Source organism: Gossypium hirsutum, chromosome D04 (assembly GCF_007990345.1).
Source record: "Gossypium hirsutum isolate 1008001.06 chromosome D04, Gossypium_hirsutum_v2.1, whole genome shotgun sequence".
Classification (NCBI taxonomy): domain Eukaryota; kingdom Viridiplantae; phylum Streptophyta; class Magnoliopsida; order Malvales; family Malvaceae; genus Gossypium; species Gossypium hirsutum.
The window spans coordinates 41,787,956-41,860,044 of record NC_053440.1 but is presented as its reverse complement, the minus strand read 5'-3'; the positions used below and the strand labels follow the sequence as shown (position 1 = coordinate 41,860,044).

The following is a 72,089-nucleotide window of genomic DNA, read 5'->3' as shown; positions in this document are numbered from 1 at the left end:
AAGTAATCCGTGAAAGTCTGAAGGTAGCCACAGATCGTCAGAAATCGTATGCGGATCTGAAACGGAAGGACATTGAATATCAGGTGGGAGATAAAGTGTTCCTTAAAGTTTCGCCTTGGAAAAAGGTACTTAGGTTTGGCCGTAAGGGCAAGTTGAGCCCGAGATTCATTGGGCCGTACGAAATCTCCGAACGAGTGGGGCCAGTTGCGTATAGATTGATTTTGCCCCCTGAGCTTGAAAAGATTCACGATGTCTTTCATGTTTCGATGCTTCGACGCTATCGATCTGATCCGTCGCATATAATTAGCCCATCAGAGGTTGAAATTCAAGCCGATATGAGTTATGAAGAAGAACCGATACGTATCCTAGCTCATGAGGTAAAGGAGTTGCGAAACAAAAGGGTTCCGTTAGTGAAGGTGTTATGTCTCAAACATGGGATTGAGGAAGCTACTTGGGAAACTGAGAGCTCGATGAAAGAACGATACCCAAACCTATTTACCAGTAAGATTTTCGGGGACGAAAATTTCTTAAGTGGGGAGAGTTGTAACAACCCAAAATTTACCCTAGTCGGGAAGTGGTTTCGGGACCGCTAAACCGAGTCATAAAAATAATTAGCTGTCATATTTGATGCTTATTATATGTATATATGCATGTGTGAAAATTTCATATTTGAATTTTGATTAATTGTAGGTGAATTTTTGTAAATAGGACTTATGTGAGAAAATTTTGAAATATGATAGGTCAAAGCATAAGGATCTATTAGTGCATGTAAGAAAAAGGGGGACTTGCATGTCAATTTCCCCCCCCCATTTAGTAGTGGCCAGCCATGAGCATGAGAGTGGACAAAATGTTATGGGGTGAAACATGTTGGAAACATGTTGTGTTAGTGTGTTATGGGAGAAAAAAATATAATAAAGGGTTAGTAATAAAGAAATGAAAAGGGAGGGGTGATGAGAACAAAGTTGTCTCATCCATGTTCTCCCCCCCCAATTGCCGTGACTTGAGAAGGAAAGAAAAGAAGAAAGTGAAGCTAAGGCATTTGGTCATCTTCAAGTTGATTAAGAAGCTCTTGAAAATTCGGTGCCAAGGGGAAAGGTTTCTAAGAGGTTTGGCCATGCATGCAACTAGAATGAGGTATGTATTGAAGGATTCTTGAAAATCTATGCATGTTTGAGATGGTTAGTTTAAATTCTACTCATCCTATAGATTGGACTTAGGATTTTGAGGTTGAAGTTCGGCCAAGAAGCTTGAAACTCTTAGTAGATGTGTAATGTCATTAAAATGGATAGTAATGTAGGATATGGTGAGTGGTTAATTGCTTTTAACTTGAAGGTTGAGGTTAAAATGGGTTAAGTGATTGCCGAATCTAATTTAGGGGTGGAGGATTGTGTTCATGTTATATTGGATAGGTAGAAGTTGTAATGAGGTTGAAATTGTTGAATTTGTTAGCTTGGTAACTAATGTAGTAATCGGCCATATGGGGTAAAATGGGATGTTCATTTTAGATGTTGTTTCATTTTTGAGAGACTTGGGTCAAGTATTCATGAGATGAAATTGTGTGACTAGATAAATTGAAGGTAATAATATAGTTGATGAATAGATATAGAAATACATATTCGGCCATCACTTAGGAACATAGGTGATGTTGAGTTAAGCTTTGCATATTCGGCCATATATATATATACACAAATATATGTAAGCCCATTCATGATACTACCTTAGGACTATGTATATATAACCGACAAAAGAATGGGAAAAGCTAGCAACGGTGAAGGCCGAATGAGCTATAGGTGGTGTGGATGATTTTTATACATGTGGGTGAGTGTGTATGCCATTTAGTTGGTGACATTCGACATTTCTTAATTAACATTAGAAATGAGTGAATGAAATCGGCATGTGTGTTTGTGAAAATGCCGAATGTGAATTTGGATAATATTGAGTAATGTATGTGCTTTAAAATGATGGAATGGAGTGGATGCTTTAAATGTGTTATGAACAATTATGAGTTAAACTAAGGGTTGTTAAATTACCATTGTCATTGCCGAATATACAAACATACATATGCATGTGTAATTGAAGTATGAATAGTTAGCAAGATGGTTAAACTAGTTAAATTATTGATTTAGCTCAAGGAGCTAAAGGAGGTGAATCGAGCAAAGGCAAAGAAAAGGTTATCGAGTAGCCGAGTTGGAACCGTCTTACCCAACACGAGGTAAGTCATTAAGCATGTAGTGGGTAGTATTTCAAATGGTCATGATGTGTATGTATTTATGCTGATTGGAATGAATAAATATACATATATATATGCATGTACGTATGTGATGATGAAATTGTTGAATGAAAGAGAAGAGGTAAGATGTAATGAGTTGTTGATCTCGGCACTAAACGTGCGGGATAACCATTTATGACCATGAGATTGGCGCTAAGTGCGCGGGATTAAATTGTACAGCACTAAGTGTGCGATTTGACTATGTTGCACTAAGTGTGCGAAATGAATATGATGCACTAAGTGTGCGAATTGACCATGCGGCACTAAGTGTGCGAGATGGACTATGTGGCACTAAGTGTGCGATTTGATTACGTAGCACTAAGTGTGCGAGTTGATTATATAGCACTGAGTGTGCGGGCTCAATAAATATTCGTGAATCATTATGGACACTATGTGTGCGACATTATTGAGTCGATCGCGGACAGCGGATCGGGTAAGTGTCTCGAGTACGTGGCTAATAGGTGCTATGCTTATACTTGGTGTTGAGCTCGGTAAGTTCGAACCTATGTGACAAATATACTTGAAGTCACGTACATAAAATTTATCGTAGGATGGGTGAAAGGCCGTATAGTCGTTTGGTTGTAACGAAAATAAATCGATTTATGAAATTGCTTCAATGTCCTATTGATGAGTATATAGAATGTGAATGCATGAATTGATATGAAATTGAATTGATAAGTTGGAGGAACTATGGTATGGTTCGGTATGGATGGAGTAAATTGTCTCGCTCCATTTTGTTTCCTCTTGTGATAATGTTGTTGATAGATGGTAGTGCATTGCTTATGACTTACTGAGTTATAAACTCACTCGATGTTTCCTTGTCACCCACTATAGGTTGCTTGGACTCATCTATTTTTGCGGGGTCGGGCCGTCGTTGAAGTCATCACACCGGATAGCAAGTTTTGGTATTCTCTTCTTAGTGTGCTTAGAAGATCATTTTGGCATGTATAAGCTAGTATGTCGTGTTTGAATTATGGCATGTAAACTTTAAGCCATGCGAAAATGGCACGAATGTTCGATTGAGTTGGATCAAGGGTAGGCATGAAATGGACCTAGTTACTTTCGTAACAGATGCTGGCAGCAGCAGTGTCATGAGATTGAAAAATCACTAAAAATAGTAGGAGTGGAATTAATTGATGAATAAATTATGTAATCGAAGCTCGATGAGTCTGCTTTCATGAGGTAGTAACGAAAAGATCATATGGGCAGTATATTAAGAGATAATCAGATTTTTGTGGGACAGGCCAGAACGGTTTCTGGATTCCCTGCTCCGACTTTGGAAATTCATTATAAATTAACCAGAGATAATTAGGGGTCGTACCATATATGTACAGATTCCTCTCTGAGTCTAGTTTTCATAGAAATAAACGGCATCAGTATTGAAGTCCCGTGCAGGGAGATATCCAAATCGTAATGGGAAAAGGTCAGTGTAGTCGACCCCTGCAACTTGGGAGACTTTGACTAATAAACTGTACTAATTGGCCCGACCAAAATTCTAGAAAAAAATACATAGATGGGCACATGAGTCTAGTTTCTGGTAAAATTACGAAACTGATTTTCGAGTTACGAAACTCAAGATATGATTTTTAAGCCGACTAGTACACAGATTGGGCAGTGTCTGGAAAATAAATTTTGTAAGGGGTTAAAGCCAGTTAACACCTCGGGTTCGACTCCGGTGTCGGTTTCGGGTTCGGGGTGTTACACATGGTTCAATAGAAAAGACATCAAACAAACATCATATTATTTCTAATTTAACAATTAAATATAAGATTCTATCATATAAACATATTGATTACACTTATTCAAGCAAGTGTACATAAACATACATTCCATCTATTTGCGTATATTTACTTACCATATTTACTTAATCAAATATGTTGAGCACATAACATCATAGGCGCGCCAAGCAAACGCGGACGAGCATATCACCATATAAACTTTTATTTTATTCTACGTTTCTACATTTCTCAACTCATGGTTGTCTTACTTCATACGTTAACACATACTTATCATGAATTTTCTATTCATACCCTTCTAAATTTCGTTTCATCATAAAAATTTTCAATCACCTCAACGTAAAATTTTTTTAGCATTATTGGAAACAACTCGGTTAGAAGTCATCTCTGTCTTACAAAACAATTTCATTAGAGTCGGAATATATTACATTATCACGAGTAATAAAATGACATGTATAGTTAAACTCACATACACTATGTTAGTCCGAGAACCCACTAAATCATAGCATAAATATCACTAAATATAACACCCCAAACCCGGTCTAAATGTTATGACCAAATCTGGCGATGTCACATTGTAACACCCCTTTCCCGTATTCAATGCCGGAATAGGGTACAAGGCATTACTAGAAGACATACATTTGCATATGTATTAAACCGAGTTACAAAATTTCATCCGAATTAAAACTTTTAAATTATTAACGTGCTTTTATATTTTTTTTACAACATATCCTCCAAATATTATATTCATAACAAATAGGGCCTACGAGACCTGATATTTACTCATGTAATTCAAAACTTCATTTCCATTTCATTCAATTCACAATTTCTCATGTTCACAATTCAAATCAATTTCTCAATCCAATATATATATTTCAATCATCTAAGAATATAATGCAAGTTACACGAACTTACCAGGCTAAATTGCAAAAATACCAAAATTCAGAGACATTTTGGTAATTTTCTATTTTTCTCGAATTTTCACCCAATCTTGATATAAATTAATATTTCATTTAATTTATTAATTTAAATAATAAAAGAATTCATTTCATGCAATTTGGTCACTTTTTAACATCTTTACCAATTTACCCTTAAAATATTATTTTTATTCAATTTAGTCCTTGAACCTAAAACATGCAAATTGTCCATTTTTAATGAGAACTCATGCTAGTTGAAATCATTTATTTTCCTTCTCCTCCTCTCCATTCCACATCCTTAATGTATAATATGCTTATATGTAACATTATCTATAATTCCACCATTTATTTATATATTAATTCAAAGTTGTCCACTTGAGTCATAGTCACTAAATTATTTATATCTTGAGCTACGGAACTCCAAATTAAGATCCGCTAAATTCCTATGAAACTGGACTCACATATCTTCTTACCATAATATTTTCAGAATTTTTGGTTTAGCCAATAAGTACAGTTTATTCTTTAAAGGTTCCCCTATTTCACTGTTTGACAGTTCCGACCCCTCTTCACTAAAAATTAATTATCTCTTGGTACAAAATTTGGATTATGTTTCCATTTGTTTATATTGAAAATAGACTCATTAAATATTTTAAACATACAAATTTAAGTCTTTAATTATTTGTATTCAATTTTTCATGATTTTCCAAATTCAAAACAGGGGAACCCGAATTCATTCTGACCTTATCTAACAAAATTTATTATATCTCATGATTTACCATTTCATTACTTACACCGTTTCTTCTATGAGAAACTAGACTTAATAATATTTAATTCCATATTTTATTCATACTCTAATTCGATTTCCACAATTTATGGTGATTTTTCAAAGTTAACCTACTGCTGCTGTCCAAAACTGTTTTAGTGCAAAATGTTGATTACTAGGTGTATAACTCCCTTATTCCCTTTCTCTATAACATTTCCCATCACTTTCACTTATTTCTCTTCACTAATGTATCAAGAACTTAAGACCTTATATAATAAAACTCTACTATAACATTATTTCCATGCTTTTTCAATAATATCAAACTTAAAAATATATTGAAATCTTGATGTTCTTACCTTGTGCTATTAATTTCAATCTTTAACCTGATTTTCTCTCTCCTTCAGCTTCTATTTCATGAATCTAACTTGCTATTCTAGCTCCCCATTGTCTCCTTATCAATTTTCTCTCTTGGTGGCTATGGAAATTTCTTTGATTTATAAGTGAAAATGGTGAATTTTTGTGGGAGGACCAAATTGTAAAGAAAGGAAAACTTCTTTCTTTTCCTCTCTTCTCACGTTGGTTGAATGGAAAAGATGATAATTTTTCATCATCTTTCCTCCTTTTATATTAATCATTTAACAATAAAATAATACTAAAAATATTAATAAAATACTAATTAAATAACATTTATCTATTTAATTAATTATAAATATCGCAAACATCATCATTACCTTCTAGAATTCTCTCTCTCTATTTGACCATTTTTCCCTTTATAATCTTTTGAAATTTCATCCTTGAGTCATCACTTAATTTGGTAAAATTGCAATTTATTCCCTCAAAATTCTTCACCTTTTCAATTTGGTCCTAATTCATCCATTTTCCTTACTTTCTAGATTATTCCACTCTTAAAATATTTACACTATTGGCCCTTCAAATTTTTTGTATTTACACTTTAACCCCTCAAATTTTGAGTATTTACTCTTGGGCAACAAAACGTTTCTCACTTTACAATTTAATCCTTTCTTTAATTAATATGTCATAATATACTTCCCAATGTTGACATAACTCAATATTACCCTTTTTACCACTTTATTTCCTTATTTTACTATATCAAGGATATTATCCTACTTTCTTACTGTAGTAATTTTTGGGGTATTACAATTTTCCTCACTAAGGGCGGGAAAATTGGAAATAGGCATGGCAACACGCAAAAATAAAAAGAGGGAAAAATTGATAATATAAATAGACATAGTCCTCAAAACCTGCAATTTGAAAAAGAAAAAAAAAGACTAGCGATGGAGAACTCAAGTTCGAGCAGCGAGTTGCAGAAGCTCATATAAGCCATAAAAATTTCAGAGGTAAGCTTTTATTATTATTGTTGTTGAAAATTTACTTTCCATTTCATTACATTTCCATATTTTTTGGATATTCTTTAGCGATTCAAGAAGTTATCTATGGTAATAGTTTAGGGTTTGAAGTTATGGAAATGGTAATGGTTTTTTTGGTTCTTGAGAAATTTGAAATGGAAAAGAAAATTATTGTACATTGCAGGTGGTAGAAGGTCGGACGAAACTGATTGCCAAATTAGTAGATTTACATTTATCTGAACAATCTGATGTGAAATCTCTTGCTGAATCCCTAATTGTATCCACTTTATTGCTATTTTCTTATAATGTTTTTTTCAATTTTTTGGGTGCATAATTTTTTTTCTATTTCTCAAGTATGTAAACTTTTCCATAAATATTTACTCTAAAGATGAGAAATTCTGGGAAGGATTGAAAGATTAGGTCGGTTTATGTGGAGTTCTCTTTTGAATTAGATTTGGTTTTCTCCTTCTTTTGTCATGTTATTGTTATTTCCTTAACAAGAGAATGGACATTCTGGGAAGATTATACTTGCTTGGATGTGTCGCAGTGTCTATTGAACAAGACTGTTTTGCATGTGGCTGCAAAATATCTTGATTTAGATATTTTCGAATGTTTATTACAGTTTCTTTTACTTGGATCAAAGGTATGTGTATTTCAATTTACTTTAAGATAGAATTCTCCCCGTGCTTGCTTGAATGCAACTCAAATTCAATGGCAGTTTCTTAAGTAATTTAACGTATGAGCCCTCTAGGCAAGCATATGGTGTGGAAAGTATCTTAAAATGACTGTTATGTCAACTGAGGAATCTCTAAAACAAGAACAGTGCAGCCTCGTTTACCAGGTACATGATATTTGATAGTTTCAAGCATCAATCGCTTGTGAGGAGAAGTTGCTAGTTGTCTGGAAAGCTTTCCTTTATAAAAAAAAAGGGTTTGTCTTTGCAAAATTTTCTACTATGAATGCTGTCATTTGTTTTCCTTTCCTTTATTTGGATAAATAATTATATATTGTCAAATTTTGTTAGTCTTGAAATGATCCTTGTATGGCAGTGTCTTAGATTCTTATGATTGTTGCTGACTTCCTGAACTCATATCCATCATGCTATATTTTTCTCATTTCATGTTGAAGGCAGGCTTTGTAATTTATGATTTGAGGTAAACACTGCCCAGCATGAAGTTAGTCATAGGTTCTACTTTGTAATTATAAAATGAACTTAGGCATTTAATTAGCTAGTTATCAAATGCCTGAATTTAATGGCCTAATAGTTTCAAGCCCCAATCAAGGTGACTCTTCTATTTGTTTCCTTGATAGAAAGCTAGAGTGTTAATATCATAATGATGCATTGGAAAGTGCATTGAGGCACCTAAGGTTACTCCTATTTGACATGCATTTCATGCTAAGCTACTTGACTTACACTTCTTGAGTCTATTTATCTGATCCATGAGAGTTAACTAATTCTTTCCATTACAAATATCATTAACTTTCAGTGGAAAAATGTAAGAGTTTTGCCTTCAGTGTTGAATGTTGAGAAAATTTAGTTGGTCTTTTAATATGAAATGCTTATATTTTCTTCAATTCTGAAACTGTTCTAATATCTCTTATTATCTTAAAAGTTTTGTTTATCTTGTTAAACTTAATTTTGCAACTGTTACTAGATTTTTTGAGCTTCTCTGCTTCTAGCTTTTCATCTATGGCCAAATACTCAGTTGTGACTGATAAGGAATCAATTGAGATAATTGAAGAATTCATTCTAGAACAGTTGAAGAATTCATTAGAACAGTTGAATCTGACAAAAGGCACAATATCTGAAATTAAGGTACCTAGTTCTTTTTTTTCCTTCTTAGCCATTAATCATTATTGAGTGTTGACATGGGGGATCTATGCTACTATATCTATGTTACTCTAACTCATCATTTTTTCTGAAGTGCTCATGTGTGACACTTGTGTTTGATGCATATTTGGACATGGATACATGAGCATGATCCTCAAAATATATGAAAATCCTTAAAAAAGTTGAGCATACCTGTGTGGGATATATACCTTATCTGAAAATAAAGGCCATGCCTTCTTAAAAACTTGTTTAATGCATTAAATAAATGTCTTCTTAAAATTTTGTTAGGACTGAAGCATGCATTAGTCTACTAAAATTTGCTGCATAAATGGAAATTAGCTAGGTGTCCACTGCACAACCTTCAATTAGACTTTAGATAAAAAAATTCATTATTGAAGGCAAACTGCCTAGCTTGCTGAAAATGATGAGTTACAAACTGCCTTCATTTCTCCCATAAAGATCTGCCGAAATATGTTTCATCTAACAAGATTTTGGTTGTATTTTTGACATCATATTGATTTGTGAGTTACAATACTGAATGGAATTACTATTTCATGTAGCCAGATGACCATATCTGACATGGAGATGAAGACCTTGAGGTTCCTAGTTACTGTTATTTGTGGTTATCGGTATTTTGTGGACAAATTAATATGATGATGATGTTTCAGCAGTCGTAAAATCCACAATCTTATACATTTTTTTTCTTATTGTAAGAATATTTTTAACATTGTAACTTTTAACATTATTGTAAGAATATTTTGAATTATACATCAGTTATCAATTTATATCATATATCTTTCGTTAAATTTGAAGTATCATTTAAATTTGTCGTTTTTGGTTGGATTTCATGCTACAAGAAGGATTGAATATGGATGAAAATTGAATGTTACAAATCTGCCAAAGTTAGTGGCATTTTTTCATAAATGTCGCTAAAGAACAGTACTTTTAGCGGCATTTGTGATAAAAGCGCCGCTAAAGATCATGTTCTTTAGCAGCGTTTGTGAAAAAAAAGCCGCTAAAAGTCATTCTCTATGGTGGCGTTTGTGATAAAAGCGCCGCTAAAGGTCATGTTCTTTAGTGGTGTTTGTAAAAAAGCGCCGCTAAAGGTCATGTTCTCTAGAGGCGTTTTTGATAAAAGCGCCGCTAAAGGTCATGTTCTTTAACGGCATATTTTCATATAAACGCCACAAAATTTAGTGGCGTTGTCTTTAGTAAGTGCCGCAAATAGTTTTAGCAGTGCTTATAGGCCTAAAAAATGCCGCTAAAAGCCTGTTTTGCTGCAGTGTCCATTAGTTGGAAAGCAGTGATCTCGTCCCTCAACTTAGCATTCTTGCTAGGCGGGAAATACTTCATAAGGAATTTTTCTGCCAACTATTGCCATGTTGAAATTGAGTTTGGTGGTAATGAGTTCAACAAAGCTCGAGCTCTGTCCCTTAGTGAATATGGGAACAGCTTCAATCGTAATGCATCTTCGAGTACTCCGGCTAACTTGAAAGAATCACTCACCTCCTTAAATAGTCTTAAGTGTAGGTGAGGATCTTCGGTAGGCATTCCACTGAATCGGCCCACTATCTGAAGCATCTGGAACATGACTAGCTTCAACTTGAACTGTTGCGCCTCAATTTCAGGTCTTCTAATACCCGGATTAAGATCATGAAATACTAGCACGACATACTATCTTAAAGCTCTATCCCTATCATCAGCAATAAGGATAGGATTTTGAGCAAGGTTTGCTTCGTTTCCTTGATTCAAATTTTCAAAGTTCATCTATTCAATCCTTCTCTAACTTACTTGTCTTCTTCGCTGTCGAAAAGTTTGTTCAATTTCAAGGTCTACAGGGAGTAAATCGATGATTCGGTCAATACTTATAAACACTGAAATAATCACAGAAAAATTAACTAAGTTAAAATTTGAACAAAAAAATAAACCAAAATTCAAAACTAACAACTTCACAAATAATGATTTTTTTAAAACATAGTCCCCAGCAACGACGCCAAAAACTTGGAACGACAGAAATGTATTCTCAGAGCAAGTTCTACTATAGACTCCACTACCATCATGGCATTGGTAAGTTCCTGAACTCCTCGACGTTGCAATTCTTGCTTCGCCCATGGTTTCAACCCATCCGTAAAGGATAAAAATGCTTCCTTCTAACTCAAATCAGAGATCTGGAGCATGAGTTCACTTAACTCCCGCACATACTCCCTAACAGTGCCTCGTTGTATAAGCCACCGTAACTTTGCTCGAGCTTCATTCTCGGCATACTCGGGATAAAACTGCGCTTTAAATTCCTTTTGGAACTCCTCCCAAGTCCCAATCTCAGTCCCACCATGCCTCACATCAGTGGACTTATGTGCAAGTGTACACAATCGCAACAAGTAATAAAGTGACAAGTAAATGTCGAGTTATCGTACCCACAGAGACTGTGAAAAGAATTATTTTGAATGCTATTTAAAACACTTTGGTGAAGAAAAATATTTTGTTTGAAGAGGGTGATTAAAAACTAAGATTTTAAACTAAGTAAACTAAATAAATAAATCTCAAATGCACGATTTCAAAATACGATTTTAATCAAGATGACATAATTGTGTTAGATTAATTACATTTCTTAACTTAGAATTATTAAACTCATGTTTATATTGTTATGAATAAGTTCATGGAAACTTGTTAATTTGCTAACTTATGAAACTCACCTACCAAAATCCATTTATCTCTTGACTATATCCCTATGTCAATTCAACAAATTAAACAAATCTTAATAGGCAAATATGTTATTGCACATACATACTTATTAAATCAAAATAATCTCTTGTACATATTCCTATGTCAATTCAAACAGTTAACTCGATTTAATAAGCACATAAAAGACTATGTGAGGTAACAAATTATCCTTACCTTGAAATAGTTTAATCACTATAATCTTGCAAGTTATACAAGGCAAATGTATCATCAGATACCGTTGCTAATACAACCCTCAGGTACCTTAGATGATTAAACATGCACTGATTAAGTACTGTGCCCATTAATTACAATTTCAATTCGTTTAAATAAATAATTCATTAGTTACCTAACAATTGTAATGCAAGAATAACTTAGTCATGATTTTACTTAATCAAGCATCTTATTGAGGCCTATAACAACATAAACACAATTTCAATAATTTTGACAAACTAAATGCAATCAACCTAACACGAATTAAATTCAAGCTAAATTGGTTAAATTAACCATTCCAAAAACATAAATATTCATAGATATGTTCAGCATAACAACAACAAAAATTAAAGAGATACGAAACAAGAATCAAATCCGGTATTTTTCCGTGGCTTGACTAGTTGCTCCGTTCTTCCTTCTCCATTGTCCTCACCGACCAAGGCTGCTATGAACACTTAATTGCTACTCCAAATAGCTTATAATTGCCCCTTTCCCAAGAGGAGAAATCGGTAAGAGAGCAAGGGAATTTTGGAACGGAAAAGAAGAGAGAAAGTGGAGAGAAGAGAGGAAATATGTGAATGCTTGAGGTGTGTTTTTCAAATGACCAGCCTAAGGGGGTTTTATAGCTGAGGAGGGCTGCTAAAAATAGCTAAAATTATCAGCCGAAGAGCCCTCCCTTGGCCGGCCACACATGTGGCAAGGTTGATAGTTTCAACTTTGCTAATTTAGGCTTGGGGCAAATCTATAAAGCCACCAATTGTGGAGGGGTTTGAATGCAACTTGAACAAGTCTTCAAGGGCCTCTTTGGAAGCTTAAATAATCAGCTAATAAGTTGATTTGGGCCAATTCTTGGGACGGTTTTTGGGCCGTCCATTTCTTGGTCGGTTCAGTTCACTCGGTTTAGTTCAATTGGACCACTTTTTTATAATTAATTAATAATAGTTTATTAACCCAAATTAAATTGGATATAAATTAAAATTAATTATATTATGAATTAGTACATATAATTTTAGACCGTCTTAGGCTGAAATTTAGTTCGCCTCGATACTTCAAATTGCTTCTCGATTTTGTGCTTCTAGCAGTGTCTGCCGAGCCATTTTTCGCCCTTTGTGCAAATCTGTCGAAAATAACCGAAATTCATCAAAATTAATTATTAAATTAACTAAAATTCATCATGTTCATATTTTTAGTGCACTTTAATTATTTTGTAAAAATTAATTATTTTTTTACAAGAATTTTACCGAAACTATATGATTTTAAGTTAAAAAGGGGTATGTAAAAATGTGTAAATTTCTATGTTTCCACCAAGCCCAAATATCAGGATGCCACGCCACTGTCTCATGTCATAACCAACAGGTGAAAGTTCATTCTAACCGAACATCTATCAGTTTATTATTCGCATAGGTCTTAAGTCATTCATACTAGTTAGTTATCATTATCACGTGCTAAACTTACATTGATTAGTCTTATAAACATATTAAGACATGCATAAGATCTGTTCAGCAAAATCCTCAAACACCGTAGGTATCGATACTAACACTAAGGTATCGATATTTTCTTTAAGTGGTATCGATACCACCTAGAAAAACAATACCAAACTTGCATTTTGTTTCTCGTTTAAAAACCAATGTCTCGAAAATTACCGGTACTTGTCATGTAGTATCAATAAATTTACCCTGAGTATCAATACTCGAGCAACGGTTCGATACTCAAGCAAAGGTATCAATACCAAATCTTTATTCTGACTTCCTGCATGTTTCAAAATCCAAAGGTATCGATTTGAAGACCTGATTATCGATACCTCTACTCCAGACCTCAAAAATGTAGATACATATGCAATTAATCTATTCCAATTTAGTTCCTAAACATCGTATATTAATTACTTCGATAAATAATCATTCAGTGACCTAATTAATAGTTCAATATCGCAAATTCGTGTTTGAGCAAGTAACTTCAATCTATCCTCATGTTCATGAACCCAAGCATAACAATAACATGTACTCTTTATAAACCGAATTCAAAAACCAGCAAAATGTCTAGAAGTTAACATGGCTATAAACAAGTCTACCACATTGCCTCATTTCCTAAAACATAAATAAATAAAGAACACATACGAAATAACAAATAGACTTACTTGGATCACCTCTTGGAAACCACCGCTCACACTAGCACTTCACCACTCTACAAGGGTTTTAAGAAATGAGTGGGTGAGCTTAACAAGCTCAGTGAATTCCTAGAATAACTACCATGCAAACAAACCATCAAGCATCAATGAAACAACCATATAGCATAACCTCAGCCGTTCCAACACTAGTGTCATAATATACTTTTGTATTATTTTCTAGTTCTTTTACATGGTAAACATATTCACTTTTAAGCATATATCATGTTATACATATAATCACCTAACATCCAAGCATATATCACAATACTTATATAATCACATAACATTTAAGCATATATTACAATACTCATATAATTACATAATACTCAAGCATATATCACAATATACATATAATCTCATAACATTTAAGCATATATCACAATACTTAAAACATGTTTATTGATAATTTGCATACTAGTCACATATCATATAAACACATAACATACTACATACACATTCATTATTTAAGATAATTTGGTACTTGAGCTATGAAATATAAAAGTGAGCTCTATCATCACTCATCGAATACACAAATCTCCAACACACCACATTGACTCATAGAGTCAAACATGTCCCAAAAGTGAAGCATAAAGCTAACACTCTCCTTATTTCCTCGTACATGTCTCATTGAATGGAGCTTAACTCACATTCCATTATCCCTCCAACATGTCCCAAGGCCTCAATGCCCAAAATCACTGTACATATAGATGAGTACTCACAATCCTATGGCATGCCAACTATATCTAATGATTTCAAGGTCACAAGGCTAAAATATCTGAAATCAAACACATATCACTCGCCGATTATCCGTGTACTATCACTGCATGTTTGCATCTTTAGCAAAACATTGTAACTAACATTTATCATATACATAACATGTACACATTTTTACTTTCACGACAGTTATCATAATCACATATCACATGTTAAAGCATCTCATCTCAATTCACATATTCACAAACACATAAGCACATTGTTCACAAGATAACATGGGTATGACAAATCTTACAGTTGGAATTTAAAGTAGGGGTTTAGACTACTACTAAATTCCCAAATAATGTATTGAATCATGTCCACAAGAAATTATTCCAAACACTCACCAATTATGCTTTTGCCAAAAAGCCGAAAGCTCAAACTGGCTTTTCCTTACTTTTATATCTACTTATAGAAGGTTCTACCGAATCTGGAACTTCAACACAACAAATTCATACAATAATACATCTAAAAATTAGCCAAGGACTCATTACAAGCATACAAAACATAAGCCTAAACTAAGTTCTCATGTAACCGAAACCTTTAACATAACCAACTTGAAATCCAAATATCTTGATCTACACTTAATCTTTTTAGCTAAAACGAGTTTCATTCATCTAATTATTCATCTATGACTAATTCTCAACCCTTAAACTATGCTAAACTACTCAATTCATGTTATCGATTTTTTTGACATGTTTTTTACTATTTTAATGAAAATTCAATAAAACTTAAGAAATCTTTAACGAAACTTCGAAGTAAGTTTAGAAACCTTCTAATTGTGTTAAAACTAAATGAAAAACACTTTAAAACATCATTTTTTTATGTAAAATTCTGAATTTCTTAACTTCTATGGAGGTTTATGACTAGGAAGATGATAGAAATCAAAGGAATAGAATTTAGGAATCAAAATTGAAGGATTGTGGTGTATAGGAGCAAGGGACGGCAAAGCATAAAGGGTGAGAGGAACTATCATGGGTTTTATAAAGGTGGAAGGGAAAATAGGTTGATTTTTGAAGTTTGGTTTATTTTCTTCTTAAAAACTCTAAGTTTCGACTCTTTTACAAATCAATTGTATTTTCAAAATTAAAGGTATTTAAAACTCTTTTTCACAAATTGATTTAATTTTATAAAAACCATAGTAAAAAATATTATCGATAAAACATGTCACAAAATTTCGAACACTAAGGCTAAAATTCCTAAAATACCCCTAAAACTCTTAGGCCCTATTTTTGGGTGTTACACCATATATATATAAATATACCCCATATCTTGTACTGACAGACTACTAAGATAGATACTTTCTTTAAGATTACAACTACATATTCTCATTCAGAATATACCCCTTAAAGCTTATCAAACTTTCTTAAAAGATTAAAAAAACCAAGCTATCTTTGAACTCATTGGATTCTTATCATAAAACTAGTTATTGAAGAAGTCTTAGAACATATCCAGATCTTACTACATAGGCAGTTAACCAAGTTCTGCTACATCGACAATACGGGATTTCCACAAAGACAAATATAGATTACGCCACTAAGGCATAACAGATCAAGCCACACAAATTTTACAGACTACGCCACAAGGGAAATACTGAATACGCCACAAATGCCAAACAAAATATGTCATACATGCAACATACAAAATCACGTGTTCACTGTCTCGACAAACTTTCATAAAAGGTGCCATGGGTTTCTCCCTCATGGACTTATACATAACTTCATGTCGTGATATGCCAGTCCGATTTACATACTATCGAATACATTACCATGAGTATTTTTTTTATCACATCATGCCATGGGTTTTAGCCACATGGACTTACACATTCTCATGCCGTGATCTGCCAGTCCAGTCTTCTTGTCACTAAAGGCAACACCATGAGTGTTTTCATTATCATATAATGTCATAGGTCTCAGCCACATGGTCTTACACATACCTTCCTATTGTGATCTGCAAATCTAGTTATCAATATGTCTTCCTTACTAGAAGCATAAAAAGATAGGTTTTCAGATGATACTTACCCAGATCTTGTTCACTTACTTAACTAATTATTACCTTCTCCTATCATATTTCACTTGCTTATTTACCATTTAACTTTTTATTCAAACAATAACTCACGCGTAACATCATTACACATGCACAATATATTCGTTACTTGGCATGTATACTTACCCATTGTCCGAGAAGTTATCATCTTATATATCTCTACTTGTATTGTTCACATGCAAGAGCCAAGATAGAAACTCACTTGATACTCACCTAAATTGTAGCTCAAAGCTTCAAACTCGTACATCCTTCTCGATCAAGCAACGGGAACTGCTTAAGGAACATAGAATCACCATTAAAACCTATTTAAATAAAAATTGCTAAAATCTCAATTATAGACAACCCCCATGCAAGGCCTTGTAAACCCGAGGTCTTTAGTTAGATTTAGCTAACCTGAGGACTAATTTGTAAAATTGTCAAATATTTTGGATTATGCCATTGATGAGTTATGAACATGCTTGGAATTTTATGATAGATCACTAAGTTTGGTTGTTAAATAAGACTATTTTGTAAAGTAATTTTTAGTAATTTTAAGGTTAAAGGACTAAAATGTTAAAGTGATTAAATTATAAGAAGTTGATGTGGAATAACAGCAATTATGTGCTGAAATGGGGTAGTATATTTTTCAGTTGAACTTAAATTTGATTAAAATTAGTTAAATTGCAAGTTTTGAGCTTAGGGACTAAATTGCATAAAAGAGAAATATCAGGGGAAATTTTGTAAAAATGTCAAAAAAGACTTAACTGCATAAAATAGTTAATTATGTTGTTGGAAATTGATAATGGAATGAAATCATTCTTTAGATCAAGGACGAGCTAATAATCGAGGAAAAGAGAAAATTATTGAAAAGTCCCCAAACTTTTATTATTGCTGCAGTTAGTGTGGTAAGTTTGTTCGGTTTAATTTTAGTACATTTTTAAAGATATTATATGAACCTAATTACATAATGTTGGATTATATTGATGTGTGTAAATGAAAATGGAAATAATGAATTGATACAACATTGATCACTAATTGAGATACTCTAAACCATTACTACAAATCAGTCTTATAAGTTCGCACAATAAAGTAATTGATTTAGTTGTTGTTCTTTGAATTATTGAATAATTTAAGTATATTGTATTTAAATTTGCTTTTATAGTAAATATTAAATTTTCGAATTGAATCGAATTGAAATGAAATTATAATTGAGGGCCATGATTGGAAGTGAGGAAAGAATATAATCGAATTCATGTAACAAAGAAATGTTTAAATGATTATATGAAATGATAGTCATTATTTATTTTATGAATGAATTAAATTGATTGATATATGGCAATTAGTAAATTGAACTAAATTGCATTATTAGTTAATTCAGTGTTATGTATGATAAATAAGAACTATATGGATGTGTGCTCGTAATGGTATAATGTAAAGAAAGTTAATTGAAATTGACATGGTATATGATCCGTATGAACCTCGTAAATACTTGGAACACAAAAGATAGGTCATTAGAGGTTATACGATTTAGGGTGTTGGTCTTGGATGTCCAACCGATAGATAGTCCCTGTACTTGAGCTGTTACTACAAATTGGTTCTGTAAGTTCCATGTTCGTATTATATATATATGGTTATATTTTATTCTTTATTCTTGGATTTACCCTTTTAGCTTCAATATTATAAAGTTTAATGTTGATTGCCAGGAATATATAATAGAATTGAGTTGTTATGGCATGTATTGTATCAGGCCTTGAGCCTAATAGGCCTCGTGTTAGTGACTTATCGAGATTTAAGACTAGCAGGCTTTGTGCTAGTGACTTATCGGGTTTTGAGCCTAGCATGCTTCGTGCCAGTCTTTATCAGGCTTGATGCCTAGCAAGCTTCGTGTCTGTGTAACGATTCGGATTGGATATTGTTGACTTGAGATATTATTAAATGACGACTTGGAATATGAATTAAACTAATGTACTGTACAATACTTGCTTGTTGTGAGCTGTGATTGACATGAACTTAGTTATTTAATCGTCTAATTTGATCTGCTATGTTTAAATTTAGTAAGATTATCGTTTGATTTAATGAACTTACTAAGCTTCAAGTAAACTTACTCCTATTTTGTGTTTGTTTTGTATATTGCATTTTGTAGTTAGGAGATCGGATCAATTCGAAGAATCACACTATCCTGAGAACTCTTTTTGGTAGATTTTGTAAACATCTTGGCTTATATGGCATATAATAGGGTAAATGGATATGTGAAATGTTTCTAGATATGTGTTGGATTGGTATGACTTGGTCTGGGTTCCTATGCAATTGAAAAAAATTAGATAGCATGATTTGGTCATTTTTGGATACACACGGCCTGGGACGCAGGCTGTCATATAGGCGTGTGTCTAATACGGGCAACCCATACAGGCGTGTGCCTTAAACTTGCTAGGTGTATTTTTCACACGGGCTGGCACACGGCTTGCGACACAGCCGTGTGCCCCAACATCAAATTGAACACGGCCTAGCACTCGGCCTATGACACGGTTGTGTGAATGTATTTCGAATGCTACACATGCTAGCACATGATCTGCGACATGACCGTGTGAAATTATTTCGAAGGGTACATGATCTGTCATACGGTTGGCCACACGGCCATGTTTGGAACCACACAGTCTGGGCTGTGTCACACGGCCATGTGACCCCTATTTTGAAAATTTTCAATCTTTTTTCCTGAACTTTCTGATTTGTTTTGAATTGGTCTCTAATTGTTCCTATACTAATTTTAAGGCCTCGTAGGCTTGTTTTAAAGCCCATACATGTACGTATTACTCCGATTCGAATTATTATGAAATTTTTTAAATTAAATAGGCAACTTGATGCTATCTGTTATTGATTGTTCTTGATTGTACGGTTATACTCTATAACCCTAATCTAGCGATGGGTACGGGTTATGGGTGTTACACACTGGTAGGGTATGTTAGTTACTAACCAATTGGCGTGAGTGTTAGGTTTGGTAGGGCATGTTTGTTGCTAACCAACCTAACGATATGGGTGCTACCTATGGTAGGACATGTTAGTTGTTAACCATTAGTTGTTAACCATGGAAAAAGCCCTAAACTCATGGGAACACGTAGGTGTTCAAAATTATAAGATATGTATGATCTATTCTGATATGTGGGATTCAAGGTTCAACCCAAGAAAAGTTGTGAAAAGAGTAAGTTAATATGATTCTATTTATGTTATATGATATGTTATGTATCGAAATGAATAAGCTAAAATGATTTTGTATGTGTTGTTTGATACGTCTATCCGTTGATTAAAAAGAAAGGTTAATAGTTATCAATTAGTGTTCTGATCCCTATTGTTGTGTTGAAAACATGGTGTTCTTTCAAGAAATGATGATTGGTATATTGAATCCGCCCTAGTGAGTTTTGAAGGTGTGTTTGAAGTCACTTGAGGAGATGTTTGTGGTACAATGGTAAGTATGGGAAAAGATTGTGTTAGGTAAAGAAGCATAAGCTCTATTAAGTTTATAGTTCTTTCTGGAGGAAAAGACATAAGTATACTCCTAATTTTGTGAAAGAAGGTATGCACTCGATATGTAGAATTCGCCTTAAAGGTTATCCACCATGGTTAAGTGTTCGCCAATAATATGAGACTATTCACCCGTGTGTCTCGGCGTGTAGAGCTCAATGTATTAGTTTGTGTTTGTGAACTTAAAGTGAAATTTTATTCTTAAGTGTTGATATTTCTTTTCTGGAACTCACTAAGTTCTTCTGAACTTGTCCTTTTTTGTTTTTTTTCCCCTTCAAGGTTGTCTATTGTTGTAGGCTTGTTGACGGGACTTAGACAGAAGGAGCAACCTCTACTGTGAGCTTTGTCTATGTTAGTTTTGTAATATGCATAGGTTTTGAGGGTGATGTGTAACTCTGTTCTAAAATTGAATATATAATAAAATATGTTTCTTATTTAGTTACAGTTTTATAAGAATGTAACCACTTGAGGGAAATTGTTAAAGTTGTCGAGACATGATTTGTGAAGTGATTTCAACTTGTATACACTAAATTGTTTTATAAATTACTGCTAGTATTATATTTCGAATAAGAGTTTTCAACCAAAAGATTTAAATTCATTTACTTTTATCCTATGGCGTATACTTTTTAATAACTTGTGTTTTGAAGACATTTTTCGAGTCCCCACCTAGTTTAAATTGTTATGTATTTCAATTCAATTCAATTTGAGCTAAGCATAAGTCTGTTTTCTGTCTGTGTAACGCCTCAGTCGACCCTTTGGGGAATGGGGTGTTACATGCAATGAGCCTAAAATACCCCTGATATAAACAGGGTTAATCGATAAAAGAAACTCTAAGTTGCTGTCAAAACGTGACTACATTTATTTAGGATATCGTCGTGTCTTATCGACGTGAAGGCTCTCCTCATTGCAACGTTAAGTCTATTTCAGCATTGATATCTTTAATGTTCAGTGTCGTGACATTACATGCTTATATCGTGATACTGAAGTCATCCTTTTTTATTTTTTGGCCTAAAATGACACCCTGCACACTCAGGTAACCCATTAGTCATTCCCGAGGCATGAGTTGGCCTAACAGATCATCGAAGCACTATAAAAAGGCTTTAAAAGGATGAAATAAGCTTATTTGCTAATAATTAAATCTAAGCTAACAAAACTAAAAATGCATAATGTAAAATGGCTTCAAAGCAAGCTCGTTAAGTGTTGAAAAGTACCTAGTTTTCCACTGCATATTGTGATAGGTCACAAAACTCCAAAGATACCATATAAGGATAAAAACACATTGATAGAAAGTATCATAAGGCAGACAGTAGTGTTTGACAAAATAATGGATGTAGTCAAAGATCGAATATGATGACAAACCTAGGGATTTGTTTTACCAAGACTCTGCTAGCTAGATAGTTCTTTGGGAAACATATGGAGGGCATAGGAATGCAAAACATGACTTATCTAGTTTACTAAGGCAAGTGGGAGACTACTAGATCTAGTGCCCAAAGTGTAGTACTTTTATAACAGCCCGTTTTTTAGTGGTGTTGGAAACAGTGGTTTTAGAACCACAAATCCGACAAGAGAGATCATAAATAATATTATTTAATATTTACAAGTCAAATATGGTACTAAAATAAATGTTGAATTGGTAATTTATGATATTTTAGAGAATAATTAGGTTCAAGTGGTATGACCTTAAAGTCAAGTAATTTTAGAAAATGAGGTATCAGGACCTCATTTCTATAAACCGAGCCGTAAGTATTTTATTAAATATTTATGGAGTGTTATTAAGGTTGTATTAAAGTTTCGTTAAGAAATTTTGACGTTTAATTGGTTAATTAATTAAAAAGGACTAAATTGTAAATGGTGCAAAAGTTAATCGCTATAAGTTTATTTGTATTAAATAGTTATAAAAGTATGAAGTGAAGGTTTTAAAGTGCAAATATACCTTAATTATTATGATGTACGGTTAGTGGGTGGAAAAATAAGAAATAGCATGTATTTAAAATGTTTTAATTAAAAGATTTTATATGTTAAAGTAATAATAAAATAACAAAATGTCATCTTTTCCATTTTTCATGCTTTTCAACCGAAACCTCCATGGTTGAAGCTTACGAACATTCGGTTGAGCTTTTATCTATGCATGTAAGTGTATTTTTATCTTGTTTCTTGTAATTTTTATGTTTTTGAGATCGTTACAACTAGGTCTAACTAATTTGTATCTCCGTTTTCAAAACTGTTAAAGATTTTGAATGTTTTCATTGATTAACATTTGTGATTTTAGATGTTAAATAATGAATTTAATGTATTAGTTGTTATTTATAAGTATTTTGGTAAGTGATTTTTAATAATTTAATTATTAGGGATTAAATTATGAATATAGTAAAATTTAAGGTAAAAATTGTGAAATGATGATAAAAATGGGCTGATATGAATCCTATGAAAATTGACTAGCATGATTTATGGTTAAAAATGGTGAAATTGCAAGTTTCGAATTTAAGGATTAAATTATATAAATGTTAAAATCTTAGGGGTAATTTTGTAAAATTCCTAATAATATGAGTTGTAAGTTAAATTATTTATTTTAAGTTATTGAATGGTTTAATTAAGTGAAACATTACTATTTAGATCCAGAAACGAATCAAACGGATCTAAACAGAGGAAAAGCTAATGTGTCGGGTTAGTCGTTGACCTCTTTTTACAACTGTAATTGTTGTTCGTAGGTATAGAATTGTACATATATATATGCATAATGTTACTACTGATTTATGAATGTATATATATGATGTTTAATATGTGAATTGAAAATCGAAGTATTATATCTGAATATAATGTAAGAAAGGATATATTTGAAAATTATTGAATAATTATGAAATATGATATATGTAATTTTGGAACGATTATGAGTTTTTACAGCATGTATCTTGAGAAATATGAAAGTGCCTCTAATTCATGAAAGTTATAATTTTGTTAAAGTGGCCATTTGGACGTAGTAAACGATTAGGATACGATTGACCCAATAAGGATAGAATGTGCAATTGTACAAGACTTGCACTTTGATGCCCCTATTTGCACTTTGGTGCCCCTGTATACACTTTGGTGTCCCTGTTCGCACTACGGTGCCCCTGTTATGCATCTATGATGTCTTTGGTGTGATGTAGTTACCCAAGTATTCGAGTCAAGTTACTAGTTCATCGGGCTAAATGTGAATGGAATTTACAAAATTATTTTAATGTTAAAGGCTAATGTATAGTCAAGATATTAGTAAATTTTAAATGTTAAATGTTCAATGAATTACTTGATCATATGTGAGTATCGTTATATTGATGATCATTTGGTTAAAGATATATGTCTATATACATATATTTATGGTTTGGATTGAATTATTATATAAAGGAAGCATTCGATTAACTGTTTTCAATATTAATCCTATAAGTGCTTCGTAAATGTATAACAAGTATGATTAATTTATTCATTTAACTTTCACCTTGTTTAGTGGAAGTAAGTGATTCCGAGATGATAAGTTTATAGGAAAGTTTGAAATGAATGATGAATTACAGAATGATTATATGTTAAATGTGAAAGTGTTATGGTAATAAAAAAATGTTTAAGTAAAGTGGTTATATGAATGCTTATAAGGAAATATATATATACATGTATATGCAAGGCTACACCAGTTGTTCATTAGAGGTGTAGTAAATAGAAAATGAAAGTTAGCTTAAAGTATAATAAAAATTATGGTTAGTTGTTTATTCTAATATGTCAACAGTTAAATTGCCTTTTTTACGAACCTACTAAGCATTATTGCTTACGTTAGTTGTTTTCTTTTCCTGTAGATCATTGGAAGGTTTGATTTGATTGAAAGCTCGTCGAAGATCTATCACACTATCCAACAGTTAATTTGGTAGTTTTTGAGCATTTTTTGTTATGGTTTATAATGGCATGTATAGAGTGATTTGTAATGGTATTATGATATATGTTTGATGAATTGTTTTGGAATGTATGAGTTGTGAAAGTTATCTTGGTTGGTACCATTTGATATTTTGATAGTTGGTGTCATTGAACTATTATAAGTTGTATGTTTTGAATGGCTCAAATGGCATGTTTTGTGATGGAACAGTAATGATCAAGTTTAGACATGTTTGGTAAGATTTGGAACTAGTACTTGATGATTGAAATGTGATAAAATATGCATGTTTAGATAAGTGTTGTTGTATGTATTTGAGGTGCCTTATATGGCATATTGGTTGAATGATCTTAGACTAACGAATTGGTCATTTTATAAAGATTTTTGGTCATGTTTTGAGGTATTGATGATATGCATGAAATGCTTTTAGGTACATACTTAATTTCGATGATAGAAATGGTTTGTTTTGGGCAAATTCATGTCCACACGGCCTGAGACACGGGCGTGTGAGTCAGCTATGTATGACACACGGCTAGGCGACACGGCTGTATGTCCCCTGTAGGTTTTAATGCATGCAAGTCAGGTTGTTACACGGCCTGGCACATGGCTTAGCACATGGGCGTGTGTGGTTATTTCAAGAGTTACACGGCCTGGCACACGGGTGTGTGGCTTGGCCTTGTGACCCAACTCTGAGAGTTACACGGGTGAGGACATGGGCTGGGACACAGCCATGTGTCCTTATTTTGATTGTTACGCAGTCTGAGACATGGTCGTGTGTCTCAGCCGTGTGATCCCTTTAGTCAAAATTTTACAACTTTTTCCTAAAATTTTTAAATGTCTTCAATTTAGTCCCAAATTGTTTCTAATGTATTTCTAGGGCCTTGAGGGCTCGAGTTAGGGACTATATGTATCTGAATGGTTAATTCATGTTATGATTATGATTATGTATGAAAGGTATATTTAAGTGTTTCGTTTGTTCGGTAACGCTTCGTAACCCTAATTCAGCGATGGATACGGGTTAGGGGTGTTACAATTTTCATCTATGCACACTTGTAATTTTTTTCGAACAGATTGGTTAATAAAATTATTCATGAATTAAATTAATATCCTTTGTATATTTTCCTCATGTGGTTTTTGCATGTAAAGCAAAATAGAAACAAATATTAGCTTATTGGTTGTCTAATGTTTAGCTAATACTAAGTGGTATTATGTGGTCGAATCGTAATACGAAAAGACAACTTATATTAGTAGATGAACCTAACCATGTCCTTAGTCTAATCAGAAATGAGAAAGCCGATTGAATGACTAATATGACGTCTATCAAGTCCAATTGGGGAGTTGTCTTGACTTGGGCATCAGAGCGGATGACTCTTAAAAGATAGAAACATAGATGTGACTAACTAGACTGATAGTACATCAAACTGGATTCAAGAAGAGTAGATCCTGAATTCATTTATGGATTTATTCACTTGTGATGTTCAAAGTGTGACACACCTTAATCCTGAGTAGATGACGAACTATGTATGCATGACTCGTATACTTTGATGTAAGTAAAAGCTTGAGTTCAAATAAATAAGGAACAGAAAGTTAGTGAATTGGGTATATGACTTCTACAGTATGTAATGTCATTCATAATAGTTGAATTCATAACCCGAGATATGAGAAAATGATATCTTCTCATTGGCATTACGTAGTAGATAAAAAGTAAATGTGGCCACATGTGGTTCGTCTTTGTGATGAATGGCTCGATTACTATTTGATAGCAATTGACTTTTCATGAAGAAATATATAATGGTTACCATGAGATAAAATAGGATCATATAAACAGAAATGACCTAAATAATTAATTTATGGTTTTTTGAATTATTATTTAATTCGTTAATTAAATAATTGAAGTTCGAAATGGAAATAAATTAATTAGCCATAGTGAATCCGTTGAATGTGGAAATATTAAATAGATTCTTTTACAGTAAAATCGTAATGATTTTAACGGAATTAGAATTGGGTTAAGAAAATTATTTAATTGGGAATTTAATTTATTTCAATTAATTAAGATGTTTATTTTAGGAAATAGAAAAACAAATATAAGGTTGAATTGAATTATAAAGTACTGTGTTAAAAGTTCAGGAAATACTTATAATTGGACTCGATATGGGAGAGACCCAAAAGCCCCTCATGTTTAATTCTAGGGACGACAAACCCTAGTTTGTTTAACTAAGGTTGTTGCTCTACCTAATTCTAGTTAGACTAGGAGTTCGTTTTTTATTGAAATAGAGTTTTACAATTCAACGAGAGTTTCACCTCTTCTTTCTATGAATAGATGACACCAGTAGGGCTAAATATACAATTTTGAGTTATTATTATTCTACCCAAAAATAGTGAGAATTTATTTTCTAAGTATAAGTTATATTTTTTGAAATAATAATTCTACCAGTTTCTAATTAGAGAAAATTTTGCTTTCCTACTGAAAGTAAAGAAAACAATTTATGGTTCTGTGTATGATTCGGATTAGTTCGACCCACACTTGAAGTAGTTTGTGGTACGAAAATAGTGGAGAAGACCATTCAATTGAAAGCCATGAACGACAAGGATCCGCCTAGCCGAAAACACAGGTGCGATTTTGATAAAAGGTTTTTTACTATAAATATCACAAACCAGTTTGATTTTCAAAATTTTAATTTTTTGCTATGCAAGAAAAACCATTTTCGAACCAGATTTTTTCCAACAGTAATACCACTTAGTATTAGTTTAAACATTAGACAATCAGTGAGCCAATATTTGCTTCTATTTTTCTTTTCATGCAAAAACCACGCAAGGACAATATACAAAAGGTATTAATGTAATTAATGAATATTTTTATTAACTAATCTATTCGAAAAAATTACAAATGTACATAGACGAAAGTACTACACTTAGGGCACCAGATCCAATAATTGAGACCCGTCATTGAAACTTTGGACCCATTGGTATCACTCTATGAATCATTCCTCTAAATCATGATTCATTTCACCATTCATTTCAGCTTGAAGCCTCTCCAGCCTCTGTCAGAAATGATGTTGTTCTAGCTCGTGCCCTATGTATGTATTCCGATAAGACATGTTATCTTTCATTTTAGTTTTTAAATGTATTCAAAAGATTAAAAAATATATATGAAAATGAGAATTACCCATGTTCACGACTTGTTACACCAATATGTATTCTTGAAGTCCCTATGAATGTTAATCGGAATGTAGCAGATGCAATATATGGATCTCCACAAAACATCGAAATGCCTAATCATGACCATTAGCTCCTTCAATCTATAAAAATTGATGCAAATGTTGTCTTGTCTAACAACATGCCTCCACAAGTTTGTCAAGAAAAATTGTCACAATTCCATGTTCTCGGACTACACAATGGCAAATGATATTGGTAGTACGTTTCAGCTATCGTATTGCGCAATCGCAATAAGGAGGACTTTTGTATTTTTCCATATAGCTAGGTCCCATCAACCTGCACAAGTAGCTTGTAGTGGGGAAATACCCTAACACATGGTTCGAATGTCTAGAACAAGTAGTGGAAAATTATTTTCCCCGGTTGTAGTTGGTCATCTGCGCCATAAAAAGGCAGCATCTGCAAGTCAACCACCCCTAGCGCATACTCCTACATCACCACTAACCACCCCTGAAATTCATTGTACGATGCATCCCAATCTTCATACAACTACTCCATCGCCATCTGTTTAGCCCACCATGGTTTCCTGTATGACACTTTGAATTGAAACTGGGCTTGTATGTTGGCAATCAGGACCGATATAGGAATGGTGGGCATATCTTTCACCAGTGGCATGATGTAGTTACAAATTCGCATCAAGTTTCTGATAGTCTTGCATTATCTGTGCAATAGTGCATGTATGAGGCCCAACAAATTTCCAAATCTCCCACAGTTACGACATCTAGATCAATGCAACTCGTACATACCAGTTGCAACCTTTTGCAAACCTCCAACACTCCTTAATATATAATGTCAGTTTAGATACAGTGGCTTTGTAGTCCTCCGACACTTTCATGGTATACTACTTGATAGAAAATACATATTCCTACTCATTTACGAATTGTTAACCTACGACCAACTCTTCTGATTCAAAATCTATCGTCAACTAGTGAGAAGGTATTATACCTAAATACTCAGGAAACTTGGATGCATATGCCACATCAGGATCTGTGCTTAAAATGTGAGCCTCAAGGTCATTGTGTATGACAATGCCACGAGTATAGTTCTCAAGAAAAAGGGTGTATACATTATCATCATCTTCTACGCCTTCGTCGTTGATATCATTCGAGACCTCATCGAGATCAGCTTCATTAAAATCTTCACCCTTGTGACCAGAACAACCATCATTATCAGGTCCTTTTTCACCATCTAAACTGGTACCAATCATCAACGGGTGTATCTGTAAAAATAAACCTAGATTAGGGTTGTTATACACAATCGGAGCATTGTGTGGATTATTGGCCCATTTTGATGTCTCTCCATAATCGCATAGTTCTGCCCACCCAACATCCAGCTCAAAGTCAAACCCATGTACAAACAATCTCTTATCGATAGACGCTCTTGAAACCTCCGTATACGGGTCCTGAACTCTATATTATTGATTTAATGGAGTGTCATTTTGAACGGGCTCAGCATTCGTTAACTCAACGTTGTACAACTCAACTGATTCAACATTCACATTCCTAGTCAAGCAATAAAGTGCGATCATAGTCTCTACGTCTTTATCATCTACAAGTTCCATCTCTATATATTTGCACGGATTTTATGAAACTGAAAATTTGTAGAATAGTCTGGACATCCTCCTCCCACAACGTCGAATGATTTCTGCACTAATCTTTTTTTTCATATCATCGACTTTACATTCTTATTAAACCTAATTCCTATTTACCAACGAGATTCAAATATACAATCAATTGATGTTTGTAAAATTACCCCCTCAAAATGAACGTATATGAAGAATTAATTATTCATCTTAGATAGTTAATCTGTAAAATAAATTAAAAATAAATAAGTATTAGCTTCTATTAAAAAAATAGCCCCTATTAACAAAATTAACAATAAAAGTACTTTTTATAAAAAAAATATAACTTGCATATCATATTACTAATTATCAATATAAAATATAATCAAATACAAATAATTACAAACTAACTTTATAAATTCGAACTTTACTTTTGAAGTCTAAAATGAAAAGTAAATATGTTGATCTTCATATGTTGATTTCTAAAGAGCTTTTTTAGTTCTTTTGTGGTTTGTTAAACCAAATTTTTTTTCTCCCATACTGCTAAACAATTTTTTAGCCTTTTGTTTTTTCTCCTCTTTTACTAAACACGATTATTTTTCTTTTTTCTTTTTTCTCTTCAACAGAAACAAAATTTTGGCCGAGGGATAGGGGGTTTATATACTGGGCGATGTCGCCAAACAGTGTCGCGTAACCCAAATTTTCAAACCGGTGCCGTCGACGTGTTAGGAGACACCAATAAAAATAATTTTTTTTTGGTTTCGCTGCTTTTTCTCATGGACAACATAATTTTTTAAAATAAATTAGTGCCGCTTCACAGACCGACGACACTAATTAATATATATTTTTCATTTCAACTTTCTCTTCCTGATAGGCATGCTTTTTTTAAATATAACCAGTGCCACCTAACACACCATCGACACCATTAAAAAATATTTTTTATCACCATGTATACTATATTTTCACAGCTATTTTCAGATATACATATAGGTGCCACTTGACATAATAAAGACACCAAAAAATATTTTTTTAAAAGTCTAATGATTGTCGGATGATTGGTCGAAAAGTGGGATGTTGTCGTCAATATATCAGACAATACCGACGATCACGATAATAAACACCCTTTTTTCAATAATAATTTTTGAAATTTTTATAAATAAATAAATAATTTTTATATTATTTTATAAAGAAACCAAAGTTCGGTGTTATCATTTGAATTTAAGTTATTAAACAATACAATAGTGACTAAATTCGTGAATTAAAAATAGAGAGATTTACTCAAAAAAAATGGAGAGATTAATTTAAAATGTAAAAAATAGGAGGACTGATAGCAAATTTAGACCAAAACAAAAATTCTGAAATAGAAAAAGAAAGGAAGAGAAACAATGGCCTTGCCGCTCATTCACGCCCCAGAAATCAGAACCCGAAAGAGACAAGACAACCGCCATGACCGATCACCATCACCACCACCACCACCACCACCGGTTCGGCCAGCTACGGTCCACATCGCAGATCCTCAAAAAGACTGCCGTGCATTTTACCGCCCACCCTTTCACGTTCATCTTCCTTTCTTTCATTCTCCTCTCTTTCCGTTCTTTAGTTGAATCCGGTTCCTTTCTCCTCAATTCCTTTATTGACCGTGATCCTTCTTTCAAATCCCTCCTTTCTCGCCTCGACCTCCACCCTTCCCATCCGCACGCGCGTTTCCAATCAACCCGTCGCCACACACGCCGTCCTTTCCTCCACCTCACGCGCGTCGGCGCTCTTGATAACGACTTATTCTCTTCTGACGATGACCTCCGCCACCGCTCCCCGTTCGCTTCTTTCTCTAACCGCCCCCTCAATGGCACGCCGTTGATTCTTTCAAACTTCGATGCCAAATTAGGGTTTTCGCATTTCGTTGCGGATAACGGTATTCTGCTGCCGGAAATTGTTCGTTACGGAGTCAAATTCAAGACAATCTCATTTGACTACGAAAACAATGAAAGGGACCAGCAAGAAGAAAAGATTGTGGATCTTCAGTTTGTTTATAAAGGATTTGTATTGGGGCGCCGTGACGCAGCGGTGCTTTTCTTTATCGTCAGTTTTCTATCCGCGGCGTATGGATGGGTAATTCTAGGATTTACGGCGATTTACTCTTTGATTTTTGGTGTTCTTTTTGTCACAATTGTTAATGACTTGATTGGAAGATTTGTTTCGTTTTTTGGGGTTTTTTGGGATGGGTCTAAAATGGGTTTGAAAAGACTCACTGGGTTCGTTCTAATAAAATGGGCGGTAAGAGACGCGGTGACCCAGCTTCTTGGATTGTGGTATTTCGGAGAAATTGAGGATCACTACTCGTTTTTTAAGCTTTTTGTCAGGTTAAAGTTGATGCCTTTTTCGGTTATGTCACCATGGATTAGGGGTTATGAGAAGGAGATTTCAGGGTTTTTGTTTACGTGGTTTCTGGTGGATACTTTGGTTTCATTTGCATTCTCATTAGCTGCTTGGGTTGCCGTTGTAGATTCAAGGAGAACCGGGAGAGAAATTATTAAAGAAGGTTGTTATCTGATGTCAACACTTTTGAACCAAGGGATACAGATTCAGTGTTTTGAAGCTATCTTAGGTGGGTCGTTAGCAAGATTGATTTTGACTCGTATAGGGGGAGAATTTTTTGCCACGGTTATTCAGGCAGCTCTGGAGTTGTATTTCATGGTAGCTTGGTTGATATTTTACTTTGTGGTGAAGTCTAGGGAAGCTAATACAGAAGGTAGGAGGTATGGGAGGAGAGAATTGGAGGCTTTGATTGATGGACTTGGATGAAAATTCAATCGGAAAAAATGGGGGAAATTTACATTTGCTGCTATAATTTTCGATTCTGACACTGAAGATGCCTGAAGATATCGGCAACATTTTCAATGCTTCGAGTCTTCCTGTTTTTGCAGAGCTAGTGATGCAATACTGCCATAGTTTTGGTCTAAGAACCTGCCAATGCATTGCATGTACTTTTTTATGAGGGAACACAATATATACTTGTGTATATTTTCTACTACAAAGCTTCTGTGTGTATATTCTGTTGCAATCAGTTGTTTCTTACTGCCTTGCAGTACTTGTTCCTTGCTGGTATATGAGAATGGTAATAATTTCTCATGCTTCAAATGCCGCTAGTGCTGTTGTCCTTAGACTGTTTTATACGTGATGTTATGATTTTCTGTTTTTGCACTGTAGGAGCCTTTTCTTGTTTTTGCCTCGCTTGTAATTGTTGGTAATTTGCGGAGTGTAGTCTAAGTTCAGCAAGTTGTGATGGTGAATTGGGATTTGAGGGTGTCTATGTTAGTTTATAAGAGACTTTAAGGATGGTTGCCCTCTTATATCTTTACAAGGTTCAAATCACCAAAATGGTGTTATATAGAATTAAATTGTCAACATTATCCTCAAACTGGATTTTGTTATTCCAATGTTGTTATTGGGTAGCTTCAGGAATGAAGCGGCCGTTTTGCCCATGTAGTTGGACAGGTTCAACGAAGCTGGTTTTTTGTTTTAAAAGAAACTTTTGGGCTGTGGCTTTGAAATGCATTTACTCCATGTTGGTGGAAATTGTGGATGACTGTATCTTGTTTTTCATATGGAACGAGATCTTATAGTAAGCATTTTCTATAAAGGTCCTGCAAAGTTTTCTGACTGAGTTTTGTTGTTGTTATCATCATCATCAAATTATTTGATAGTTTTTTTCAGATTCAATGCATTATAGTCTAATATTTTGTCATTTTCTGTAGATTCTTGCTGTATGCTCTGCTGTTATTTGTAACCAAGTTTCCTTTGGTCCTTGTTTCTGTCTAGATTTGTTGGCAAGTATTATTGTTATGCGAAGAATGAGTTTATATATCTATTCTCATTGTTGTAGACAGTTTAGACTTACGATGCTAATGTGCAAAGAATATGATATGATACAAGATTCTACTGTATGTCGATTGGTGTATTATTCATAGCTCAATATACTAGAGGTTCTATCTGTTCGCAACTTCTCTGGTTTTACTTTGGAGGTCCCAAGCTGAAGAAATTCTTTGACGTTGAACCTGCATACAGCGATTCTCAGTGCTAAGGAACCGTAGCTTTCCCACCTTTTGACTTGTAACCTTTCTATCATCATGCATTTGAGAACATCCCATGCTAACACAGTGCAAATGTTTGGGATTCGATTCTTTTCCGTGTTTCAAGGTCACTGCTTGCTAATCTAGTGTCATAATTTGATTCAGACACTTGACGTCTAAAGTTCTGTTCATTCTTCTTGCAGCATTTGTTCCTGAATTTCTAGATGAATCTTGAAGAACACAGTTCGATAATCTTAGCGAAACCTAGAATGTCTGATTCTTCCTCGTTAGTTACCCGCTTCTTTCGTGTATCTGCTAGTTGATCCATGCTTTACTGTTACAGGTAAGTATCATGGACACTTGAGACGGGCTCGATGAGATTAAGGAGCCTGCTTCCCCGGTCTCTAGGGCAATTTTCATTGATAGTAATATAATTCTAATCTTATAGCTTTATACTATATTTTTCTTTATTTTGTATGAAATATTGACATCCATGTCCAGCAGACATTTGGATATGGGTGTGGAGAAAGAGACTTGAAAAAAAATTAAACATATTCGTGTTAAACGTATACCCGCATCTACACATACGTTTTGTACCTCAATTAGCTGTTCTTTCAAGTTCCAACGTAAGGTGGATTCCGGAGCTGCTAGGGGTTCGGTGTTGATATGGCATCGTACTGTGTGTTTAATTGGGTTCCATTTAGGCACACGAGCTTTCACATGCCTTGAGAGGTTGAGGCCCATAGAATCAGAACTTACAATAGACAAACAGGAAGTCAAATACTTTTTCAATGGAGTTACATTTATATGCTACAAAAAATATGTTACAACGATCTACTCAGTATACTATATATTAGCGTTCTTATTAGACTGAAACTTCGTGAATCAATCAAGTTTCTAGCATAAAATCCTTTAGACACCGGGAGAGTGTTCAATCTTGAGGAGAGCTAGCGCATCGAACAACTTCGAGGAAAAGGCTTTCATCACAAGGAATGCAGAGTTTGGAGTCTGTGGTAAATTCATATTCATCCTGAGCTTGATCTAGCAATGCCTTGAACAGTGGATGCTTGAGCAAGGTGAGTTTAATTACAAACCTCTTATAGTTTTCACCAACATATACTACCAAGTGACCCTTTGGCACATCTCTTGGGATTGAACTCTCTTCATTCTTGGTATTAGGCCACTTTGCCCACTCATAACAGTATTCGCAACTGCCACAAGGTATGACTCTACTCCCCATCTTCCTCCATTTGGTAATGCATGCCTTTATAAATTTCCCCTTCATTGTCTAGCAATATGCCAACATAGACAGAGAGTAGATGGGGAAACGGAACTTGCACATGTAATCTGAAATGGAGATTTGGGTAGTGAAACAGATGGAACTGAAAGGGTTATATAGCAGTAAAAAGAGAGAGAGAGAGCTTTTGGAGGGAGCATTAATTGGTTGACATGATACGTAACTAAGGCCTAAGAGGTTATGAGCTTGGGTTGGTCGAAGTCTTGGTAGGAGGTTTAGTGATGTTATTTATTTCTTAAGCTGAAATGTATGGATATTGAGATGGTGTAGCCATTTTTATAGCAGTTGGTGTCTTGATACGAAAGTGTACGAACATGCATGTCATGATATAAAAAAAGGGTATAAGAAAATTATTGCTTGTAAGGGACATGAACTCTGAGTGAGAAAGGATGGTGCTTGATCGGTGTGATCTTTCGAAGTTCTCGATGTTAAGACCCCACAAGTTGAGAGTGGGAAAAGATAAGATATGAAAGAGGGATAGGATAAGCTTCTTGGGCAGAGTGTGATTCTCCACTTTCAGTTTGTTGATATACATATTATATATTGTAAATGTTAGTAGTATTAATGGATATTAAATATACACCAGCTTGCCTTTGGCCCAGACCGTCAAAAGAGTGAAAACGGAGAGCTTTATATGGATCATTTTCATTAATTCATATAGGTGAGATTTAAATCTCAGTAACTGTATAGAGTATAGACCCTTTGTTTTATCATTGAAGGAGATATTATATATATATATACACATCTAATTCATGAACTATTATTCTACTCTCTTCTGGGCTATGTTCTGCAGCTGGATTCGGGATAAGCTTTTGCGTATCTCTGCACCCTTGTCTGTCTCTGCATGCATGTAATGGGCAAAACAAGGAATGGCTGGAGACAAACAACCTAAGTCTTTGCCAGGGATTTAAGGTGAGTTAAAAATAATAATTAAAAAAGTAAAGCGAAGAGAATGGAAGTGGTTATATGGAATTGTACAATGATCTTCAACCCCCCAGCCAGCGATTCGTAGTTTCAAACATTCCATACATAAGATTTCTTTGGCTCCATATCTTACCGACCAAACCAATAGTTTAAATACTCTCTTTTAGCTTGAAAATGTCCTTATATTCATTTTTTTAATGCATTGGATGAACTTCAGAAGTTAATGAGATCCAAAATTTCGGCAAGAAAAATAAATTAAAAAAAAAACTAGAAAAAAACAAAACAAGGAAAGATAAATACGGATCATTATTTGTTACATTGACAAAGACAAGTGGAAATAACTGTGTTTTCCCTCAAGTTATTCACAGAGATGATTGAAAGGACAGCAAAGGGTTCATCCCCTGAAGACATTAGATGCTGTACGCGTTTGTCTGAAGGCGAAGGGGGAAAATAAATCACTCAATTCTGCACATCATTCGAGTAGAGCTTCCTACAGTTTTGCAGACATGGTGTGAGAAGCTGAATGTAAGTAACAAAGGACTTAATTAAATTGTGGGACTATTGAAATTTGGACTCCATTTTCCCTCAGCCATTTTCCCCCTTTTTTCTCGTTGGAACTGTAGAATGGGTATTTGTAAAAGCATAGAAGTAAAACAATGTCATAAGTATTATTTCCCTATGTCAACAGCTAGTTTGGACTGTGAATGTAATACAATATATGCTAGAACAGTTTATAAGTGTTTAACTTCATATATGGATGAATAAATCATTAAACTAAGATGATATTTCAAGTGAACAGCTTAAACTGCAAGTATGAATGAATAACCCAATGATTTGATTGGACTGCCCCTTTAATCCGCACATTTCAGCCCCTCTTCCCGCTCCAGCATTCTTCTGGTTCTCTTAGCTGGCCTGGCCTGTGTCACCTTGCCTTGTCTTTTGATCTATTATTATTTTATACTATAAGCCATTTGCTTTAATTCCTTCTTCAACTACCTTCCCATGGCTTCTCCCATACTCCCCATTAATTCTTTCCCATGCTTCCCAGTGGGAAGCAACAAGATGGAAATATTTTTTCCACTCTTCCTTTGTTTCCTCTACTCTTCTTGTTTTGTATTTTTCTTGATTCACAGAGTTACATAGGAGTATATGTTCAAGTGTCAATGGAATTGTCTATGAGTTAATAAGTCTAATTGTAGTGCTACAAAAGGTTTTCTATTTTGTCAATACAAGTAAATCTCAAGTTTTTCAACAGATATAAACAAGTTCGTATTGCAAAAGAGTTATAAACAAGTCATAAGTAGTGGATCCTTATGCATTAAAGTCATATTTCTAAAGCTATTCTCAAGGTCACTCCTTGAATCGAGGCTTAATAGACGTTGCATATCTGTGAGATTCTATCTCATAAATATGCTAGGCTAGAAGTAAAAGAACTAAAATCAAACAAGCTAAACAATTTTTTAAGGAATATCCAATTGTAATTTATAAACATTGATACAATTTGGGAATTCAAAAGTAAGTTTCGAAATAAACAAAGTAAACTAAGAGAATTCAAATCAAAAGTTAAAACTTGAGTAGTGATATCTATTAGTCTTGAAAATCGAAGAAGTATTATCATTTAAAATTTTTACAATGCATTAAATTTAAGAATGTCACTCCTTAGAGATTCCGCGTTCACAACCAAAATTTGAACTTGAAAAATAATAAAGGAAAGAGTATAAACTACTCAGTAAGTAATAGATATTCCACTCGATCAGGTTAAGCAAACATAAAAATATTTAGACCAAAATGTTTGATTGAAAGCATGTATGAAAAAATCTTAGGTAATCCATCATAGTGCAAGTCAAATTTCATATCGTAAACATCTATAAAAAAGAAACGAAATTTCTAAGTGTATATTGTCGAAACCACTTTTTAAAAATAAAAATTTTAGTTATCGACTTATTAAAAATGAAAATTTGGGAATCGCCACCGATCTTGTATTGAGGTGTGATCGGATCACCTTGAAAATAATTTTAGGTCTGCGAATTTTGAGAAAACAGGTTCGGGAGTCGGTTACGCACAAGGAAGGGTTAGCACCCTAGTGACGCCCAAAATTGGTACCGAATTGATTGTTTAATGTCTTAATGTCTAGATTTTGAAAAGATTTTAAAATACGATCCTTTTAACTTGAATAAATTGAATAATAAAACACTCTTATTTCAAAGAAATAAAATGTCACACCCAGTGAGTTAGGGCACAATATTTTTTATCTTCAAAATTAAATTTATCTCTTGACTTTAAAACCTATGCATTTTGAGAAAGATGTCTGATTATTTTGGTCAAATGAAAAATCAAAACCCAGTAAGTTAGGGTTCAGTTCCACAAAATTCTTAAATATCGAATATTGCCTTTTTTATTTAGAAGAACCCTCGTCTCGAGAAAATAACATGTCATACTCAATACGTTAGGACACAACATATCGAATTCCCGAGAATGAGCTTTTTATTTGTGTTTTAATTAAAAAGGATGCTCGTTATCTAAATTCATCGGAGAAATTGAAGCCCAGTAAGTTAGGGCACAATTCTCTCGAGGATCATGAACACCAAGTATTTGAAAGTTTATGGATAAACGATTTCAATATTTTCCTAAATGGATGTAACGCGATTGAAGGGTAACGTATTACGCAAAAGTGGTAATTTGAAAATAAAACACACGTTAACAAATCATGAATAATAGATAAATACAAACTAGCATGGCGATAATAATTTCAATCATACAATATACCAATATCGATGTCAACATTTGAAATAAAAAACGAGCTAATTAATGCAAACACAAGCCAAGTGTATAAGCTTTGAAATTACCAGAAAAATAAATGGTATGAAAGGAATGGAAATTGTGAATCAATAAAGCGAATATAGAAATATTAACATAAATACTATGAAAAAAAAATTGAAATAGATTAAAATGGAGTTTAAAATAAATACTATGCGAAGTAAATTTTTGAATAAATGCTATGTATGAAGAAAATCAAAATATTGATATATATAAAATAATATATGAACAAATAATACATATGAAATACAAAAACTCAAAATAAATAATACTATACGATAATATGTAAAAGAGTTGAAGTGGATGATTTATAATAAAACAAGCTTTGAAAGGAAGTATATACATGAGAATAAATATACTATCATAGAATCGATAATATCATATGTATATGTGTAATATAAATTATGCATAAATAATATTAAATTTATATAAAATTATAAAATAACAAACTTGGATAATAATACATGAAAATTTTAAATAATGATGTGATAAATTTTAAAACAATAATATGTTATAAATGAAAATAATATTGATGATAGGCTAAAAAAAATATTAAGTTAACATAAAATAATGTCAAATTTTAAACTAATATCCAAAAATAACAGAAAAATAAATGTGAAACAGAATAAAAAAACCAAGTATATTAAATTACATAAATATAGATAAAATTATATCAAACTCGAAATAAATAAATAAAAAATAAAGCAGAATTGAGGATCAAAAGGGGAAATAATCCCAACACCTCGAAACGCTGCGCCATGAGAAGGACTAAAGTGAAACAACAATAAAATATGCGGGGCAAAATTAGAAAACGCAAAACAAGGGACAGGGGCGAATCGAAAACGAGCGACAAAGCAGAAGGACTCAAAGCGCAAATAGCCCATTTGGCTTTAAAGCGCGCGGATCCTTCCCCGGGTCGGGTTATACGCACGGGTTATATGGCCAATACAGCGCCGTTTTAAGGCCACTGAAGCAGGCCTTAAACGGCGTCGTTTTTCACACCATAAATAAAAACTTTAAAACCCTAAAGTTACCAGCAGCTATCAACCTTAAACAATCTTAAAGAAAAACTAAACATTAGCCTCCCCCAAACTAAGACCTAACCCCCACATCCTCAGCCACCTCAAGTCCAGAAACTATCTACTATCAACTCTGATTTGAAACGGAGGAAGCAAAGGTTCCGACGTCGGCGAGGTAAGCTTTTCTTCCTTTTTTCTCCCCCTTCTATTTTATAAATATATCTATATATGATCAATAGCAAACAGAAAAAAAGCAATCGGAAAGGAACCGAAAAGAGGAAGAAGAAGAACCTTTTTTTTTGTATTGATTTCGTTTTTTTCTTTACAGTATGCGTGTCTATTTGTTCCCCCCTTTACAAAAGTTTCAGCCTTTGTTTTATAGGCCGAGAGAAAAGAAAAATGAAAAAAAATACAAAATCCCTCCTTTTTTCGTTGTCTCTGCTGCTTGTTTGTTGGTGTCTGCTGCAAGTGTACGGGGGCTGTGGACGTGGGCGCATGCGTACGGAGGCTCGTGTGGGTATATGGTTTCTTAAATAATTTCTTATATAATTGTAAAATATACGATAGTATTAATTTTAAAATATTTAATTAATTATCATTATAGTTTAGGATTTAATATATATGGTTTAGGGTATATGGTTAATTTAGGATTTAAGGTCGGTTTAGGATTTACAATTTTAAAGTTTATAGATTATGGAATTAGGGACTCTGGTTTAAGGGTTGTGATTTAAGGGTTAAGGGTTAGGGGTTAGGGATTTGGGTTAGGGTTTAAGGTTTAAATTAATTAGTATTTTTTAATTTATATATTAAATAAGGTTTAGGGGTTAGTAGTTAGGGGTTTGGGGTTTGGGGTTAGGGGTTAGAGGTTAATAGTTAGTGATTTAAGGTTTAGAGGTTCAAGGTCAGGTTAAAGTTTAAGGTTTAGATTAATTAGTATTTTTTAATTTATATATTAATTAAGTTCTTATATAATTGTAAAAGAGGGGTTAGGTGTTTAGGGTTTATGTTTTATGATTTAGGATTTAGGTGATAGGGGTTTAGGAGATAGTTTAAATTATTTAAGATATAATAGATCAATTTTATATATATTAAATGGTTTAGGATTTAAGGTTTACTTTAGATTTATTAAATGATGAAAATTTATACAATTAATTAATGTTTTTATATTTAAAAATATTTAATCTAAATTTAGATTAAATGGTTTAAACCATTTGATATATTTAAATATTAGATTTAAAAAATTGATAAATAAATCTATTGAGTTTTAAATTTGAACTATGAAATTCTAATTATCTTTTATTTAATAACAATTTTCCATTTAAATTCAAATATGAAAATTTTTAGTAATCCTTTTCAAGAGTCGAGTTTAGACATAAAAATTGATCTCGACTCAATTTGGGTCAATCCAAAGTATTAATTAAGATTTAAGATGCTTTTAAGTCAACAAATTAAAGCTTACATGTTGAAATTAATTAAGGGAATGTAAACAAGAAAAAAGAATGCTTCATGTGCATATTTGATAATTTAATTATCTAAGCTTTAGCTTATACTATAAAAAGAAAGTTTGATGAGTGTATTTGTTTAACAACAAAAAATATTATTGGTCTTCTTGATTTTGTTTTTTTCTTTTATTATTATTATTATTTTGTTTTTTAAATGTAAATTTAAATTTAAATTTTTATCCAAATATTTACATATTTATATTTCAATTTATCTCATTTTTTATATAATTTATAAAAAAAAGTAGTTTAATTTGTATTTTACTTTCCCTCAAAAAAATTTCAAATTTGCTTACTTAAAATATTAAAATAGTTATTATTTAATATACAAAATAAAAACTATTTAACAGAGCAAAACGATATCATTTCATTCAAAATAACATAATTTTTTGCGGCGTTTTCAGCATTTTACTAAAAACGCCGCAAAAATCATTTAAAAAAAACGCGTTTTATTTCCAAATTTCTCCGCCTAAAATCTCCTCCAAATTAAAGGAGCTCCGCTACTAAAGCAGATAAGTTTTTTGAAATTCCTTTTGTGCTTTCTCTTTGTCAAAAAAAGACTTCTGTTCTGTTCGGTATTTGCAGGGAAAAAAAAGATAATGTGTTTGGTAATTTTAGCAGTAGTCTTAACAAGTAAGTTATGGGTTAAGGATTTAATTTCATGATGAATTTGTGTGAGTGGGATCGGGATTTATTGGAAGTATTCCTGGAGAATTTTGCGCTGCTCATTTAGTTGTTAATTAGTTCTGTTTCATTTGTTCTTTGCTCACTCAACCCCAAGGAGAAAAGAACAAAATCCCTAAACATAAGCGTATCTCCTCAACCGTGTAGATAGCTAAAACCCCTTTCTTTTCAGTTCCCATTTAAACCCTAAATTCCTAACAGCAAAATCTAAGCAACAAAGCAATGGCAGAGGGGGCAGGAGAAGAAAAGAAGAAATTTTCAATCTGGGATTTGCCAGATGTGCCAATGGGTCAACTTCCACCGCATCTTGAACTCCAACGAAGTCGTGTTTCATGCAATAAGGACGCCCCTATCCATGTATTTCTCTCTTACCCCCTTTTTTTTATCCCCTAAAGCACACATCTTCAGTTGAAATTTTTTCATGAACACCCTTTTTATTCATATATGGAGTGTTAAGAAACAGTGGTTTCTTGGGGGTTGTTTAATTGGGTAATTAAAAAAAATGGAGCCTTTTTCCTTATTTGGGGTTTGGGTTAGTTTCTTTGTATCATCTGTCTTGTTCTGTTATTAAGGTTCTGAAATTTGTGGGTCTCTTTTTTTGTATTATAATTAAACGTCTTATGTTTTGGGGGCTTTTGTTGCTTGTAGACTGAGAGTATTCAATATTCTGGCGCTTATGCATCGATGGAATTGATAATAGTTCACGACTTGATCGATTCTCTAACAACTTTAGAGTTGAAGTGGTTCGACTCAATAAAGATGAAATGGATTTTGATATGATCGTTATTGATGCAGCTATTGCCAATTCATTCAGGAGGATCCTTATAGCTGAGGTCTGTGACTTTTTGGTCTACCTCTTTTTAGTGCTAACATATGCTAGCTATGTTAGCTTGCAGCATAATATCTGTGCTGGTACTGATAGAACTGATTATGCTTGCAGCTTCCTACAATGGCAATTGAAAAAGTTCTCATTGCAAACAACACATCAATAATCCAAGATGAAGTTCTTGCTCATAGGTTGGGCCCCGTTCCAATCCGTGTTGACCCAAGGCTTTTTGATTATCTTTCAGGTTTAATTCATTCTTTTTGGTTGATGGTTTATCTGAATTTATGGAGTTTACCCTTGGGGCACTTGGTAATTCTTTACTTTTGTCTCTTTCAATTGTAGAAAATGATCAGCCAAATGAAAAGAACACCATTGTTTTCAAACTCCATGTTCAGTGTAAAAGAGGTAGTCCACGTATTACAGGTACGGTTTTGGGCTTTATCAGTGAAACATGAAACCGTTTTACTTAAATGAAATTAATAGGTCTTCCCTTTATAGCTTTGCCTTGTTTCTAATGATGTATAATAATGCAGTTAAATCGGATGCATTTTATCATGATGAAGATGATTAAGAGTACGAAAATGAAAGAAACATATTATATATGTAATAGAAGCATAAAATAATTATATATTTTTTAAAGAAATATCAATTAAGAATTAGTATTTTGTGTTAATTATATATTTTTTAAATCTATAAAACCAATCAATATAATATAATATAATATAAAAATAATTATCTTATTAATAGTGCTTCTATTACAATCTTAAATATAAAACTAATAGATAGATTTTATGTTTATTTCTGATAAAAAATTATTATTTGTACTAGAAAATAATTATTTTATGCTTCTATTACATATATAATATGTTTCTTTCATTTTCGTACTCTTAATTATTTTATTTTTTCTAATTTGTTATTAATTTTTTTTAATTTGGTGTTTGATTTTTTTAATTTAGTACTTAAGTTTTTTGGGTTCATTTCAGTACATATTCTTCATTTGGTACCTAAGCATTTTTTTGTCCAATTTAATACTTATATTTGTTAGATGCTATACAAATTATCCTAGAACACTAACGGCATTAGGTTTTTTTATAAGGTGACAAAAATATCTAGTGTATGAACATGCGGTAGAAGACATGAAATTTAATGACAATAATGGTTACATTTATTTGAAGTTTCCTTATGTTCAAAATTTGCTTAATGAAAAGAAAATTGAAGAAAATAATAATTTTAATAAATTCATTATGTTAAATTAAAATAAATTAAACTAAAAGTAATGAAACATTTAAAATACAAAAATAAATTTCATGTTAGTATATTGGAGTATTTGTATATATTTGATAAGTTTGGATACCAAATTTAAAAAAAAAAACTTAAATACCAAATAAAAAAATATTAAATTTTAATAATAATTTAGATAAAAAAATTTAAATACCAAATTAAAAAAAAATTAATATCATTACATGTTGCATAATTGATTACACCTATACCCATATATTGTTTGAGATACTGCATGAAATTATCATTCAATTGAATTTTTAAGTTTGATATTCAAAATTTTTATTTCCTGCCTAGATTTTCCTTAATCTCTTTCTAATCCATTTTTATAAGAAGGATAAACATATTTCAATATGTCCATATTTTAGTTAAAGGACGGCAACTTGATATACCTTTCTTAACTCATCATCCATCTCATCCTTGAAGTTGATGTTTTAGGGAGATGATGTTGATTTGTGGGTTAATACCCAAACATGCATTACTTTTCTTTATTTAATAGGAAATTTGAAAATCATAACATTCAATCACCTAAAACAGATAACTCTTGTATTTGACATAAGTGATCTGCTATTAGACTTCTACTTTAGTACCTCTATTTTAATTTGGTCATTTTCAGTCTTGTATTTTTAGAATTTGAAAATTTTTAATCTTAACTAAATGATAAGTATTAAATTAATGTTATGTTTGTTTGTTATTTTTGTATATTACTCACAAAAAAAATTAGTTAATAGATTTAACAGTTATCATTTGCATTAAGATTTTTAATATGGGTTAGTCAAATTAACATAAATTTCTTTGTTTTCTTAAGCAGGGATGATGAAGATGATTCTGTTGCCAAGATGAAGGCAGCTGAGGAAGCCTTGGAAGCAAAACAAAAAGTAACAAATAGCTTGTCTGCTACCTGTTTTTTTTTTTTTTTTATCATGTTTTATAATTTTGTGACAAATTGTTCTTGGTACTCTGAAGATATTTATGCAAAATTACCCTATGATTCTATTGTATTTATCCTACATGGCTGCACCATGTATTTCTTAACTAGTTTGATAAATTTTATGTGTGGTGTTTAATTTTTCGTTATTGTCTGTGTAACTTGCAGCAAAAACCTACATTTGAGTTATCTTTCCATTGTTTATTTTAGTTTTGATTCTAAATTTTTATTTTTACTTTAATATTTACGACAATTTGAGTTCTAACTTTTGGATTTTAATTGTGTTATTAATTTATTATTTTAAATTCTAAAACTAAATTCATTGATTTTTATATTTAGTTTTCAAGTTAAAATTTTCATAGAAAATTTAATTTAAATAATATTTTTTATTTATCCTTAAAAAATATATTTAAAGTTCAAATTTTAAAAATAAAACATAATATAATATTTATCATAAAAAATAAATATTATTTGATTAAAATAATTTTTTTTAAAGTTTTTAGTGGCGTTTTTGCTAGAAGCGTTGCTAAAGGTCGTGGTCTTTAGCGTGCTCTTTAGCGGTGTTTGTGGGAAAAGCGCCGCTAATGCTTATAGCGACGCTAAAAAACGCCGCTAAAGGCCTAAAAAAGCGCCGCTAAAAGCCTGTTTTGGTGTAGTGAATAATTTGCATCCATGGTCAGCAAGCTTTTAGCCACCAAGAAGATATAAATATGTTGACTCCCTAGCACATTTTCAATTCAAATTCCTTTCTCTTTCGTAATTTGAAATAAAGATATTTTTGTAACGGCTTGGTGTACTGAACTTGGCTTATACATTCTTATACTATACTGCATCCGCATCCTCATAAAGAGCAAGAACTGCATCCGCCAGCCGAACAAGCAAGGCCAAAGCCAAATGCCGACCTAAGAAGGGCGCTTGCGGGTGAGGTTCTAGTTTCCCGATGGGTCGATGTACGTACAACCGACAGGTGAATGCTTTACCAAACTCGTGTACAACTCTTTTCATGTGTACTGTTTTCTTGTTTTTTGTTTGGTCAGGGGGTGCAGTCAGAGAAGAGGAATTAAAGATACAAACAAAAAATGGTCCATATTGTAAATCGTAAAATAATCCGAGTTCGAAAACACTAGGAAAGTGAAACTGGAAGCCGTATAATGGATAGTTACACTCAGATCAAAAGCTGTTCGATCAACAGACGACGCAAATAGAGCTGATAATAATCCTTGAGCAATTATCTTTTTTACAAAAAGATACACATGTAATAAATATATTTATTTAACAAGTTCGTGGGTATTAGGTTCTCACTACTCGGCTAGGCTTTAGGCTTTTGGGCTGGACGACAATTCAAGTGAACTTTTTCTTATACCACCCTTACTTCTACCCCTAATTTTTCTCTAATCTTAAAAAAATTAAAGAAAAACCAGCATACTGAAACTCATTCTTCAATCTTAATTAAATTAAGATTCAATTTAAAATTTTCATCTCAATCATTCATCTATTTCTAAATACAATGCAAGAGCATTTTAAAAAGAAAAATTACATTTTATTAGAACAACTGAATATGATTATATAGACACGATTTTGAAAAATAATATTTATACTTATTTTAAGTATTTTATTGAATTGATATCGCAAATTAATCAAACACCAATTCAACTATAAAATTATTAAAATATCTTCTCATATACAAATCAAGTTATATTTTTGTATATATTTGTTTTAAGAGTTTTACTGAGCATCAACTCAATTATAAAATTACTAAAATACCTTCTCATACACAAATTAAGTTATGTTTTTATGAGGATATTTTTATCTTTTTATATGATAAATCAATAAAAAATTGATTATAATAATATTTGATCCCAAAACACCATACATAATAAAAGATTAACTCTATCATTGTAATCAAAACATCAATGGACTATTATGTGATTTTTATGTAGTAAATATATTTATTAAAATAATCCTTTTCACGATTTAACCGTCCCATAAATCTAGTATATAGATATGTGTGTTTATATTTATATAAATTTATTATTTATATATAAGCTTCAAACAAGGTAAAAATAAAAGTTGAGATCATTATCAATAATTCACGTGATGAACACAAATAATATGCGTGGAAATAAAATCATGGTGGTCGAAATATCTATAATTAAATTAGTTAGACCGTCAACTTTCAATTTTATAGATTTAACCTATTCATTTAGATTGAATAAATTATTATAAATAAAAATATATTTAAAAGATTAGTTCAATCGGTTCGACCGTCGGTTCAACTGATCTAATTAGTCAATCCAACCAGTCCATGGGTCAATTAATCTAACCCCTTATTCCAGACATAAGAGTGAGTATTCGATCGAGTCAAATTAAGTTAAAAAAATTTCGAATTAATCGAGTTGACAAATCTTATTTAACAACCGAACTCAATTTGAATTTTTTTTGAATCGAATCAAATCAAGTCAAAAAACTTCAAGTCGAGTCGAGTTAACAAATCATATTATTTATACTCAATGTTGCGTTTACATGGACTTATTATTTAACTAGTAGACGAAATACAAAATTATTTAACTACATAAACAATATAACAATTTTACCTTTTAACTATTAACATTTATCAAAACGACGTAATTTTACCTTTTCTTATTCGGATTTCAAATAGCTCGAAATGTATAATTCATATTCGAGTTTGAATCGAAAAACTTGATTTTTTATTCGAATTGACCCAAATAACTTAATTAACTCAAATAACTTGAACTATTTAATTCAAAATTTAAATTTTTTATTAAGTTTTTTGAATCGAATCGGATTTTACTCACCCCTATCCAGACCTACACTGATTCTAAATCCAACCGGTTCGACCGGCCAGTCCAATCCGATTCCGAAAACAGTGGCTTTCCAGGCTTAACCATTGATGATGGAATAACAGAAAAAGAAAAACTTCAGCAAAAGATCGAATAAGAAATTAAAAAAAGATAGATTGCCAACTATTCTCTATTACAACTTTTTTATTGAAACCTCTTTCCTTTGTTCAAGTAGCAAATTTTGGCTTTAAACCATGCATTGAAGGATAAAAACTCCCTTGAGAAATTGCAGTTAAGAAAATGAAAGAGATAACCTAGTAGTTGTATGTACCACTCCTGTAACCTATCATATCTTTTGGGCTCCTTGATCTCCAACAGAATCCCCGGTGGTTGCTAAGCCTCGAATCTTAACATCATAATAGACCTCTTCAACTCTTCTTAGGTCGTACTTCATACCTAAAATAATGAGAAAGCATTTCAAAAACTCAGTCTTCGATAAGAAGTTGCTTAAAACACCGGATTCTCAAAGCACTGGATAAGATTAAGCTTACTATCAAACTTCTTGCGCAGGAAATCATTACGGAGATTAAGCATGTGAAAGGCAGCATGAAGATCTGTCAAGAACTTCAACACATTTCTTGGACAATCATAGTCACCAGCTGTCACTTGATTCACCACATATCTCGGCTGTTAAAACGAAGAGAAATGCATGTTATGTTGAGCCTTTTTGCCATATTTCCCAATTATTTCAATGGGAGGTAACTAACAAAGCATCCACGACATCATCAGAGGGCTGTATTTCACCAGTTGTTCAAAACCATAATGTTCCATTTGGAATTATCACATTCTAACACGTGTTTTCTAACTTGCAGTCTCATTAAACATCTGAGTAAAAAATACATGAGAACAATAGAGTAGGAAGAACGCATTTGTCAATTTCAAAAGCCCGGGAAAGCAAGTTTCTGACATATTTCTTACCATTTCATTTGACATGAAACAAACACCTGCAAGAGATCAAAAAGGTTCCCAGATCAGTATATTCAATTGGCAGAAAAATAATAACCCTCAAATTCAGATGCAAAGTAATAGACATTGCATGTTTCTTGCACATATAGGGAGAAAAACCATAAAAACTGAAGAATGACAATAATCAGAAAAGGTGATTAATCAACAATGCTTCATTTAGTTCATCAAGAAATAGAAACAGCATAAATGATAGCTGAATCTCTTAAAAATATTTTAACACAAGTATCAATTGGTCTGACGAGACAGTCCTCATTTGAATAAGATGAACCAAAAAAATGGAAAACTGAAGTTCAGTTAACTACCTTGGCCATTTTAATAAAGAAAAAGACTCTAATGCATAAGAATGTACAAAGAATTTCATCCTGCCTATTGATGTGGTCAACCACATTTACTTTCCATTAAATAACTAGAATACTTTAGGCTAGCTAAAGAAAATTGAATCTTTTTAAGATTAGAGAAAAAAATAGTACGGAACAAACAGTTCAATCCATGAGAGAATAGAACTCTTCAATTAGAGAAGCTTTCAGCACATACCAACAAGATAATCCTCCAGGTCTAAAGCAAAATCCGAATTGTTCACTGCCAAAACAACCAATTTTCTCATTTGTCTTCATTAGCAAATACAAATATTTCTCGTAAAACCGAAGAAATATTCATTACCGAAACATACATCCAAGTTTTTCCTCAGCTTCAGTATGCATAAGCAGATTTCCAGTTTCCAACCAATGCATAAAGGCAAGCAAAGAAACTACCATTTGAGTTTCACTCCTCCAATCCCCATGATACCTAAACACAGTAACACACCCCAACACCACATCAAGAAAAAAAACACAAAAATTTCTACTAAAATAAAATTTGAAATTAACCAAAATCTTCAATGAATCTCACCTGTAATATTGTCCAGGGCATTCCCTAACAACTTCAGCAAGTTTATTGTAAAGATCCTTTAGTACGTTAATCTGAGAATTTGCCTTCTGCAAAACCTCTGTTGATATAAACATATGCGTAAAAATTATAAAATAGGTAATATTCCAAAAATCATATAATTTGAAGAAGCAAAAGAAGTATGTTACCGGGAATTGGTTTAGATTGGTGAACGAGGAGGAGGCTAGCTTGCATGAGCCGAGTCGCCGACTCGATTTCCAGAACGACGGCGCGTATGCGTTCCCGTAAGCTGCCAGAATCTTCAAGCTGGACTCGGAACTTCTCGAACTGTTTCTCCAGAGAAGGAGAGGTTTGCGGCGAGTCGGAATCACCGCCGGTCATGAGAGTGGCGCAGAGAGGGGAACGAAAGGGATGGTTTCTGGAAAGGACAGAGGGAAGCGAAGGAAAAGTGGAAATGAAGGGAACGATGTGAAGAAGTGAGGGGTTAGGGTTTAAGGAGTAGCGAGAGAGAGTGAAGTAGTAAGCGTTCCGTAACGCTGATTTCATAATTTGAAATTTGTTCGCTTTATTTTATCATTTTATGTTTTTTATATATGTGCGGTGCGGTGTATTCCACACCCTACTATCAAACTTTCGCACAGAAAATCAAATCAATTTCTGATCATTTGATCAATCACTGATGATAAAGTCGGTCGATTTTGTTAAATAAATATTCTAATATTAAATACACTTGAATAAGTTAAGTCAAAATATTGTTTTTAGTAGGGGTGAGCGTTAGATCAGATCGAATCGAATCGAATGAAAAAAATTTAAATTAATCGAGTTGGCGAATCCTATTTTATTATCCTAACATGATTTCGAGTTGACGAATCCTATTTTATCATCCTAACTTGATTTGAAATTTTCTCGAATCGAATCGAGTGAGATGGAATTCAAATCAAATCAAATCGAATATATTTGTTCGAATTAAATTTAAAAAATAAATTTGTCCATCGTAATCAAATTTGTTATTAACCTTCATCCCTCCATAATTTATTTATTAATCTTTTATATACTGGTTAGCTTCTTTACTTGTTTAGTTGCTTCAATTATCTTTTGATTTTTGTCACCATATATTTTGAAATTAAAAAAATACATTAAATGTAAAAAATGTAACTTTTTTAATAAAAGTTATTTTAAAGATAAAATGTGAAATTGGTACCAACATAAAATTTTAACACGAATATTTTATGGCATTATCAATAATTCAATTTTAACATAAATTAATAAAGATTCAACATGATTAAACAATTCAATAATATAAATAGTACGAAATGTGAAATTTAATTCAATAACATAAATAATAGACATAAATTCGAAAAAAAAAGTTTTTGAGGTTTCAGGGAAAGCAAAAGAAAAAAATAGGAATTTGGGTAAGTAAAAGTTTTAGAAAGAAAGTAAAAGAAAAAAAGGTTCGATGGTTTGGGGAAAGGTAGTTTTTTTTATGGGAAAAGGAAAAGGAAAAAAAAATTTGGGGATTGAGGGAAAGTAAAAGGGTTTGAGTGGGGGTGGGGGAAGGGAGTAAAATGATTTGGTATTTGGCTTATTCAAATTCAAAAATTTAATTCGATTCAAATTCGAAATTAAAAAAAATCGAGTTGATTCAATTAACTCAATTAATTTAATTCGAAATTCGAACTTTTTTTATTTTTTTAATCTAATCGAATTTTACTCACCCCTAATTTTTATCGTTTATATGTAAATTTTGTTTTTCTTTTTAGCAATAAGAACTTCATTGATAGAATAAAACCATATTACAAAAAGAGAAATGAACTCTTCAGGATTTAGAGAGCACAAACTCCTATTACTATTCTTTGCCACCCAATCGGCAGTCTTGTTACAAAAACGACTAGCATAAGAGAAAAGTTCTACCAACATTGATCCTAACCGAATAGCAGAGCCTTCGCCACACGAGGAAATCCATCAAAGATTAAGGCATTTGCACTTGTAATGAATAAACCATCGCTGCCATGGCCCACAGGCAAATGTAGCTTTTGCTTATCAAAGGCAACATCTAATAACATTATACGGAGGCGGGCTCTATGAAGTAGTCGAATATTAAAGGCGTTGATTGGGACAAAGCATTCTCCTGAGCATTTAGAGACTCAGAAAAAAATCCTCCAAGCATCACTTCAAATTTGTATGGGGTCAGTATTTATGCCTTCAAACATCCATAAATTCCAACTCTATATTTCTCAACATACCCAAGCTGTCATACTTGTGGTCGAGAAAGACCCAAAATTTAGAAATTGCTCATTTGTCTCAATCCATCAGTTAAAGAAGCTAGAGAAATCAATATTTGTAGGAACATAGTAAAGCGAAAATGCTCTCCAAACCGTTTTTGCAATTCGACAGCGAAACAAAATATGCTCAAGAGATTCAACCTCATCATTGTATCTTGGACATTTGTTTGACAAAGCTTGATAACATAATTACAAGCTCTCTATATGAAATTCTTGACTCTTAAGATACCTTGAATATTTCATATCGAGTTCCAAATTGAGCTTTGTCTATTACTTCTCGAATAAGTACCACATTCTTCATTTATGTGCTTTAGCTACCTTAAAAGATTATACCCATATTTAACTATGTATTTGTCATTTTTGGTAAAGTGCCAAACAATCTTGTCAACGATAGTGAACAGTCTTATAGGGATAGCTCTAATGGCTTTCACTTCATACTCTAGAAATAAAGAAAGAAGCATGTCATGGTCCTAACATCGAGACGTGGTGATGCCAGAAGTCACAACGTGGTGTTAGGATATGACCAACCATAAGGTCGTGACATCAATGGATAAGAGGCCACAACGTGAGAAATTGTTTGGAATGATATGTAGGAGATTTGAAGGCAACTTTGCGACATGCATGGTATGAGGGCATGACACTAAGTGAGACTGGTTTGAAGAAGGCACAAATAGTAAGTGACATCAGAACATAAAAATTGTTGAAGTCGTGACATCAGATTGATCTTGAGGTCCCGACGTTGATGCCTTAAACCAAGCCTAAGAGAAGTCTTTCATCAATGTCACAACTCTGCAATAGGGAAAGTCGTGACGTCATTCTATAGACATGAATTAAGTAACAAATACTAAAGGGCATTTTAGTAAAATTATTATTTCTAGCCTTTGAAAAGTTTATTTTTTTGTAACACCCTTAACCCTTATCCGTCGCCAGAACAGGGTTACAGAGCATTACCGAACTTTTTAGATAAAAAATAGACATTACATATTATTTAACATACATGTCATAAATCAATCATATTGTCCCTTATATGAGCCCTTGAGGCCCAAAATATATGTTAGAAACAAATCGGGACTAAACTGGGTACTCAGAAAATTTTTCTGAAAACATCAAAATTTTTCAAAGGAATAGGGGACACATACCCATGCGGCTAGGCCATGTGGCTCACACGGTTAAGAGACACACCCATGTCTCAGGCCGTGTCCAAAACTTAGGTGTTCACTGACTTGGATCACACGGCCAAGTCACACGCCCGTGTGCTAGGCCGTGTGAGCATACTGACATGCATTATTAAGGTGCAGGGGTCAAACAGCCAAGTCACACACCCGTGTGCTAGGCCGTGTGTCACACACGGCTGAGACACACACCCGTGTCTCTGCTTGTGTGAAAATACCTAAACATTCTGATTTGAAATTTTAAAGTTGCAAGGGACACATGGCCAAACCATGATCTCATGTGTTAGTCGTGTGTGTCACACGGTCCAGTCACATGCCGTGTGTCTAGCCGTGTGGACTTAAAATGAACCTTAAACATCAACTTTACCATTCCCTGCAATCTTGGTTACCAAGCAACTCAAAAATCATTCGTTCAACCAATTCAAAACACGATCAAATACCTTTAAAACATGTTAAAATAATCAACCTAGATGTCTAACCAATGTACCCTCATAAGTACCACAATTATATTATCAAAACATATTAATTTAAACATCATTCAAATAAAATTTGTAAAGATACCAAATTCAATCTAATTTTCCTATATCATATTCATTTATGCACAAATTTAAAACATGTCATATTATAGCCTTAATATAACACATACTCATATATATATAACCAGCCAATATTAACTTATAATCTTATTTACAATCAATCCACAAAATAGTTATCATTTAGACACCCTAAGTATATGCCGACACAAAAAGAGATATACATCACCACGTTTGAGATCGGGATCATTGTTTGGATGCTGAATCGATAATCAAATCAAGTTCCTAACCTGCACACGGAAAACAAAACTGTACACTGAGTATAAACTCAGTGGTATTTCTATAATCCGAACATTTAAAAGGTAAGATATTACAGTCTGTACATTTAATCATACAATAACATTAGCTATTCAATTAATCAATTCAAAACACATCATTCATAACATATTCAATTCTCATCATTTTCTATTTCAGTTTTCATACTTGTTATACAAATAGCTTTTCGCAATATGATACACATTTCATGTATCTCATTTTCATTTCACATTCAATGATTTTTCAATACCTATCATAATGTCATTTCATTTAATTACCCCTATTAACATGAATCGGACTCTGACAGATACACAGATCCAACCAAAACACACTAGTTTGGTACCTAGTACCTCATTGGATGATTCGAAGTAATAAGTTGACACCTAGTGTCTCATCGGCTAAGCTGAAGTAAATTGGCACCCATTGCCTCATCGAATTAATCTGAAGTAATAAATTAACACCCAGTGTCTCATTGACTCGAAGTCGAAGTAATCCCTGAACTCTTCCAATCCTATGGCATGCCATCTATATTTGACTCAGCCCGATACAGTTAATAGGGTTTATTTTCACAATTCAAAAACAATCAACATCTAATATCAATTTTTTTTCATATAATCACATATACATATGAATTCAATTCAATTAAATACCAAAATGCTAAATACTTACTTTAACCACTTACCATAGCATTAAATTAAAATACAATAATTAATAATTAGATTTAGATTATAGAAATACAAACCAGAAATTTCAAGCTATTCCTTGTCGACTTTATCTTTTCCCTTTTTAGTCGAAGATTTTGGCACAATGTTAGCTACAGAATTAAAACAATTAAAACTCATCAATACAATACAATTCAATTTCACATTGAATATTTAAATTTTTATTCAACTTTTGCCTAAATTCCAATTTAGTCCCTAAACCGAGACTAACTTTATTTTTTTACAATTAATTCTATATTTTTATTCAATTTTCACTTTAAACTAGATTTAACTCTCTAATTTTACTTAAATCCTTAAATTCCAAATTTTTCACAATTTAGTCTCTATTATTCAAAATTTATAATTTATTCTACAATTCAATCCTTTTTCATTTCTAATTTAAAAATCTATCAATTTAATCCCTAATACTCAAATTATTCAACATAGACAACATTTAAAAACTCAATCATTTCTAAAATTTTGACATAGGTCGAGTAGTATTTAATACTGGGATTTCAAAAACATAAAAATTACAAGAAAATAGACTAAATTGACTAACCACTTAAGCTTTGAACCCTTGAAACCCTAGCTTTTTCTCCTTTTTTTCTCTTTTTCTTTTCTTTCTTTCCTTCTCTTGTAACGCGCCAAAATTTCTAGTTTCGTTATTGTAAAAATATGACACAAATATCCGTCAGCTTCAGTGGTTAAGTGTTCTAGGTGTGTGTGAGAGGTTCCAAGTTCAAGCCTTACTTGGGAATATTTTGGTATTTTTATAAAGTCTTAACCTTATGCAAATGGCTTAAGTTTAATTGTTGGTAAGTTTATATCAGAATGGGCTTGCTGTCCTGGTGGTTAAGTGGAGTGTTGGAGTGTTGGAGGTCCTGTGTTCAATTCTCTGTGATGGCGCGGAGACAATATTTTTGCTCCAATTTAGGCTAAGAGTTGTGTTGGGGCAAAATTCTGAGTAGTTGTGTTTTAGTGGGTTAATAGGGAGTGATTTTAGGAGATAATTGGGGAGAGGTTATAAGAAAATAATCCGATTATCTTTTTGTTGCAAAAAAATAGAGTTTCAGTTTTCTCTCCAATTCCCTAAACTTTTTCTGATGTTTTCTTCTTCTTCTTTTCTCTCATCTGCCGATTCTTTCCCTTAGTTGCTGCCGAAATTTCCATTATTTTTCCCCTTCCGTTTCTTTCTATGTTTCCAATTGATTTGGTTGTTCATCGTTGGTTGCGTATGTTCGGTAAGTAACAGTTTTGTCTATTGTTAATCATTCCTGGTTAATCTCTAAAAGGGGGATTTCTTTTTGGTGTTTAGGAGTTAATCAAGGGGCTAGTAATTTTGAATCGACGCTGTAATTATGCGAAGTCATGGTTACTCAAGCGAGGTAAGGGTTTTGTTAGGTTTTTAGTGGAGTTTCTTCCGAAATTGGTTGATTAAAAATGAATTAAGTGATTAATCTAGAGATATGTTGGTCGATTTTTAGGTTCTGGAGGCTTAGGAGTGCTTACACATCAGAAACAATACCAGGTGTGTACCCGAAAAGCAGAAAACGGGATTTGATAAAGAGTCAAAATTGCTTGCTGTCGAGTAATAAGAGAAATAAGAGAAAATGATGCGACAAAAATTGTAGAGAAAGGAAATAATTGTGTTATAAACTTGGAAATCAACATTTTACACTAAAATAGTTTTGGACTGCAGCAGTAGTCTAACTTTGAAAAGTCATCAAAAATAGTGCAAATTGAGTTAGTGGTTGAATAAAATACGAAATTAAATTTTATTGAGTCTAGTTTTTCATGGAAGAAACAGTGTAAGCAATGAAATTGTAAGTTATGAGATATAATAAATTTTGTGAGACAAGGTCAGAATGGGTTCCGGTTCCCTTGTTCTGACTTTGGAAAAATCATCAAAAATTGTAAAAAAATAATTAGGGGCTTAAATTTATATGGTTAAATCCTTTACAAGTCTATTTTCAAGAGAAATAAATGGAAACATCATCCAAATTTCGTACTAAGAGACAAATAATTTTTAGTAAGGAAAGGTTGAAGCTATCAAACAACAGAATTGGGATAGATTTGAAGATTTTACTGTACTTATTTGATAAACTATAAAATCTAAAAATTTTATGGTAGAAAGGTATTTGAGTCTAGTTTCAAAAACATCAAGCGAATCTTAATTTGGAATTCTGTAGCTCAAGATATAAATAATTTAGTGACAATGACTCAAGTAGACAGCTTTGAAAGAACATATAAGTAAATAGTGAAAACATATATGAATATTTAGCTAGCATGGGTTACATTAGAAATAGATCACACGGCCAAGGCCAATTTGGGCTGAGTGGGACACACGGGCACACACGGACGTGTGGGCCCATTTTTACCGGAATGTTTCTAAGGTTGCACGGGTCGCCTAAGTCGACTGTGAACCTACTATAAGGTTGGTAAGCACTACTTAGACCCCTAAATGTGTGAAATTGATTGAATGATATATGTACTGAGCATGTTAATATCTGAACCGAATATATGTACTAAAATTGCATAATAGCATATCATCCATTGTATGTTGCATTGCATTGGGTTGGGGGTTGTTATTCGGAGGAAGTGTACTGAAAGGCTTTAAGCCTAATTTAATGGCAGCTCAGCTGCAAACTACTATTTTGTGCCGCATTTGGCACTACTTAGAGTGTAAGGATGGATGGGTTGATTATATCCTCACATGGAGTGTAGGGTTGGACGGAGATGGTGTGTAGAGGCTGGTTGGGTAGGATTTTGCTATTGCATAACTGTTACTGCTACTGATACTGTGATGGGCTAAGGCCCTACTACATTTTTGACACTGTACTAAGATGGGCTAAGGCCTAAACTGTCACTGATAGTGAAAAGGGCTTAGGCCCAAGACTGTTCAACTGTGCACTGTGAATACTGATTGTTTGTTTGTTTCTGCGGGTTACACATTGAGTTTACGTAAACTCACCCTTTTTGTTTAATGTGCACAGGTAATCCCCAAACTTAGACGGATCAGTGCGACGGAGGGCTCAACGGTGACCACGGTAATTTTTGGACTTCATGGTTTTTAATTTACGATTTATGATTTGATTATTATTGATTATTTGGGTTGTAATTTAAGGACCCTCTAGGACTTTGGTTTTAAATTTGGGTATTTATTTATGTATTTTACTTTATAGATTTATATTTGCTGGTCGTAGGAAATTCGGTTTTCAAAAAGTTAAAGTATTTTTTAAACGCGTGATCACTTAGATTGTTTTATTAAAGCTTCCGCAACAAGGGATGTTTCAAAACAAATGTTTTAAATGAATAAAGACAACTTCCTAAGTTCTAACAAAAGTTTACTAAAGATAATAACATGGAATGTTTTCATCGTAACAACGAGGTTTCAAAAACGCTATTGTGTGACATTGCTAGATACGACCATAACGTCTAGGCTGGGTTTGGGGTGTTACATCTCTGTCTCGTTTAAATTTTGTTTCTTTTTCTATTTCTTTTTATTTTATTTGTATTGTTTTATTATTTACTTTATTATTATAATATTTATTTACTTAAATATTAAGTAATACATATTTTATTGTTATATACATATGTATATTATTTTTACACATGTATTCACTATTACCGTCCACTTGTTGAATAAGGCTTAGTTGCTTATTTACTCCCTTTACTTTTTCTTTAATCTATAATTAAACTTTCACCTTTTATGCAATTTAGTCCTTACACCTAATTAATTTTAATTCATGCAAATTCACCTAACCAAAACCTAATTAACCACACAACTAGCTTCGTAAATATTTTTAATAAATATTTACAAGTTCAATTTTCGAAAATGGTGTCCTGAAAATACACTTTCGGACACCCGTGACTATCGGCTCGTTACATTTTTGTGAGAAAATTTTGGTCATTTAGTTCTTATTATATATACTTGTTTTGTATAGAAGCAAATAGAGATTTCGAACTTAGATAAGATTGTAGTGAGCATTTTTAGATTTTTAGAGAATTTGTAAAGAAAGCTTTGTAGAATTTTTTAATTTGTTATAGACATCTCATCTCTTTCTTATTGATGGCAATGTAATATGAAGATCAACACAAACTTCAGCTCTGAATGTGGATGTTTTTCCATGGCTAAGCATTCTTAAACTATTAATTAGTTTACTTTGATTGAATGTTTAGAATGGTTGTTTGTGTTTTGATTACCATGTAGTGTTAGATTTTATTAATGGTTGATTGAAATGCTGGTTGCTAAGTTTTATTAAGATACAAGTTGGAGGTTCTAGATAGATGAGATCGAGAGGTGGTGTAATAACCTATTTTTCAGTGGTATCAAAATAGTGGTTTTGAAATCTCATTTTCGATGTTTGAGTCCATAAATATTAACATTTAATATGTACAAGGTTAGTGTAAGGTTTAATTAAATTTTGGCTATTTAATTTTGTCAATTGGATAGTTAATTAAGGTACAATGACTAAATTGTAAAAATAGTAAAAAATAATCGCTATGAATTTTTAATTAATTAAAGGACCAATTGAGCAATTGGGTCATTAAAAATGAATATAAAGTAGTGGGAATGAGTTGTAAACCATAAAAATGCTAATTAAGTTTAAGTTTAGTTAATTATAAGTTAATTAAGTTAATTATAATAAATTAATATGCCAAATTAAAAGAAAAACAAAAGAACATTCTTGTCATCTTCTTCTTCAACTGAAAACAAAAAGAAAGAAAGGGTTTTGAACTTTCAATACTTTCGGCTATAGATTGGTAAGTGTAATTAAGTCATTTTCTTGTAATTTTTATGTTTCTTAGGTCTCGGGAGTTTGATTTAGCTGACTCGGGTATCAATTTGTAAACTGTTAAAGTTTTCAAAAGTTTTCATTGTTGATTTTTTGAATCTTTTGGTATTAAAATGATAGATTTTGAGCTTAGAAGTGAAAAAGGACTAGTTTGTAAAGTTAAATTGATAGTTTTTGGACATAGGGACGAAAGAGGATACATTTCAAAATCGATGTTATATTTCTATATTTTTTTATAATATAACATTGTAGAAGGATGTAATTGATATATTTTTTAGATTTGAAGCTAAAATTTTTAAGTTATAGTAATTTCAATTTTAGGGACTAAATTGAATAAAATGCAAAATTTTAGAGAACATTCAAAAAAATGAAATTGAACTGTCAAATACATAAAATAGAATGTTCTAAAGTATTTGGAATTGATAAATTGAAATGCATTATCATATAGATCGGGAATTGAACCAACTGAAAGATAATCGAGGAAAAATAAAAATTACAGATTAGTCCCTGACATCTTGTTATTGCAATTTCTTCCAAGTAAGTTCATATGGTGTAATTATATGTAATATTAATATAAATATGTTGAATTATGAAATTTCTTATGTGTAAATGTAATTTTAAATTAGTTACTATTTGGTACAAAAAAGTGAAACATGGACTAACTTGTAAAGAAATGTTTTATGATAAGATGATATATATATGATGACATCACAGTGACTTAAATGTTACAAATACAACATTAATGCCCATGTGAACTTAGTAAACGATTAAGATATGATTGACATGCCAATAGTGTTATTTGCGTGCTTATATGGATTCAGCACTTTAGTGCTCTCTATCTAGCACTTCGATGCTCTCTATTCAACACTTCGGTGCTCTCTACTTGGCGTTTTAGTGCTCTCTATTTAGCACTTTGGTGCTCTCTATTTAGCACTACGGTGCTCTCTAGTATGGTGTAGTTACCCGTGTATTTGAGTTTATTTACTAGAGTTCATCAAGCTAGTTGAATAATGGAAAGTGAATTGAAAATGGCATGTTACAAACTTGATGCTCAAATGGTAAATGATAATCTGATAATGTATATGGTATTGAAATGTGAATTTTATGTGAATGGTACTAAATTGAATAGCTTATTAAATGTTGAATTGCTATATGACTTGATTTATAATGAACTCACCTATTTATTGTGAATATGCTATGCCAGGTATATTGTGTCACGTTATTTAGTTTAAACTATTAATTGTATATCAAGGTAAGTTATCGTTTATTACCTATGAACTTACTAAGAATTCGTAATGATTACCTAGTTGTTTTCCATTTCTATAAATTGTCAATTTGTGGAACTCGTTAATCGGATCAGCTCGAAGATCACACTATCCCACTATCAATTCGATAGTCCTTTAATGGCTTTTATTCGGTTATGTGGAATGTACATAGGTGTTTATCTATGTGTTACTTGTGAATGATGGTTAGGTTTAAACCTAGTTTAATGTTTGATCTTGTAAATTTAGTGTACATATATTGCAATAGTACATGTTTTGGTAATTTTGGTATGTTTAATGATGGTATGACATGGTAAGGTGAATGACATTTATAGTTGCCTAAGTGAGAATAAAATGGTATGGAAATTATAGTATTGAATGTTTCATAATCATGTTAATAGGTTTGGTATATTTTGTTGTGAAATGGTGCCAAATTGTGACATATTGGTTTGGTTGATATTAGGATTGATTAATTGAACATTGATGTATGTTTTGAAATGATTTTTAACAAGTTCTAAATGTGCTTTAAGGTATCATTTGGTTAGATTTTGGTTTGGGCATGAAATAGGCACTAAAATGAGAGGTTTTGACATATTTGGAAATATGGTATCGATACCCTAATATAGGTATTGGTACTAGACAAATTTTCAAATAGTTTTACAACAAACATAATCTTAAATTAGTATCGGTACTAGAATAAGTATCGATACTTCATAAATGAAGTATCGGTACCATATTCTAGGTATCAATACTATTGATTTTGATCTATTTTTCTAAAACACCGAAGTTAAAAATTGTATAGGTACCTTTTCAAAAGTATATATACATGTTATGAAAACTTTGAAAATTTTACAATTTGGACCTATTTCATCTTCAATTTAACAAATGAGCTTTTGTAAGCTCGATCAAGTCCCAAAAAGGAATGTATAATGTACTTATGAAATGTTTTGATTATGATTGCTTGTATTATGATGTAATTCGATCATTAAATGTTGTAATTGTTTTGGTATTGACTGTAGCATCCTGTAACTCAGACCCGACGATCAGGTCGAGCGAGGGGCGTTACATGTGAATCTATCAAGTAGAATGTTAACATGATCATACCAAGTAGCAAGATCGAGACGTGAGCTATGAACTAGGTGAGATCGAGAGGAGATCATAGGTGATAGTTCCTAAGTTAGGATGAGACCAAGAGAGATTTTAGGAGTGGTAATCAATGGGATCAAGACATGTTTGTCAACTTCGTGGGTAATTAGTTGACCAATTGACCATTATCTTGTTAATTACATTAGTCTAAGGCAAGAAAGAGGAAGGTTAAGTTAGTTTCATTGGTAAATTATCTAGATAGTTTTCTATGACTTTGATTTGAATTGCACTAATAATTTTTAAACCAATTAGATTGGTAATTGTTTAACTAGTAACTGTTGGGAAATGTACCCATATTGTAGTAAACATGTACTTGTTTTCTATGTTTTTGAATGATGAATAAATAAAGTTAATTGCACATTTTACTGTTATATCTTTTGTGTTTCTGTCTTCCATGTTTTGCATACATAGCAAAATTGTGACAAGCAAATATTAGCTCATTGATTGTCTAAATTCAAACTGATGATAAGTGGTATTGTAAATCAAAGTCAGGTTGTGCTCTATCTATAAGTATAAATAGGTAATCAAAATAAATTTCTCTTCTTCTTAAATGATTCGATTACATAGAAAGTGACATTCTTTAGATCTTATGCATGTTTTGAGTATGGGAATGAATGTGATATTATATATATATTTTTATATAATTGTTAATTTTTGCCAAGGTTATGGTTATTAGGAAATAGACCGTAGACTATCATTTCTGCGTATGACTTTTTTTTAGAATTCATAGAATTCTTATGAGTCACAAACGAACATAGGACTTAAATATAGTCTTTTCAAAAGGAGTCCATGATGAGGAGAAGATGGAGCAATGACGGTTGAAGACTTAAGGAATGCCTTGTGGTAAAAAACTGTGTAATTTTTGTTTTTCATTTATTTTTTATAAATAGGACCGTGGAAACTTTGACTGACAATTTTATTTTAAATACCCATCTCCTTATATCTAATTTATAATTGTTTATAATATTTATATTATAATTTTGATATATATATACATATGTATGAGACGATCCACGGTTGATCGACTAAAAAATAAGAAGTGTGGTAATTAGAAATTACATATGTTGTATTCTTCCATTCACTTCTTTAGGTTATTCAATTGTTGTGAGAAGTTTGGTAATGGGAAGGTGCATGTCTAGGATTGACTCTGGCAAAGAAAGGTTTGGTTTTCAAGTGGTCCAATATGACTCACCTCTCTTTCTTGGGGCCTTACTTGGTGCACGGTTCACATTCACTTCTTCAGTTTTTCCCTTAAAAGAAAAACTATAGAGAATCAAAATTGTTTGTTTTTATGATTGATTGATTCTTGTAAATAAATTAATGTGAACATTATAAATTTTTCATAGCATGCCATGCATATATTGGAAGCATGTCATATAGATTAGGTAAGAATGCCACTAGGACTATAGTAGTATCATTCTTGAAATCTAGGATAAAAACCTTACATGTTTTTTAAAATATTGAGTGGGAGAAGGTCTTTGAATAAGACCTACGACCTCCATTAATAGTCCCTAACGGATAGCATGATAAAGTTTTGAGTCGGTTCCTACCCTGGCCATACCTCAAGGTAAACTTTATCATGTGGGTTCACAGGACAGGGTTTCCTTTTAAGGACAACTAGTCATGCATGACTCTCAGTGAGATTGTCCCAAGATGACTCACAATTGAAAGCATGTTCATTGTAGGAGTTGAGTCAATGGTTACACACTCAAGATAGCCTCTTATTAAATAGTTTTCCAAGAAACAATATTTAAGCTAGAGATAATGACTAAGCTTTATACGGTCATTGGTTCGTGTGGAGTCTTGAGAATTAAGATTCACGAACTGATTGGATGTAATCCATGTTCTTGCTAGTTAATCATGGAACCCAAGGTGACCTGATTGATGGGTGTGAGTATGATTGTAGCAACGAAAACATGTTTTTCAAGTTTTTAATACAAGACGCATGCACCATACTACATATTTGATATGCTGCTAAAATGAAAATATTTGCTTAATACAAATATAGTAATTAGTGAATATTTATTGCTTTTTAATTGCTTTCTTTGTCCCACCTTTCCTTAATGACTTTCCTAGTTTAGATAGCGTATTGAGAATCATGTCAAAAAACACCAAGACCTGGGCCCAGGTTCTTACTCCTCTTATTAGCAGTCTTACTGAGAATAAATTGAATGGGGGTAACTTTTGGCATAGGGGAATCTGTCGTAGTGAGAGAGTTTCTAAGAACCTGGATTTCTTCATCTATGATGGTAGTATTTATAATACGGAAGCTAATCATAAGGATGATGATCCATTCAATTACGAGGAGGCTATGCAGGACATTGATTCCAAGCTTTGGAAATAGGCCATGGATGTTGAGATTGATTCTATGGAATCCAATACGGTGTAGGAACTTGTAGACTTAACGATTAGAATTAAAGCTATAGCGTGTAAGTGGAATTACAAGAAAAAGAGAAATGCAGAAGGGAAAGTGAAAACATATAAACCTAGATTTCTAGGAAAAGACTACACACAGAAAGAAGACATCAGTTACGATGAGATCTTCTCTTCGGTAGCCATGCTTAAGTCTACCCGCATACTCTAATTCATTGTCGTTGCTCCTGATTACGAGATCTAGAAAATGGATGTCAAGACAGTATTCTTGAATGACTATTTGGATGAGGCCATTTGCATGGCTCAACCCACTAGTTATGTTTTCAAAGGAAAAGAGAAGAAAGTTTGAAAATTGCTACAATCCATTTATAGACTTCAACAAGCGTCTCACTCATGGAATAAAAGATTTGATCAAATGATTAAGACTTTTGGGTTTGAGCAAAACGTTGATGAACCTTGTGTTTATAAGCATATAAAGGACAAAAAGATGGGCTGCCTCGTTTTTTATGTCAATGATATTCTACTTATCGAAAATGATGCAAGAGAATTGTCATCGGCTAAACTGTGGTTATCTCAACAGTTTAGCATGGAGGACTTTAGTGAAACTAATTATATTCTTGGAATTCAAATCCCAAGGGATCGAAAGAATAAAATGATAGATCTATCACAAGCTTCATACATCGATAAGGTACTTGATGCAGTCATAAACAAATTAAAAATCTGACAAAATAGTTACAGTGGGCAAAGATATCGTTCCCACGAGGACTAAAAGTACTAGTAATTACCGTCTTTCTATTATTTAACTGAATAGTTTGAAGTGATTGATTAAAAACTAAAATAAATGATTAAATTAAATAAAGAACATGACAAAGTATGAATCAAGAAAATAATCAAGCAAACAACCAAGAAGTGAAACAATACCCAGGAACGAAACCACCTAGATTTCATTTGTCATTATCAATCTAAATTACACAATTTCTTCACTTAGTATCTTGATCCATAAAGATCCCTAAATTATACTAATATCTCTCTTCAAGACTAAGAGAAACTGACTCTAGGTTGATTAGGTAAAATTTCTTTCTAATTAAAGCCCCTAGTATCGCATTAACTCAATCTATAGATCCCCCTATTAGATTTGACTCTAATCCGATAGATTTATGTCGTCCTATTTCTAGGATTGCATGCAACTCCACTCAATTATGCTAGATCTACTCTTAAATAGGGACTATTCCTCCTCTGATTTAAACACATCAAACATTGATTAATAGTCTAGAAATATTAAACCAAGAATTAAGCATACATAATTGAGAATAAGATCCAAGTATTTATTACGTAAAAAATAGAAATCAAATAACAAAATTCATCCTAGGGTTTATCTCCCTAGGTATTCGATAACAAATAAAAATATTTCAAAGACAGTATAACCACAAGAAATAAAGAAACTCATAATAAATTTCAAAGAAATCAAAAGGAGATCTTCAATTTTGATGGAAATCTGCTTCAAAGTCGGCTTCAATGGTGTTTCTTGAGTTTTTTTTCTTTAGTATTCTATGATAGCTCACTCCCCTCTTCTTGTCTTTGTCATATATAAGTCTTAAAATGCTCGAAAAGCCTAAAAAACGCATTTTCTCGTAGGCTTAGAGTGCGATTCACGATTTTTACACGGTCTAGAACATAGCCGTGTCGTAGCCCATGTTGCTCACACGGTCATGTGTCTAGCCCATGTGGAAATCGTGAATTGCATGTGCAATGCCCCATCCAATATGGCTCTATAAACTTGCTCCGATTTTTTGATTTTCGCTCGTTTTTCACTCATTTTTCTCTCAAATGCTCTCCTAAGTATAAAAACATGAATTTAAAGGATTATAAGCATAAAATTCACCATTAACTTCGAATAATCACCCACAAATACATTAAGAACGAGGTTAAAATATGTTACTTTTAGCACCTATAAATACTGGAACAATTTTCAACTACTGATGCGAAGTTAGACGCTCAGTCGACTACATCAGTTTTTCATCTTTCTTTGAATAACTATATTAAGATAGTAGAAGAAAGAGAGCATATGAGTAAGGTTCCATATGCTTCAGCAATTGGAAGCCTTATGTATGTTATGCTTTTCTCACATCTAAATATCTTTTTAGTCGAAGAAATAGTAGATGTGGTGAAAGTAGCTTCTGAATATAACATTGAGGATTTATTTGCTAAGACTCTTATAACTAGGAGTTTTAACAAACACGTCGAGGATATGGGAATGCGAAACATGACACATTTACTTCACTAGGGCAAGTGGGAGATTGTTTGGAAAAGTGAACATATTGTTGTAAACATGTTATTGTTTTCTATGTATTTGAATGATGAATAAATAAAGTTAATTTCGCATTTCATAGTTATAGCTTTTGTGTTTGTCTTTCATGTTTTGCATACATAGAAAAATTATGACGAACAAATATTAGCTCATTGATTGTCGAAATTCAAACTAATGATAAGTGACACTGTAATAATGTTTAAATTAACAATATGAATTAACAATATCCTCTAATTGACATTGTATGGATTGATAAATATAGAATGTAGCCACGGGTTGCTTGTTCTTGAACAAGTAATTTATCACAGTCACTGGTTAAAAGTGATCATATTAATCATTGATAAGACGCAATAGTGACAATGAGATAAAATAAGATTGTGTTGTGTCACACCCTAAAAGCGACAGATCCAAGAAGATGAGTAAGGTATGTATGTAAATTGATTTGGCACTATGGTAGCATAATCCAATACTCTGTTGGCTTGATGGTGAGTCAGAGTATTAACGCATACTAGCATTAAAGTATCCACTTGTTAGGGGTATCTAAGGATTTAATTATAGGGTACCTTCAAGCAGAGAAAGATTACGCCAAAGAAGGAGTATGCCCAGGGTATTGCCTAAGCAAGACGAGCCTATCAAGTGTTTGAGGAAGCCGTAGGAGACTTAATTGTCTTTAAGACCACGTGATACGTGAGTCACTATCAAAGTATAGTACACTTGATTTTCTTGAGCACTGTTCAAGTTGGTTCTCATGACGAGATTAGTTGGAAGTTAGTTGAATTGATTTGACCCTCTCCATGACTGGTTAAACAGTAACAAAGATCTTCATCCGATTCTCTTTACCTTCCCCTGGATTTTTTTGTGGGAAATCAAGAGATTTGGGTAAGGTAAACATCGTCACTTGTCAAATTCCACAATAGGGGGATAAGGGAGTTTATCTCTAGTAAGGGAGAAGACATTCTAGATGACTTTACTTTTTTACTTTACGTTCTGGTTCTTCTTTCCAACCTAAATATTATTTTCTTCTTCGTTAAGATAGAGCTAAGACATCATTTAATAAATGGATGATTCAACCTTCTAGTAAGTCTTATAGCCCTGTATGTTATGATTTTTATTGATTAAGGATGTTAAAAGGTGTAAGAACTATAAGTTGTGAGTGAAAGGCCCTGCATAAAGGTCGCACATAGTTGAAACGTTAGTAAATTCTCTGTAAATGGGGATTCTAATAGAAGTCCATGATCTTGTAAGCAGTTGCTACTACTGGATTGAGAAGGACAATCGAAACAAAAACTTCAAGTCGAAGTAATGGTAGGTCTCTGGTGAGTCTCTAAACCCGACTTCTACACACTATATTATGATGATTCCTATACAGTCGATTTTCATATAGATGCACATATCTTCTTGAAAAGTTTCTATATGTATGTACGGTTGTATGTGTTCTCTATGAAACATTTTTATGTATGTACTTAAGTGTACGATACGTTGCATGAATGTGACAATGTGTGGTAAGCATGCATGAGAAATTATGTGTTAGAAAGTATGGTTCTATTAAGATTATGAGAGAAATTTGTGTAGATGCGTCCATTATGTTATTTGAGTGATACAAGACCACGTATGGTTGACGATAAGGGGGTTCAGGCAGAGTTTCGGGAAAGTATGTAACATGATAATGAACCCTGCGGTGGTGTTTTGGTGACGTCCATCGGGACAGTAAAAACGAGAAAAGGCTAGTGTGGCAAATATGCAAAAAGACCATGGCCATGGCACATTCTGGGAATGGCGAATGATTCACATTTGTCTACTAGGGTTTTTGCATGTCACGGGGGCGATGATGGCAAACTTCAAGTAATGTTGAGTTTAGGCAAATATCCATATCATCAAATACGACAAATTATGTGGTGCCTTTGTGGTGAGTTGTAAACTCTAATTTATATAGGTTTTTTAGTAGTTTATAACACCTTTTTACTTAAAATTAATATTAATCTCGAGTATTTTATTATTAATTGAGTGATTTTTGTTCATATTTAAAAAATGGATATGATTTAAGGAAGAATGTTATTTTATGTTATTTTGTATTAAATTATTGCAAAATTTAATTATTTTGCTACATATTAATTTTTTTACTTTATTTAACGCTGTTAGACCAAGAAAATTATGCATGATTTATTTACAAAATAAAGTTACATGGAAATGCCCAAATTCACTCAACATGGACGACAAACACATGTAAATGGGTAATGAAGAAGTTGCTTTTGATCCAATTGAGCATGGATTAATTGATGGACAAGTCTAGTAAACAAGTAGGTCACTAAAATGTCCAATAAGAGAAGAACAAACCCAATTCGGCATGACACTTGTAAGTAGCCCTAAAACCAATTTTGGGGAAATTTATTGGAGGCCCCTATAGTTGCAAATGAATCAGAAATCAACCTACAAGATTTAACTTTGAAACCATCCAACCCTTACTTAATTCAAGCATGAAATCATGCTTGAATCAAGCAACCAACATCCATTCCTTTCCATAATATGTGACCGATCAAGCAAAGGAGTAAATGGGCGAATTATTCACACTATTTTTAGTAAACTCATCCTCCAACCTTAACTATAAATATCCACCTCTATTCCCCATTTCAAGGCATCCTTACATCCCTTACTCATCTCTATGTACACCCCTTATTCATTTCTCTCATTCCCTCTCTTCATCTCCATGCATAGCATCCTATATTCCTTTTCTTTTTTAGCCAACAAAACCTTGAGAATATTATCTCTTAGCCGGCCACCTTGAGAAGCCATTAGCAAAGGAGCAACATGAGGATTGGAGGAAACTTCTTCAATCGTAGTTCGCTAGACTACTGATTCGAACATAATTTATTTTTCCTTTACTTTGTTACTTTAATTAAATCATGTTTGCAATGTGCTTTGTTATCTTGTATCAACAATGGTAGCTTAAATATGTTTAGCTAGGATGATTGCATCAATTCAATTAAGTTTGTTTAAATCATGTTTATAGTTTTTGTGCCTCAGTCGTTCATGTTTTAAATTAAACTCAAGCATGTATTTCATTCATACGTGTTTGGATACATTAGAATTAGTTGAGCGATACAAACCAGACGACGGCTAATAGACACAATAATTGAAAAATGCATGCTTAATTTATATATGATCCAGAATAAATTAAAGGTTCGTAATAACTTGATTGAGCTCTATTACCTTGCATGAATTTTAGGTTTATGTGATTAAATTATTTCAAATCGACCCAGTCCTTGTTACTTTACATGAATTCTAAGAAACCCTTAGTTTAATATGATCAGTAAAATGCATGTTTTACTAAGTAAAAGATTCCGAAATGACTTAATTTGGTTTCAAGCCCATGAAAGATCGAGTTGCGATGGAATATTTTCTGAACACTATTAAACATGAGAAAAATAAATCAAAATTGAATGACATAATTATTCTAGCCTATTCATGTTATTAATTGTTGAAGTTTGTGTTTTTGCTACTAAACTCATCTCATACATTTCATTTCATACTTTGCATTTAGATTAATTTACATTAGGGATCATCTTACATTTATTAATTTATTTTTACATAAACCACTAAAAAATTATTGTGTTTTTCTCACCAAATTGTTAACTTTAATTTTACAACTAATTGATTAACATACACAGTCTCTATGGAGATAATAACTTTTTTACTTACTTATTACTTGATAACAAATGTGTACACTTGCACAAACCACGCATTACATGAGTCATTTGTAAAGCCTTTGTGGCGATTTACTTCAGAAGCCTTTGTGGCAAGTCACTTGTAAAGCCTTTGTGGCAATTTACTTGGGAAGCCTTTTTGGTGAGTCATCTATAAAGCTTATGTGGCGTAATGTCTGGAAAGTTTGTCAGTCGAATTTTGTATCACCTAAGTGGCGAGTTGTTAGTCAGCCTCTGTGGTGAAAACTGAGTATGCTTTTGAGGCATGGAGGTGTCCTAGGCAGAGTACTCGACTGATGAATCCACCATAGTAACTCATTAGGTTAGAAAGAGGCCTTGACATATAAGTAATTATGGGTAGTGTAAGTGTCCGCCAAATATGGAAGTTTTTCCCTTTTGTATATGAAGTTATCTGAACTTCCATTGGGTGATCTAAAATATTACTTTCATTGAACCAAATTCGTTGTCTAGATCGATGTGAAGATATGACGTAACTGGTATTCCGACAACTACCAAAGCCAGTATATGAATCCACTAAGAGTAGTGTCCATAGGTATATCATTATTAGAAATGTATCCAATTTCTATATTCAAGAAATTGTGAAATAGGATTCGCTATAAGGTGGGAAGTTTGTAATCCACCAATTGAGTGGAAAGTGTACAAGGTGGTCGAGTTAGAAGTTGGCGTATAGTTATCTGTTAGAAATAAAAAAAGTATCCTCCAAAATCTAAAAGGAAGTCCGGAATTCTTAGGTCAAGGTATTCAACATCATCGTTTAAAGGTAAAATTGATCGAGACTCATTAAGTTCTATTGAACTTATGGGTGTTTATTTGTAATGCAAGTTCTTGAGCTGAACCAGTTCGCCATAAGGGACCAAGTTAGGAATGCACCAACGTGGTTGACCGTAGTACGATGTTATGCATACAAAGGGATATTTTGGGGAATATGTTTTCAAATGGCGAATAGTATTGCATGCCACAAATATGTCTATTTTATCAAAGATTTAACTTGTAATGCTTTATATTGCTTCCAGTTCGCCATAAGGGACCAAGTTATGAATGCACCAACGTGGTTGACCGTAGTACGATGTTATGCATACAAAGGGATATTTTTGGGAATATGTTTTCAAATGGCGAATATATTGCATGCCACAAATATTTCTATTTTATCAAAGATTTAACTTGTAATGCTTTATATTGCTTTTAAGAGTTTGTTATAAATTATAAGTGTTTCATTCAAACCTTTTGACTTAGAAAATATTTTTAAATAAATAAGAAGTACATCTAGTTTGGTTTTTCGCTAGCTGAACAAATTTGTTAAGTATGTAAGTATTGTGACGTCCTACATTTGGATTCGATAAATTGGGTTGGGTATAAGGTGTTACATATTGAGTGAACGAATTTAACCCAAAGGAATCAAGGATATCATATGAGGGTAACACACACATGACGAGGTCATTTGTAACACCCCTAACCCGTCTCCGTCACCGGATCAGGGTTATAGAGTGTCACAGTAATAAGAAAATAATTAACAACTTAAAACTCTTCAAATATTATTTTAATTATAAACAATCAAAACATTTGTTAAAAATAGCAAACAAATACTTCTAGACCTTAAATTGAGATTAAAGAATCTAAATGTGAATTTCAAAATACTTAATAGAGTAAAATCTCAAAGTTTACGTAATTAGTGAAAATCCTTAATTGGTATCGGTACCAAATCGATACCTTTATAAAAATCGGCACCAAAATAGTATATTGTCCATGACAAAAATCAAGGGTATCGATAATTAATTTATACTATCAATATTTTATAACAAGTATCGATACTTAATTAAAAATCGATACTATTTTGACATTCTGTTTTCCTCAAAACATTTTCATAAGGCCAAGTATCGATACTAAATGCAAAATATCGATACCTAAGTTCAAAATGGTAAAAGTTTCCACTTTAATAGTTCATGTCAATGCCACAAATACTTAACAACATGAAACCATAATATCATCCACTCATAACCTTTCAAAACACTTCCAAATCAACTTAAAGCATATTAAATCACTTAACCTAATTGTCTAACCAATGTGTCCTAATTGATACCACATTACATAAACCAATTCAATCAAATTTAATAATACAACACTCACACATTAAGCATATATCAAACATACCAAATAGTCATTTCAAACACATTCCAATTGTTCATAAGCTTCCTACCTTCCAAAAGGCATAATCAAGTTGACCAAGCACATATATTTACAAGTCAAAAACCAAAGCATATATACAAGTAATCTCAAGCCACATCACATAGGCAAAATAGCACAAACCCAAATAAGCTTGGCACAACTCAAAACAAATCATATTTCCAAGTTAACATTTTAACCATATTACATGTCATTTATAACCATTTGCCAAAGTAACTAAAAACTACCAAAATGGTAGATGGATAGTGTGACTATGCTCTAACGAGATTCCAACCGATCGAGCTTTCTGATGAACTACAAAATAAA

General features: G+C 32.7%; 3 protein-coding genes and 1 pseudogene across 3 annotated transcripts; 2 read left to right on the top strand and 2 right to left on the bottom strand.

Moving 5' to 3' along the window:
• Nucleotides 1-30,384: 30,384 nt before the first annotated feature.
• LOC107899461 (uncharacterized) lies at nt 30,385-32,139 on the top strand. Its single transcript, XM_041091183.1, has one exon. It carries the CDS (start codon nt 30,385-30,387, stop codon nt 31,738-31,740), a length of 1,356 nt encoding a protein of 451 aa, XP_040947117.1. The 3' UTR covers nt 31,741-32,139.
• A 1,624-nt stretch (nt 32,140-33,763) lies between these two features.
• On the bottom strand, nt 33,764-34,500 carry LOC107899462 (indole-3-acetic acid-induced protein ARG7). Its single transcript, XM_016825185.2, has one exon. The coding sequence runs from the start codon at nt 34,291-34,293 to the stop codon at nt 33,940-33,942; it is 354 nt and encodes a 117-aa protein (XP_016680674.1). The 5' UTR covers nt 34,294-34,500; the 3' UTR covers nt 33,764-33,939.
• Nucleotides 34,501-39,097: 4,597 nt separating this feature from the next.
• Nucleotides 39,098-44,429, top strand: LOC107899465 (DNA-directed RNA polymerases I and III subunit rpac1-like; annotated as a pseudogene).
• Nucleotides 44,430-47,255: 2,826 nt separating this feature from the next.
• LOC107899466 (translin) lies at nt 47,256-49,580 on the bottom strand. Its single transcript, XM_016825186.2, has 7 exons — nt 49,181-49,580; nt 48,996-49,092; nt 48,778-48,893; nt 48,642-48,686; nt 48,060-48,085; nt 47,633-47,768; nt 47,256-47,537 (listed from the first exon to the last, which is right to left on the bottom strand). The coding sequence occupies exons 1-7, from the start codon at nt 49,536-49,538 to the stop codon at nt 47,428-47,430; spliced, it is 888 nt and encodes a 295-aa protein (XP_016680675.1). The 5' UTR covers nt 49,539-49,580; the 3' UTR covers nt 47,256-47,427.
• Nucleotides 49,581-72,089: the final 22,509 nt, after the last annotated feature.

What these genes read in the sequence shown, in the direction of transcription:
- LOC107899461 (XM_041091183.1), top strand. Translation starts at nt 30,385, where the DNA reads ATGACCGATCACCATCACCACCACCACCACCACCACCGGTTCGGCCAG.
- LOC107899462 (XM_016825185.2), bottom strand. Translation starts at nt 34,293, where the DNA reads ATGAAGGGGAAATTTATAAAGGCATGCATTACCAAATGGAGGAAGATG.
- LOC107899466 (XM_016825186.2), bottom strand. Translation starts at nt 49,538, where the DNA reads ATGAAATCAGCGTTACGGAACGCTTACTACTTCACTCTCTCTCGCTAC. An exon ending in CCAATCTAAACCAATTCCCG is followed by an intron (nt 49,093 to 49,180) that starts GTAACATACTTC and finishes TTATATCAACAG; the next exon opens with AGGTTTTGCAGAAGGCAAAT. An exon ending in AGCTGAGGAAAAACTTGGAT is followed by an intron (nt 48,687 to 48,777) that starts GTATGTTTCGGT and finishes TTGTTTTGGCAG; the next exon opens with TGAACAATTCGGATTTTGCT.